The sequence below is a fragment of the Nomascus leucogenys genome, chromosome 17 (assembly GCF_006542625.1).
Source record: "Nomascus leucogenys isolate Asia chromosome 17, Asia_NLE_v1, whole genome shotgun sequence".
In the NCBI taxonomy this organism is placed as follows: Eukaryota; Metazoa; Chordata; class Mammalia; order Primates; family Hylobatidae; genus Nomascus; species Nomascus leucogenys.
This window is the reverse complement of record NC_044397.1, coordinates 49,966,877-50,037,905: the sequence shown is the minus strand read 5'-3', so window position 1 is coordinate 50,037,905 and position 71,029 is coordinate 49,966,877. Positions and strand designations below refer to the sequence as shown.

General features: G+C 47.6%; 3 protein-coding genes and 4 pseudogenes across 4 annotated transcripts; 3 read left to right on the top strand and 4 right to left on the bottom strand.

The window, feature by feature from the left end:
- The first annotated feature begins 2,087 nt into the window (after nucleotides 1–2,087).
- LOC101176991 lies at nucleotides 2,088–3,895 on the top strand (annotated as a pseudogene).
- Nucleotides 3,896–5,881: 1,986 nt separating this feature from the next.
- LOC105737778 (putative uncharacterized protein FLJ46235) lies at nucleotides 5,882–6,853 on the bottom strand. The gene is given in 3 exon segments (XM_030795615.1): nucleotides 5,882–6,387; nucleotides 6,429–6,762; nucleotides 6,764–6,853. Coding segments are annotated over 3 exon segments (693 nt in total). The 3' UTR covers nucleotides 5,882–6,118.
- Nucleotides 6,854–7,227: 374 nt separating this feature from the next.
- On the bottom strand, nucleotides 7,228–13,064 carry LOC115830823 (annotated as a pseudogene).
- Nucleotides 13,065–24,946: 11,882 nt separating this feature from the next.
- LOC100592593 lies at nucleotides 24,947–26,794 on the top strand (annotated as a pseudogene).
- A 13,909-nt stretch (nucleotides 26,795–40,703) lies between these two features.
- Nucleotides 40,704–42,954, top strand: LOC101176797 (translation initiation factor IF-2-like). 2 transcript variants are annotated; one of them, XR_004026414.1, is made up of 2 exons: nucleotides 40,704–41,666; nucleotides 42,943–42,954. XR_004026414.1 is itself a non-coding variant. In XM_012496782.2 (1 exon), the coding sequence occupies exon 1, from the start codon at nucleotides 40,756–40,758 to the stop codon at nucleotides 41,608–41,610; it is 855 nt and encodes a 284-aa protein (XP_012352236.2). In that variant the 5' UTR covers nucleotides 40,704–40,755; the 3' UTR covers nucleotides 41,611–41,956. The 2 variants fall into 2 exon arrangements, 1 of the variants encoding a protein (XP_012352236.2); XM_012496782.2 differs by lacking the exon at nucleotides 42,943–42,954 and having other exon boundaries at nucleotides 40,704–41,956.
- LOC105737747 lies at nucleotides 42,906–45,980 on the bottom strand. Its single transcript, XM_012496586.2, is given in 6 exon segments — nucleotides 42,906–43,108; nucleotides 43,111–43,412; nucleotides 43,414–43,729; nucleotides 43,732–43,863; nucleotides 43,928–44,089; nucleotides 45,971–45,980. Coding segments are annotated over 6 exon segments (1,125 nt in total).
- Nucleotides 45,981–68,986: 23,006 nt separating this feature from the next.
- LOC115831022 lies at nucleotides 68,987–69,086 on the bottom strand (annotated as a pseudogene).
- Nucleotides 69,087–71,029: the final 1,943 nt, after the last annotated feature.

Below are 71,029 nucleotides of genomic sequence, written 5' to 3'. Positions count from 1 at the left end.
GTTTCGCCATGTTGGCCAGGATGGCCTGAAACTCCTGGCCTCAAGTGATCTGCCCGCCTTGGCCTCCCAAAGTGCTGGAATTACAGGCATTGGCCATCATGCCCAGCCTGAGTGTTAATTCTTAAAGCATTTGGCTGCCCTAGTGAGGCCCCTGCAGCCAACCCCGTCAGTGGTGGCCCTTGTCCAGAAGAGGCACACCTGCGAGTTGGCCGGCATCAGTCTCTGGTGTTGGGCATGAGGCAGGAAACGAGCCCCTCCATCTGCTGAGCTGAGCCCCAGCACTCTTTGGACACCCCTGCCATAGTGAGCAGATGCCCAGCAAACATCTTTCCAGGGGTACTGCCAAAGGCCAGGGTTTACCTGTATGACAGCTTATATGAAACACGGAAGAGCTTTTATTTTCATGTGTAAGAAGGAAAACATAACTAGCCTGTGAACATGACTGCATGGATACATGGGCTCGGCACAAGGCGAAAGCCAGGAGTGAGTGAAAACAAAATAACATGTTGATTTAAGTGAAATAACAGAACAGGATGCCTTTGGTTATAACAGTTCTGGAGGTGGTCTGTGAATGCAGAAGTTCGGGACTCCCTCCCCGCTCTAGGCTTAGGGCTAGACGCTGTGCTCTGGGCTGAAGCCCCTGGGTTCTATAGAGAAGCTCAACCAATGCATGGCCACTGTGGCATTCTCCCAGGAGCCTGTGGGACAGCGAGACCTCAGGCAGGAAAGCACATTCTGTTTAACTTGTCCATGCCCTACAAAATGTCTTAGAAGTGATGAAGCAACAACGATGATTCTCCCTCAAAGGGAAGAAGAATCTGCCAGGTGTCACTTTGAGGAGGCAGTGGTTACTAGACAGGCTGGGCTGCAGAGCCCAAGTGGGAGATTGCAGTGAGTCAAGACCACGCCATTGCACCCTGGTCTGGGCGACAGAGCAAGACTCCATCTCGAAAAAAAAGAGAGAGAAAAGAAAGCCAATGAGACACGATTAGGCAATCCACTGTCATGTGAGTTTGAGAAGGAAAGTAGAGGAAAGAGAAAGAAGTTTATTTAAAGAAAGGATGGCTGAAACTGCCTAAATCATGGGAAAGATTTAGACATCCAAGTCCATGAAGCTTAAAGATTCCTAAAGAGGTTAAAACCAAATATATATAATCACAATATAATCAAATAGTCAAAAGTCAAAGCTTTTTTAAAATGTTGAAGAGGCAAGAGAAAAGTGACATGACACCGACAAGAGAATCTTCATTAAACTATCAGCAGATTTATCAGAAGAAACATTGCAGGTCAGGAGAGAATTAAAGAATATATTCAAAGTGCTGAAAGAAAAAAACTGCCAGCAACTAATACTATATTTGACAAAGCTATCCTTCAGAAAGAAAGAATAAATAACATGTTCCCTAGACAAACAAAGCTGAGGGAATTCAGGACCACTAGGTCTACTTTAAAAGAAATGCTTAACGGAGTTTTTCAAGTAAAAATGAAAGAAAGCAGCTGGGTGCGGTGGCTCATGCCTGTAATCCCAGCATTTTGGGAGGCCGAGGAGGGTGGATCACCTGAGGTCAGGAGGTCAAGACCAGCCAGGCCAACATGGTGAAAACCCACGCCTTTTAAAAATACAAAAAATTAGCCAGGTGTGGTGGCGGGTGCCTGTAATCCCAGCTACTCAGGGGGCTGAGGCAGGAGAATCAATTAAACCATGAGATGGAGGTTGCAGTGAGCCAAGATTACACCACTGCCCTCCAGCCTGGGCGACAGAGCAACACTCTGTCTCAAAAAGAAAACAAAAGAATGCTAATTAATCACATGAAAGCATAAGAAAATGTATAATACTCAGCAGTAAAGGTGCATATACTTGGGAGGCTGAGTCTGGAGAATTGCTGGAACCCAGGAAGTGGAGGTTTCAGTGAGCTGAGATCGCACCACTGCACTCCAGCCTGCCAAACTGCATCTCAAAAAAAAAAAACAAAACTTGAGGCCTGGCCTCCTGCTCCCTTCCCATCCCCCCTTCTGTGGGTCCAAGGTGCCTTGGCTGAGGAGGGGGCTGAGGAGGTGTGAGCCCCTGCCGGGAACCCCCTGCCCAGACCATGTACTTGGCCCACAGGCCCCTGATGCCTGCGTCCAGCGAGGCCTCCGGTGGCGTCAGCATGTTCATGTGGAGGAACATGGAACCTTGCTCTGTGGCTGTGTTCTCCTGGTACTCTGTCCCCTTCCTGACCCCTCCCTGCAGCCGCGTGAGGCCCAGCAACCTGCCAGTCACTCAGTGGCCTCCAACCAGAGCAAAGAACCTGCCAAGTCAGCAGCTGTTGCTCACGAGTGTCCACCAGGTGGGACAGGGAGTGCTGACCCTCGGCGGCCCCCTGAAGCCACCTGCCCTGAAAGCCCAGGGCCCAGAACCCCACACACTTTGGGGGTGGTGGAACCTGGTAAGGGCCCATCTCCCACCACAGAGGAGCAGCCCTGGGCCCCTCAGGGGAGCCCCTGCTGGACAGCGAGACAGAGAATGACCACGATGATGCTTTCCTCTCCGTCATGTCTCCTGACACCCAGTTGCCTCTGCCACTCAGATGACGTCAGGCCCAGTCCTTCAGTGCCCTGCGCAAGGAACAGGACTCATCTTCTGAGAAGGATGGATGCAGCCCCAACAAATGGGACAAGGACCACATCCGGCGGCCTGTGAGTGGCAGTCATAATCTTCAGCAAGTGGCACCAGGCCTTGGCAGGGCGCACCAGGGTCACCCCAATCAGGATAACTGGACCGTCAGCCAGATCCTGAGCGAGCAGTGGTACACCCTGGGGCCCAATGAGATGCAGAAGTACCACTACATGGCCTTCCAGGTGAAGGTGGCCCACTTGCAACAAGGACCGAAAGAAGTCCAGCTCAGAGGCCAACCCCACAAGCCAGGGGCTAGCAGGAGGGCACAAGGGTTTGCATGTCAGAGATGGGCACTGCCACTGCCCCTGGGGTGTCCTCTGAGCTCCTGTCAGTTGCAGCCCAGACACTCCAGAGCTCAGATACCAAGGAGCAGCTTCTGTGGGGCAGAATGGCTGCACACAGTCAGGGAACCTGGCTCAGCCTGGCCCAAGCCTTCTCCTACAGTGGGGTACACAGCCTGGACAGCAGGGAAATGGACTGTCAGGCACTACAGGAACAGACACAGGTGGTGTCTGGCACTGCATCATACTCTGGCCCAAAGCCTTCTATTCATATGGAGCTCCAGGCCACTTTGCAGCCCCTGGTGAGGGAGGTGACCAGTGGGCAGCCCTGCTGCTGCCCACTTGAGCTGCTCATTCCCAGCACATGGCCAGTGAGGACATAGCGAGTGATGAGCACATGGTCATCCATGAGGAGGAGGGGGTGATGATGTCATTGCTGATGACGGCTTTAGCACCACTGACACTGATCTCAAGTTCAAGGAGTGGGTGACCAACTGAGAGTGGGGACAGCTCTGGGGAGGACCCAGAAGGCAACAAGGGCTTTGGTGAGAAGGTATTTGCACCTGTCATTCCTTCTTCCTTTACCCCCTGCCGCCCCTTCCTGGATCCTGAGCCCCCAGGGTCCCCCGATCCAACTGCAGTTTTTGGCAAGGTCTATGGTCCCACCCCATCCTCCTCCTCCACATACTTGGATGCTTCCTCCTCAACCTTGGCATCCACCTCCTTCTTACTGGGCCCAGGAGCCTTCAAGGCCCAGGAGTCTGGTCAGGGCAGCAGAGCGGGCCCCCTACAGCCCCTACCCCCTGGGGATGGGGGCCCAGGGACGCCTTCCAAGGCGACCTGATTCTTCCCAATGGATCCTGCCACCTTCTGGTGCAAGAGACCTGAAAGTGTGGGCGACCTGGAGCTACCAGGCCCCTCAGTCATCATGGCCCCTCCAAACACTAAGGCTTTCTAGGCAGGAGCTGGGCTGAGCCACCTGGGGGGCAGAGTCTGAAGAGGAGAAACTGACTGGGTTTTGGGGGTCAGGACAGAGGGAACCCCATGGACATGGATCCTGCACTGGAGGACCCCATCGTGCCCAAATGCAAGATGAGAAGATGCTCCAGCTGCAGCCCGAAGCCCAACACCCCCAAGTGTGCCATGTGCGATGGGGACAGCTTCCCCTTTGCCTGTACAGGTAGAGAAGCCGAGGACAGGCTCAGGGAACCAGAGACCGAGAAGGCGCTGTCCTGTTCACTGCATGCGCCCTGGACCAGTGCCAGCCCTGATCATGCAGCTCTTCCAGGCCCACTGCTTCTTCCCGTCCCCAGGCCACAGCCGCCCTCCAGGCCCACTATGCACACATCTTCCCCTCCAAGGTTTGTTCTGCCCCTGCCCTGACTCCCAGCCCTGCGGGGGTCCTGACCCCACCTCATCTGGCTCAGACTCTGAGGCTGCCCTGGCTGCCCCACCACTGCCTCTGCCCGAGAGTCACGCGAAGCTGAGAGTCGGGGCAGGGGCAGCAGTGGTGCCAGCTGGGGGGCGGTCCAGTGGGAGGTGGCTCAGCCTCGTGGGCTGCTCCGTGGGACTGATGACTGCATGATCTTCTGGGCACCTCACGGATCTTCAACTGCAGGTGAAACGGATGCTGGTGGTGGGTGCAGGGCCGCTGGGAGCCGCTGCATGGGTCCCAGAGGCTGGACTGGGGCAGGTGCCAACTGAAGCTGCTGGGGCAGCATGGGCAGGATGTTCTGCACACAAAGCTTGGAGAAGATGTGTGCATAGTGGGTCCACTGCTGCTGCCCCTGCCCTGACTCCCAGCCCTGCCTGACCCCACCTCACCGGGCTCAGGCTCTGGCACAACCCTGGCTGCCCTGCCACTGCCTCTGCCCCAGAGTTGGGGCCTCGACAGCCTGGCTGGAAGGGGACACCCCAGCCCTGCCTCAACCCCTGGGTCCCTCCATAATTACCACAGGCAGGTGGGGGACCCCAAAGAAGGTCCCAGGACTCACAGTACCCCCTGAGAACATGGACAGTATGTGGGGGTAGGAATGGAGGGCAGGATGGTTATCTTCTCCCAGGTAAAGCCATATCATCCTTTCAGTTTGGGATAGAATAAGGCCTTCGCCTCTTTTTTTTTTTTTTTTTTTGAGACGGAGTCTTTCTCTGTCGCCCAGGCTGGAGTGCAGTGGTGCGATCTTGGCTCACTGCAACCTCCTCCTGCTGGGTTCACGCCATTCTCCTGCCTCAGCCTCCTGGGTAGCTGGGATTACAGGTGCATGCTACCACGTCTGGCTAATTTTTGTATTTTTAGTAGAGACGGGGTTTCACCATCTTGGCTAGGCTGATGGCTGATTTCGATCTGACATCGTGATCCGCCCGCCCCCGCCTCCAAAAGTGCTGGGATTACAGGCGTGAGCCACCGTGCCTGGCCAAGGCCTACTCCTCTTATGTATACCCCCTACCCCTGCAGCTGTGCCGGGGGAAAGCTGGGCAGTTTCCCTCCTCAGAGCCCCTGTACCTACCATGCAGTGGGGGACCTTCAGAGCTTTTCACTTTTTGGAAAATAGCTCCTGCTGGGGCTACAAGATGGAGTGTGAAGAGGGCCTTGGGCCACAGGGAGGGGCCTGTGGAATAGCGGGAGTTCATGCACCCTTTCTTTCACCAGAGGGGCTGGACTCAGGTGAGTATGGGGGTGGGGACTCCTGCACTTTGACACAGGCAACGGGAGGGTTTTCTCCCCATTCCCTCTGCATTCCCAACTTGAGTTGTACTTTTTAAGAAAGTGATTCTCCCTGCCTTTGCCCCCTTCCCCAGAACAGAACACGTTGATCATGGGTGATATTTTTTATTGTGCCGAAAACTTGCCATGACTGTCATTAAAGCAGTTTAACACCAAATAATAATGAAAATAAAATAAAAACTTAGGGCTTGGTACAGAAAATCAGTACAAATTAATTAACTACCAAAATATTTATATAACGGTGGAAATATTCCAAAATTCCATATTTTGGAATTTATACACAAAAGATAAAAAAATTAGAGGCCAAGAGGCTGCCGGAAGGGAAAAACGGGGCCCAGAAAGGCCATTGTGAGGAATGAGGTGGGCCTGAAGAGGCCACTGGCAGGTGGGAGCTGGGTCTGCCGAAGTGGCCGAAAGGCAGGAGCTTGGACTGGGGAGGCCGCAGTGACGCGAGGGCTAGCTGGACTTGGAGAGTCCGCTGGGAGGCAGAGGCCGGGCCTGTGAAGGCCCTCGGAAGGCAGGAGGCTGGGCCTGCAGAGGCTGACTGGAGGTCAAGTTCTGGGCCAGAAGAGGCTGCCAAAAGTCAAAAGCGGGGGCTGGGAAGGCCGCTGAGAGGCATGAGCTGGGCTGGGCCGAAAGAGGCCACTGGGAGGCAATAGGAGCTGGGCCTGGAGAGGCTGACTCAAGGAAGTTTTGTACTGGAAGAGGCCGACGAGAGGCCGGAGCTAGGCCTGAAGAGCTTGGCTGGAGAAAGTTTGGGGCCTACAAAGGCCGATGGGAGCTGGGCAGGAGCTGAACCAAAGGAGGTTGATTGCTGGGAAGCAGGAGCTGGGCCTGGAGACGCAGCCAGGGGGAAGAGCCGGGCCTGGAGAGGCCACCATGCGGGAGGCAGAGGCTGGGCTTCTAGAGGCCGACAGGAGGCAGGACCTGGACCCGGATGGGCCCTCGATGAGGACGCGTTGCTCCTGGGGAGGCCGCCAGGAGGCTGGAGCTGGGCCTGGAGAGGCCGACTTCAGGACGACTTGGGCTTGCAGAGGCCACCGGGAGGCCCAAGCTGGGCCCAGAGCAGCCCACCGACCAGAGGCCATTTGGGGCCTGGAGACGCAGTCGGAGGGCAGGAGCTGAGCCTGGAGAGGCCACCGTGAGGCCTGAGCTGGGCCTGGAAAAGCCGTTGTGAGGAATGAGCCGCATAGGCCTAAAGAGGCCACTGGCAGGCGGGAGCCGAGCCGGCCGAAGCGGCCGAGAGACAGGAGCGTTGGACTGGGGAGGCCGCAGTGAGGCGAGAGCTGGCTGGGCATGGAGAGTCCGCTGTGAGGCAGAGGCTGGGCCTGTGCAGGCCTTCGGGAGGCAGGAGGTCAGGCCTGGAGAGGCTGAGTGGAGGTCAAGTTCTGGGACTGAAGAGGCCGCCAAAAGTCACAAGCAGGACCGGGGAAGGCCGCCAAGAGGCATAAGCTGGGCTGGGCTGAAAGAGGCCACTGGGAGGCAGGAGGAGCTGGGCCTGGAGAGGCTGACTCGAGGAAGTTTTGCACCTGGAGAGGCCGGAGCTGAGCCAGGGGAAGCCCACTTGAGGATGACTTAGGCCTGCAGAGGCCGCTGGGAAGCGGGAGCTGGCCCTGGAGAGGCCGACCTGACGACAGTCTGGGCCTGCAGAGGCCGCCGGGAGGAAGAGCTGGGCCTGGAGAGGCCGACTGGAGGAAGTTCAGGGCCCGGAGCGGACGCAAAGGAGCAAACACTGGGCTGGGAAAGGCCGCCGTGACGCCTGAGCTTGGCCTCTGGAGGCCTCCGTGAGGCAGGAGCTGGGCCTGCAGACGCCACTCAGAGGCAGGAGCCTGGCCCGAGGAGGCCACGGCGAGGCAACAGGTGGACCCGGAGGGCCCACTGTTGAGGTAGAGGCTGGGCCTCTAGAGGCCGCCAACAGGCAGGGGCTGGGCCTGGAGAGGCCACGAGAGGCATGAGCTGGGCCTCAACAGGCCAGCGTGAGGGAGGACCTCGGCCTAGAGAGGCCAGTGTGAGGCAGGGGCTCACAACTCTGGGCAGGGTGCCAGAGGAATGAGTGGGGCCTAAACAGGCCCCCATGAGGGAGGAGCTGGGCCAGTCGCGGGCTGCCGGGAGGCAGGCAGGGACTTGGCCCCGGGAGGCCGCCGTGGGTTGAGAGCTGGGCCTGGAGAGGCCCCTGCGAGGCAAGCGAGGGGCCTGCAGAGGGTGTTCTCCAGCCAGAGCTGGGCCTCTACAGGCCACCGGGAGGCAGGAGGTGGGCCTGAAGAGCTTGGCTGGAGAAAGTTCGGGGCATGTATACAAAGGCTGGTGGGAGCTGGGCAGGAGATGAGCCAAAAGAGGTTGCTTGCTGGGAGGCAGGAGCTGGGCCTGGGAGGGGGCCTGCCTGAGAGGCGCACTGATGCCTGAGGAGAGGGCTGGCCTGGGCGGAGGACTGGGCTGGGGCCGGGAGCAGAGCGGCCTGAAGGTCAGGATGACTTGGGCCTGCAGAGGCCGCCGGGAGGCCCAAGTTGGGCCAAGGAGCCAACAGACCGGAGGCCGTTGGGGGCCTGGAGATGCCGTCGGAGGGCAGGAGCTGAGCCTGGAGAGGCCACCGTGAGGCCTGAGCTGGGCCTGGGGAGCTTGGCTTGAAGAAGCGGGGGCCTACCAAGGCCGCCAGGAGCTGGGCAGGAGCTGAGTCCAAAGAGGTTGTTGGGAGGCAGGAGTTGGGCCTGGAGACGCAGCCAGGAGGAAGAGCTGGGCCCACACAGGACGCTGGGAGGCTGCAAGTGGGTCTGGAGAGGCCGACTTGAGGAGGTTCTGGGCCCAGGGAGGCCGCCAGAAGGGAGAAACTGGGCCTGGAAAGGCCGTTGTGAGGAATGAGCCCCATGGGCCTGAAGAGGCCACTGGCAGGCGGGAAATGGGCCTGCCGAAGCGGCAGAGAGGCGGGAGCTTTGGAATGGGCAGGCCGCAGTGAGGCGAGAGCTGGCTGGGCATGGAGAGTTCTCTGTGAGGCAGAGGCTGGGCCTGTGCAGGCCTTCGGGAGGCAGGAGGCCGGGCCTCGAGAGGCCGACTGGAGCTGGGCCTGAAGAGGCCGCCAAAAGTCAAAAGCGGGGCTTGGGAAGGTCGCCGAGAGGCATGAGCTGGGCCTCAACAGGCCAGCGTGAGGGAGGACCTTGGCCTAGAGAGACCAGTGTGAGGCAGGGGCTCACATCTCTGGGCAGGGAGCCAGAGGCATGAGTTGGGCCTAAACAGGCCACCGTGAGGGAGGAGCTGGGCTGGTCGCGGGCTGCCGGGAGGCAGACAGGGACTTGGTCACGGGAGGCCGCTGTGGGGCGACAGGTGAGCCCGGAGAGGCCCCTGGGAGGCAAGAGCGGGGCCCGCAGAGGCTGTTCTCTAGCCAGAGCTGGGCCTCTACAAGACACCGGGAGACAGGAGGTGGGCCTGAAGAGCTTGGCTGGAGAAAGTTCATGGCCTGTCTACAAAGGCCGGCGGGAGCTGGGCAGGAGCTGAGCCAAAAGAGGTTGCTTGCTGGGAGGCAGGAGCTGGGCCTGGAGACGCAGCCAGGAGGCACAGCTGGGCCTAGAGGCCGCCATGCAGGAGGCAGAGGTTGACCATGGTGGAGCCCTCGTTGAGCACGCGTTGCATCTGGAGAGGCCGCCGGGAGTCCGGAGCTGGGCCTGGAGAGGCCGACTTCAGGACGACTTGGGCCTGCAGAGGTCGCCGGGAGACCCAAGCTGGGCCAAGGAGCCACCGACCGGAGGCCGCTTGGGACCTGGAGACGCAGTCAGAGGGCAGCAGCTGAGCCTGGAGAGGCCACCGTGAGGCTTGAGCTGGGCCTGGGGAGCTTGGCTTGAGGAAGCTGTGGGCCTACCAAGGCCGCCAGGAGCTGGGCAGGAGCTGAGTCCAAAGAGGTTGTTGGGAGGCAGGAGTTGGGCCTGGAGACGCAGCCGGGAGGAAGAGCTGGGCCCGCACAGGACGCTGGGAGGCGGCAAGTGGGTCTGGAGAGGCCGACTTGAGGAGGTTCTGGGCCCGGAGAGGCCACCGGAAGGGAGAAACTGGGCCTGGAAAGGCCTTTGTGAGGAATGAGCCCCATGGGCCTGAAGAGGCCACTGGCAGGCGGGAGCTGGGCCTGCCGAAGCGGCAGAGAGGCGGGAGCTTTGGAATGGGCAGGCCGCAGTGAGGCAAGAGCTGGCTGGGCATGGAGAGTTCGCTGTGAGGCAGAGGCTGGGTCTGTGCAGACCTTCGGGAGGCAGGAGGCCGGGCCTGGAAAGGCCGATGGACGTGAAGTTCTGCGCCTTGAAGAGGTGGCCGAAGTGAAAAGCAGGGTCTGGGAAGGCCGCCGAGAGGCATGATCTGGGCTGGGCCGATAGAGGCCACTGGGAGGCAGGAAGAGCTGGACCTGGAGAGGCTGACTCGAGGAACTTTTGCACCTGGAGAGGCCGCCGAGCGGCCGGAGCTGGGCGGGGGGAGGCGGACTTGAGGACGACTTGACACAGTTTCTCTACTCATCAGACTGAAACGGTGTCTTCCCCACCTACTGCTCAAAGATCTCTCGTGCCATTGATGTGAAACACTTTCCCTATGTTCAAGGTGGCTGGCCCAGTCATTGGCATCACTGTGGCAAAGAAATGTACTGATGTTATGCCTTTACGAATGGATTCATAAAGAGTCCATTTTTGTTTGTTTTCAGGCCAGGCACGGTGGCTCATGCTTGTAATCCCAGCACTTTGGGAGGCCGAGATGGGTCAGGAGTTCAAGAACAGCCTTGCCAACATGGTGAAACCCTGTCTCTACTAAAAATACAAAAATTAGCCAGGCGTGGTGGCATGCGCCTGTAATCCCAGCTACTCAGGAGGCTGAGAATCTCTTGAACCCAGGAGGTGGGGGTTGCAGTGAGCCAGGATTGCACCACTGCATTCCAGCCTGGGTGATAGAGTGAGACTCAGACTAAAAAAAAAAAAAAATCTGTTTTTTGGAGTGAATTTTCTGTTGATGGAAACTTGCAGCAGATGCGTGATGTTCTGGTTTCCATCAGATGGCTCGGAACAGCCACTAGCTAGTTTGGCCTCAAAAGAAGTGAGACCCCCAGAGAGTCAAAGTCATCAAACCTGGCCTGCTGGGGGCCTCAGCAGCGCCTGGGAGCCTCTCAGCTCTCGGGGAGGGGGGCAGTCTGTGGCTATCCACTGCTGGATGTCCACTGCTAGGGCCTTCCCTTTATTAGAAGATTCTACGGCTAAAGAGCAACAATCCCCTCAAAGTGAGAGGAGGGAGAAGAAGGAGATGAATTTCTGCGTGGCCAACCTGACAACACTTTCTGAAACAGCTTGGGTCTGCCCAGTCCGAGGAAGGCAGTGAGGCCAGCACAGGACAAGACAACCACAGGGTAAATTCCCAGAGCCAGGTTTTGAGCACATCCCCTGGGAGGGAGCAGGCAGCGCATACTGGAATAATCCAGCAAGGCCACACTCGCTTACTAAAAGGGAGATTTTGCAGGTGACACGGGACTTTCTAATAGGCATCGGTCCTAAAAGTCTATTCCACTCGGATAATTTATATGAATGTCAACCATGTGCATCGGGTAGGTGCCAGTTCTGACTCTACAGCTCCATCCAAAGTTTCCTAGCTTGTTTTTTTAAGAGTCAAGTTTCTTATTTGGAGAATGCAGACGATTGTCCCTACCTCATGGCATTGTGGTGAAGATAAAATAAGATTATATCTACCAAGCACCTAGCAGGGCATGTAGGATGCAGTATAAGCTCAATAAATGTTAGTGTGGCAAGTTGCTGGGTGAGTGACTGCGAAATTTTGGTTGTTTAGTTCAGGGGTTTTTGTTTAAGTGCTTCTGGTCATTCTTGTTGGGTGGGGGCAGAAGAGTGGGTTTGTGGTTTATTAGGGAAAAATGAAAGGTATTTTCCTCCTTCCAGAAAAAGAGCCAGACTTTCCTGTTCAAGGTCTTGACCCCTGTTCTAGCCTCACTTATAGCCAAAAGTAGGAATGAAGATGGCCTTGTGGTTTTAAGGCTGATGCCCTGTCACGGAAAAAAGAGGCAGAATGGATGCATTGTGTTGTGGAGACTTGAAAAGGGGTGGTGGCCTGAGCCTGTCATCTGTCTCCTGAGGACTGGAGAGAACCAGCCTTCTCCTCGGCATGGCCTCTGAGGAAAGGACGGCTGTGCATACTGTGAGGCCTGCGTAAGGGCCTAGGCAGACCCAGTGGGGAGGGTGGGGTTGGCCTGGAGCCCTCCTCTTGGCACTACCCTGCCAGATGCAGAGGGGGTGCCCAGGAGTGTGTTCTGTGGGTGAGGCTGCAGTGCTGCCCAGGTGGTGTGCAAGTTTCCTGCCAGATGTGGGGAGCGGCCCTGACCGGGGACCCCAGATCTGGACCCCTGGAGGACCTTTTCAGGGCCATGTAACCCCAGCCCCCACCCAAGGTTCTTGTGGAATCCATAGGAGGAGTCCTCACATGCCTGATTTTAAATACGTGTCAGTCTTAGTGGGTAGGAGAAGGAACCAGTTCAAAATAAACCAAAGAACTGGCCCCTTGGGGAAAACATGGATAACACTGGCCTCGGTCTTGGGATCTCAGCAAGTCAGCACCAGACAAAACTGCTCAAGTGATTTTTATATTGTGGTTTTGATGTTCTTGACATCAAATGGGCACTCTGAGGAGTGACAAACTACACACACACACACACACACACAGACACACACAGCAGCAGCAGCAGCAAGCAAGAAGTAGAACGAGCCAGGGCTAAAGCCGAGTAAAATGCAAATAAACACACAGTGAAACCAGGCAGCCATGAGGACGTGCACATCCAGGGATACATCTCAAACATACTGGTGAGGAAATGGGTATGAGAGCAAAAGGGAATCCATAAGCAAAAAAAAAAAAAAAGCCAGAAGAGGGGCCACATGCCCTGTCAGTGATGATGGTGTCCCAAGGCTGTGAGGATGACAAGCACAGTTCTCTGCAGAGGTGGCCCACAGAGGTGAGAGCCAGGCAAAAATGGTGGGCAGAAGCCCCAGAGGGTCTGTCCAGATGCCATGAAACCTACATGCGATGCCATGAGGCTGCAGGGAATTTGTTAGGCACATGGAGGGATTTCCAGGCCTGTGTCTGCCCTTATGTCCGTGTTGAGTTACCAGTGTTGACTCACACCCTGGCACCTGGACGGATTTGTGTGGGTAGCCTGGCAATTGTGTAGGTTCCTGTAAATACAAGCAGCCTAGGTCTGACAGGAATTTCCTTACTGCTTTCTTTCAGAATTGATATTAGAAGTAACTTGTTCTCTTTAAAGTGTTCAACCCTAACATGTTCCACTGGGAAAACTCTCTCTTTTTCTGTGGCCAAACACCATCAGGCTTTGTGAATTTTACAGAAGAACCAGAATTGAGGGCCAGACCTCACCCTGGGCAGCCCTGGCCATGTCTTTAAGTGATGGGGCTTGTCTGTGAATTGTCCTTGTTGGAAAGATGGGGGATAGCTTTAGTGCTGGCCACCATTGCTGGTGATACACAGCCTCATTCAAGGAAGTACATTAAGAACTCAGTGCTTGCGGCCCTCAAAAAGATTCTAATCGGCCGGGCGCGGTGGCTCACGCTTGTAATCCCAGCACTTTGGGAGGCCAAGGCGGGCAGATCACGAGGTCAGGAGATGGAGACCACGGTGAAACCCCATCTCTACTAAAAATACAAAAAAATTAGCCGGGCGTGGTGGCGGGTGCCTGTAGTCCCAGCTACTCGGAGAGGCTGAGGCAGGAGAATGGCGTGAACCCGGGAGGCGGAGCTTGCAATGAGCCGAGATTGCGCCACTGCACTCCAGCCTGGGCGACAAAGCGAGACTCCGTCTCAAAAAAAAAAAAAAAAAAAAAGATTCCAATCTCTTTTTGGAGGAACTGGTTAAACCTATTATAATCTAATCAGACAATGTAATATTTTGCCCCTATGGAAAATCCTGCTTTTGAAGCCTTCTTATTGACATTGGAAAATGCAAATGTTACATCCACTGAAATAATATTTAGCATGAGGGCCAAGCAGAAGCACAAACAAGTCACAAGTCACATAAGAACCTGCTGGGAAGAACTCTGGCAGTATAAACTGTTTTCTAAACCATAGCTGACTGGTTTGCTTTTCAGACCTCGTGAGCCAGAGATGTTCCCAGAATCACATAGTGCAGGAGCCTTGGTCCTGGAAAACTGTCAGGTGGTCAGCAGTGAGTGATGAGTGATGTGATCATAGCGGCGTTTCCCAGCCAGGCCTTGTGCAGGGGCCACGCCTTCCCACCTCCTCACACACCCTGGTCCCAAAGTCATCCTGGGAGCACAGTCTCTGAACCCTTATCTAAGGATTAAAGAATAGCAGAAAAACCAGACATTTAGGGGCATTTGGACATTTAAAAGAGCCCAAGAAATCCAAGCGGCCTGTGTGACCTTCATTTTTACCCCATGAGAGAGAAGCAGGAACTTGGGTGCTGTGCTGTCCCCGAGGCTATGGGATAACCCCCCACCTCACAGGAGTAGGGGTGCACTGTGTGCAGTTGCACTCGGCCCCTCCACCTCCTGCTCCAGGACACCTTCATTCAATAGGGCTAAGATTTTTTTTTTTTTAATGTTCATAAAGCCTCTTAATCCTGAGAACGGCTTAACTGTGCATTGAGTTCCAGAGAACAGGCTAAAATGTCTATACAATATGAGTCCAATTATATTTATGGCTAAGCCTCCAAATATACCTAGAAAAAAAACTTAGAAGGAAATGGGCCAACATCTTAACACCTTCCCTCCCACCTTCCCCCACACACAAATGTGATGGTTTTAAGGAAAGTTAAAATGTTTCCTTAAAAACAGCTTTATTGAGATATAATTGATACTGAACTTTGCTTTAAGCAAACAAAAAATGAACATTAAGGCTGGGCAAGGTGGCTCACACCTGTAATCCCAACACTTTGGGAGGCTGAGGTGGGCAGATCATGAGGTCAGGAGATCGAGACCATCCTAGCTAACACGGTGAAACCCCATCTCTACTAAAAATACAAAAAATTAGCCGGGCATGGTGGCGGGCACCTGTAATCCCAGCTACTTGGGAGGCTGAGGCAGGAGAATGGCGTGAGCCTGGGAGGTGGAGCTTGCAGTGAGCCGAGATCGTGCCACTGCACTCCAGCCTGGGCGACAGAGTGAGACTCTGTCTCAAAAAAAAAAGAACATTAAGATTTATTTTTTAAGATTTAGGGTATAAGAAAATGAAATAAAAGACATCCAGATTGTAAAGGATGAAGAAAAACTACATTTGCAGATGATATGATCTTATATATAGAAAATCCTAAGGAATCCATGAAAAAACTATTAGAACTAATAACCAAATTCTGCAAAATTGCAGGATACAATAACAATTCATATACAAATCAATTGTATTTCTTTCTCTTTTCTTTTTGAGATGGAGTCTCACTCTATCACCCAGGCTGGAGTGCAGTGGCATGAGCTCAGCTCACTGCAACCTCTGCCTCCTGGGTTCAAGTGATTCTCCTGTCTCAGCCTCCCGAGTAGCTGGGACTACAGGCACCCACCACCACACCTGGCTAATTTTTGTATTTTTAGTAGAGACAGGGTTTCACCATGTTGGTCAGGCTGGTCTTGAACTCCTGACCTCAGGTGATCCACCCACCTCGGCCTCCCAAAGTATTGGGATTACAGGCATTAGCCACTGCACCCAGCCAAATCAATTGTATTTCTATACACTGGCAATGAACAATCCAAAAGTGAAATTAAGAAAACAATTCCATTTATTAATATAATAAAAAAGAATAAAATACTTAGGAAATTAATAAAAAGAAGTACAAAACTTATACTCTATAAACTACGAAACACTGTTGAAAAATGTTAGATGATGTAAAAAAATGGACAGACATCTCATGTTCATGGATCAGAAGACTAAATATTGTTAAGATGGCAATATTCCCCAAACTGATCTACAGATTTAACAGAATCACTGTCAGCACACACCACCACCCCCTGCCCCCCACTGTTGGCTTCTTTGCAAAAATGGGCAAATTAGTTCTAATATTCACACAGAAACTCAAGACACCTAGAATAGCCAAAGTGATACAGTAATCAAGACAGTGTGGTACTGGCATTAAGATAGACATACAGATCAGTAGAACAGAACCGAGCATCCAGAAATCCTTACATTTACAGTCAACTGATGTTCAGCAAAAGTGCCAAAATAATTCAATCAGAGAAAAGAAGAGTCTTTTCAACAAATGGTGCTGGGACTAGATATCCACATGCAAAAGAATGAACTTGGACTCCTAATTTACTAAAAATGGATCAAAGACCTAAATTTAAGAGATAAAAAACTCTTAGAAGAAAACACAAGGGTGAATTTTCATTACCTCAAATTGGACAATGGCTTGTGAGATGAGACACCAAAACCATGAACAACAACAACAACAAAATAAATAGAAATTCATCAAAATTAAAAATTCTGTGCTACAGAGGACGTTATCCAGAAAGTGAAAGACAACACACACAATGGGAGAAAATATCTGCAAATCATATATTTGTTAAAGAACTTGTATTCTAGAATATATAGAACTCTTACAACTCAACAATAAGACAAATAACCCAATTAAAAAGTGGGCAAAGAATCTCAATAGACATTTGTCCAGATATACAACCACATGAAAAGATGTTCAACACGACCATCAAAGAAATGCAAATCAAAACCACAATGAGATACTATTTTACATCCACTGTATTAGTCCATTTTCATGCTGCTGGTAAAGACATATCCGAAACTGGACAATTTACAAAAGAAAGAGGTTTAATGACTTATAGTTCCACATGGCTGGGGAGGCCTCACAATCACAGCAGAAGGCAAGGAGAAGCAAATCACATCTTAGGTGGATGGTGCCAGGCAAAGAGAGATATTGGGCAGGGAAACTTATACCATCAGATTTCGTGAGACTTATTTGCTATCACGAGAACAGCACGGGGAAGACCTGCCCCCGTGATTCAATTACCTCCCACCAGGTCCCTCCCACAACACATGGGAATTCAAGATGAGATGTAGGTGGGGACACAGCCAAACCATATCATCCACTATGATGGCTTTCATCAAAAAAGCAGATAAGTGTTAGTGAGAATGTGGAGGAAGCAAAAGTTCCATACGTTGCTGATGGGAATGTAGAATGGTGGATCTACTTTGGGAAACAGTCTGGCAGTTCCTTCAAAAGGTAAACACAGGGTTATCATTTGACCCAGCAATTCCATTTGTTAAAAATAAACTGAGGGCTGGGGTGCAGTGGCTCATGCCTCTAATCCCAGCACTCTGGGAGGCTAAGGCAGGAGGATTACTTGAGCTCAGGAGTTTGAGACCAGAATGGGTGACATGGCAAAATCCTGTCTCTACAAAAATACAAAAAAAAAGTAAAGTAACCAGGCATGGTGGCATGAACCTGTGGTTCCAGGTTGGAGGATTGCTTGAGCCTGGGAGGCAGAGGCTGCAATGAGCTGAGATCATGCCACTGCACTCCATCTTAGGTGACTGAGTGAAACCGTGTCTAAACAAATAAATAACTAAAAATAAACTGAGGCACATCAAAATTTTCATGAGTTTATTTGAGCATTCAGTGATTCATGAATTCAGCAGTACCCGACCACAAGCAGTTCAGTGAAGGCGTGCAAGAGGAAACTTTTATAAGGTGTTTGTGGAAGCAAGACAAAGAAAATATTTGATTAGTTACGGTGGAAAGTCCTTAGTTAGAGGTTAGTTGGTGGCTTCTGATTGGTTAAGCTTTAGTTTCATTTACTGTTTACATTGAATTGGGTTTTGGTTTGCTTACATAGGAACCCAATGTGCCGGAGCTGTCTCAGCCTAATAGCCTCCTAAGTAACTATTTTAACACATTCCTAGGCGTATACCCAAGAGAACTGAAAGCACGTGTTTACACATAAACTTGCCTGTGAATATTTATATCTGCATTATTCATAATAGCCTAAAGGTAGAAAGAACCTAGTGTCCATCAACTGATGGCTAAACAAAATGTAATATGTCAGCACAACAGCGTCTTATTTGTCATAAAAAGGAATGAAGCACCAATACATGCCACAACATGGATGAAACTTAAAAACATTATGCTAAGTGAAAGAAGCCAGTCACAAAAGACCACATATTCTATGATTCCATTTACAGGAAATGTCCAGAATAGACAAATCTATGAAGATGGAAAGAAGATTAGTGGTTGCCTAGGACTGGGAGGTGGGGTGAGGAGATTGAGGAGTGATAGCTAAAGAATGTATACAAAGTTACTTTGGGGGATTACAAAAATGTACTACATTGATTGTGGTGATGGTCACACAATTCTGTAAATATACTAAAAACCATTGAATCGCACACTTAAAATTGATGAATTGTAAAGTATGTGATATCTCGATAAAACTATTACAAAAAATTTAGGTACTAATTACTTTGGAAAAGAGTCATTACTTCAAAATAATTCACAACACTATTTCCTTAGCTATCAAACTTAAAGATTTCATTTAATACTATGGTTCAATTCCAAGGACATGTAAGATCTCTATGAGGAAAACTAAAAAACACTGCTGAAAGAAATCATAGATGACACAAACAAAGGGAAGCACATTCCGTGCTCGTGATTGTGAAAATGACCATACTGCCCAAAGCAATCTACAGAATCAATGCAATTCCATCAAAATACCATCACCATTCTTTACAGAACTAGAAACATCCTAAAATGCATATGGAACCAAAAAAAACCCACATAGCCAAAGCAATACTAAGCAGAAAGAACAAATCTGGAGGCATCACACTACCCAACTTCAAGTTGTACTACAAGGCTATAGTTACCAAAACAGCATGGTATTGGTATAAAAATCGGCACATAAACCAATGGAACAGAATAGAGAACCCAGAAATAAAGTCAAATACAAACAGTCAACTGATCTTCAACAAGCCACACAAAACATAAATTGGGGAAAGAACACCCTATTAAATAAATGGTGCTGAGAAAACTGGGTAGCTAAGAATGAAACTGGATCCTCGTCTTCACCTTATACAAAAGTCAGCCCAAGATGGATCAAAGACTTAAATCCAAGACCTGAAACCATAAAAACTCTAGAAGATAACATAGGGAAAACTCTTCTGGACATTGATTTAGGCAAAAGAATCATGGCTAAGACCCCAAGAGCAAACGGAACAAAAATAAATAAATGGGACCTAATTAAACTAAAAAGCTTCTGCACCACAAAAGAAATAATCAGCAGAGTAAACAGACAACCCACAGGGTGGGAGAAAATATTTGCCAACTATGCATCTGACAAAGGACTAGTATCCAGAATCTACAAGGAACTCAAACAAATCAGCAGGAAAAAAAAAATAATCCCATCAACCAGTGGGCAAAGAACATGAATAGACAATTCTCAAAAGAAGATATACGGACAGCCAACAAACATACGAAAAAATGCTCAACATCACTAATCACCAGGGAAATTCAAACTAAAACCACAATGAAATACCACCATACTCCACTATAATTTAAAAGTCAAAAAACAGTAGATGTTGACATGGTAATGGTGAAAAGGGAACACTTTTTTTTTTTTTTTTTTTTTTTGAGACAGAGTCTTGCCCTCTGGCCCAGGCTGGAGTGCAATGGCGTGATCTCGGCTCACTGCAACCTCTGCCTCCCGGGTTCAAGCAATTCTCCTGCCTCAGCCTCCCCAGTAGCTGGGATTACAGGTGCGTGCCACCATGCCTGGCTAATTTTTTATATTTTTAGTAGAGAGTGGGTTTCACCATGTTGGCAAGGCTGGTCTGGAACTCCTGACCTCAAGTGATCCTCTGGCCTTGGCCTTCCAAAGTGCTGGGATTACAGGTGTGAGCCACTGTGTCCGGCCGAAAAGGGAACACTTTTACACTGCAGGTGGGAATGTAAACTAGTACAACCACTGTGGAAAACAGTATGGAGATTCCTTAAAGAACTAAAAGTGGAAAGCCATTTGATCCAGCAATTCCTACTACTGGGTATCAATCCAAAGGAAAATAAGCCATTATATGAAAAAGACACATGCCAATGCCTGTTTATAGCAACACAATTCACAATTGCAAAGATACGGAACCAACCTAAGTGCCCATCAACCAATGAGCAGATAAAGAAAATGTGGAATATATACACCATGGAATAAAACTTGGCCATAAAAAGGAACAAAACAATGTCTTTTGCAGCAACTTTGATGGAGCTAGAGGCCATTATTCTAAGTGAAGTAACTCAGGAATGGAAAACCAAATATCGTATGTTTTCACCTGTAAGTGGGAGCTAAGCTATGAGGATGTAAAGGCATAAGAATGATATAATGAACTTTAGGACTCAGGGGGAAGGGAGAGAAGAGGGTGAGGGATAAAAGAGTACACTTTGGGCACAGTGTACACTGCTCAGGTGATGGGTGCACTCCATGTATGAAGAGAAAATAAAAGAAAAAGTATACTCATATACTCTTTCATCAATGCCATCTTCTAAGAAGAATGCCATACCCTCTAGGAAAAGAATGTCAGGTGTATGTGTGTAAAGAACATATTTTGGCAATTGTTTCAATGCAGCTCCTCAGGTTAGATCCACGCTCTTGGCAGTCTTCCTCCCTGTCAAGCCTTGAGCAGTACACAGGGGCCTGGCTGAGCTTGCGGCCACTGAGAGTGGGCTGAGACCTCAGTCCTGGTGACAAGTGAAACCAGACAGAGCCTGGCTTGAGGGCTTCCTGAAAACTCATTCCAGGTGGGCATGGTGGCTCACACCTGTAATCCTACCACTTTGGGAAGCCAAGGTGGGTGGATCACTTGAGGTCAGGAGTTCAAGACCAACCTAGCCAATACAGTGAAACCCCATCTCTACTAAAAATACAAAAATTAGTTGGGCATGGTGGCACGCTCCTGTAATCCCAGCTACCTGGGAGGCCGAGGCAGGAGAATCACTTGAACCCAGGAGGCAGAGGTTGCTCTAGCCTGGGCAATAGAGTGAGACTCTGTCTATAAAAAAACAAAAACAAAACCAAAAAAAACCTAATTCCACTCCTGGTCTGCTTTATGCTTCTCCTGGGATGTTGACAGGAAGTTGCCAAGTCTAAGTAAACAATGAACCAAATATATTTGTACAGAAATGTAGGGAGGAGGTGAACCACAGGGCTGGGCCTGCCTTGGGAGTCCAACACAACGAACTCATGGCTCATGAGTGTATTGTAAGAAAGAAATAGATCAGCCACAGTCCAGAACTGCAGCATGGGAAGACAAGCCATTCAGACTTATGAATAATCACTGTTCACTGGCTTATCATCACATCCACTCTAGAACACAGGACTCTTCAGGGATGTAGTTTAAGTTCCCTACAATTGGGGTCAAAGGTCACACCTTTACAATGGGGAGACTTCTATTCCCCATTCATGGAGCCTGAGTGGGTTTTACTTGTTTGTATTTTTAGAAAAAGAAGCAAAGCTGTATATTCCTCCTTAAATTTAATCTTAAATTTCTTTCTGCCTAGCTTGTTTGCAGATGCTTTTTCATGAGACTGTTTTAGATATTTGCATATATCACACACATATATACACATATCTGACATTCCATTCACAGTGGGACGTTTTCCATCAGTGCCTTTCCTGGGCGCTGATGAATTCAGAATTGCACTTAAGAGAGTAGATAAAATTCCGAATCCCCGATTGGCCTGAATTCACATTAAGGCAGCCATGCTAAGTCTGTGAGCACAATGAATGTCTTCTGAATCTTAGAATTCCAGAGACCTGAATTCTTATGATAGACTCCCTCCCTGACTACCATTTTCCAGCAACCAGACTCAAGAGTTCTCAGCTAGAAAGAGGGCTGATCATACCTGCGCAGCCATCCTCACAGATCTGGGGAGGTCATGAATATGAAAGTGCTTTGTGAGCTGCCCAGACAGACCTGGGTTTAAAGTTTGTATCCACTTATTTTTTCTTTTGAGACGGAGTTTTGCTCTTGTCACCCAGGCTGGAGTGCAGTGGCACGATCTTGGCTCACTGCAACCTCCACCTCCTGGGTTCAAGCAATTCTCCTGGCACAGCCTCCTGAGTAGCTGGGATTACAAGTGCCCGCCCCGACGCCCGGCTAATTTTTGTATTTTTAGTAGAAACAGGGTTTCGCCATGTTGGGCAGGCTGGTCCCCAACTCCTGACCTCAGGTGATCCACCCGCTTTGGCCTCCCAAAGTGCTGGGATTACAGGCATGAGCCACTGCGCCCGGCTATTTCCACCATTTATTGACGGGGGGGACCTTGGAAAATTTGCTTCACATCTTTGATCCTTAGATCTTTTATCTGTAAAGATGGACACTAGTATCTGCCCACAGATGAACTATACAGATTAAATGGGATCAATGTATTTAAACAGCATGAGGTGAGTGCTCAATAAATGGTAGCTATTGTTATTGCTATTACACTGGCATTTACAGCAGTTCCATCAATAATCTCACCAGTTATATTAGCCTCATCCATATGCTTGGAACAATAAAGAAGATATTTTTGGAGTAGAGGATGGGAAAGTTTGGAAAATGTGGAGAAGAACACGTCATGGGTACGGGGAGTTAGGAGGAAATGGCCTTTCTGAAATGAAGGGCTGTGGAGAGTAGAAAACTGGGGCCAAGGAGTCAGGAGGTGCCAGACAGTGAATGCTTCTGAAAGCTAGATTAAGACCTTTGATCTTAGTCCTGAAAGCATCAGCCTCTGTGACTGTTTTTAGTGCTAGCCAGAATGACTGGAGGTCTCTCTGGTTACCCAGACCCTGGTGCCAGGTCCTCACAGCAGCAGAGCTTCTGAGCAAATAGGGCAGTGGGTGGGGCCCACGGTAGAGAGGGGTCCCAGTTGGGTCTCCTCACTTTGCCAAGGGCTGTCATGATCAGTGCCAGGGGTCACTGGCTCCCTGTGGCCATAGCACTAGCTGGACTCATTCAGGCGTCAGGCCCTCAGGCATGGCCTAATATCCTGACTATGTTTTTGTTTTTAAATTTTTTTTTTAAAAAGTAATAAATGATTATTAGTGTAGAAAATCTGGAAAATTCTTCAAATGGCAAAGAAGAAAATAAAAACAGTAATTTCATGTTTTAGTTCTAACTACTGCCTTTTTGGATGTACATGATTTTAAAAAACAGTTTTGTAATCCACTTTTTTTTATTATGATAGAGCATAAACATTTTCTCAAGCCATAAATATTCCTATACAATCAGGCTATAATCGATCACATAGGCTAAATGAGTTAATACATGTATAGCTCTTAAATCAATGAATGGCACATGGTAAGCACTCAGTATATCTTAGCAATTATTATACTAGGGATATGTATTTAAACCACATGTATAATTAAATCAGCCCTTTATCACTGGACTTGAGGATGGTTTTCACTTTTTCATTTATATAGTAATGCTCCAGTGTGCATCTTTGTGAACAAATATGTGCTCATGTCTCTGATGACTTCCTCAGGGTGTATTACTAGTAGAATGGCTGGGTCACAGAATATGCAATTTTTTTTATTATCAATATGGGTTCCTAAGTACCTTTACCATTTATATGTGCTCTCGGATATTAAAAAATTTTTTTTTCTCTCCTGACGAGTCTGGGTTTGGAATTGGTTTCCCTCCTGAGAGAGAGGAGTTCTGCAGCTGAAAACAAAAAAAACATGATTGCTCCATTTCATGACAGCAGCTGCAAGGTATGACCACAGAGGCTTAAAGAAAATCTCAGAACAGCTGTGCCATGTAACCAGTTAGGAGGTTTTGGGTAAGGTAACTGACTTTTCTGCATCTTAATTTCTTGACCTGTAGAATGGTTTTAACAACACCTGCATCCCTTAAAGCTGATGAGAGGATTAAATGAGAATTCTAAATCTCTTCCAACAGTGTTCAACACAAAATAAGGGTTCCTACATGACAATACTCATTAGTAGACACATAAACTGTACAATCACAGTATAGTAGCATGGCAGCAATAGCCATACCAGCCAGAACTGAAAAGCCCAGCCACAACCCTTACCACTGCCTCCTCTAACGGCATTAGCCAAATGGAGACAATATCGGGGTGCGGTGGGCTGGTCCTTTCCCCCTACCCCAGCAATCTGGACAAGAATACTAGTCTTCATCTTTCCCCTACCTCTTCCGCTGGCCACAGTGGGAGACATCCAAAACCTCACAAGTTTACCGCCCCCCTCCCCACTAGCCATGGAAGTGACAGAGACCTAAGCCTGGACGGCCTGAGGCCTAGCTTACCCTTGGGAAGCGGGGAAGAGGTCCTGATCTGCCAGCAGTGGGCCTGATCTGCCAAAGGTGAGCCTAATCCATGAGAAGCCAGCACTATACTGTATTTGGAAATTAGGTGATTCTCCAGAAAGAGGCCTGACCCAGCGGAAGTGGGCCTAACCCATGGGAAGTAAGCTTGATCCTGTCGGAAGCTGACTTGGCCAGCCAGAAGTGAGGATGAACCTTAATTGGCAAGGTTGGGATGAGAGGGCCTAATCCTTCTCAGGGGCCTCCTGCTTTCTGCCAGATGCAGTGCAGTTTCTTTTTTTTTTTTTTTTGAAATAGTATATATATATATATATATATTTTGAGACGGAGTCTTACTCTGTCGCCCAGACTGGAGTGCAGTGGCGCAATCTCAGCTCACTGCAACCTCTGCCTCCCGGTACAAGCGATTCTCCTGCTTCAGTCTCCTGAGTAGCTGGGATTACAGGTGTGTGCCACCAGGCCTGGCTAATTTTTGTATTTTTAGTAGAGATGGCTGGGCACGGTGGCTCAAGCCTGTAATCCCAGCACTTTGGGAGGTCGAGGTGAGCAGATCACGAGGTCAGGAGATTGAGACCATCCTGGCTAACATGGTGAAACCCCGTCTCTACTAAAAATACAAAAAAAATTAGCCAGGCATGGTAGTGGGCACCTGTAGTCCCAGCTACTTGGGAGGCTGAGGCAGGAGAATGGCGTGAACCCAGGAGGCGGAGCTTGCAGTGAGCCGAGATCGCGCCACGGCACTCCAGCCTGGGCAAGAGCGAGATTCCGCCTCAAAAAAAAAAAAAAAAAAAAGAAAAGAAAAAGAGACGGAGGTTTCAACATGTTGATCAGGCTGGTCTCAAACACCTGACCTTGCCATCTGCCTGCCTCAGCCTCTCAAAGTGCTGGGATTACAGGCATGAGCCACCACGCCCAGCAGGGCTAGGCATTTCTTCAGGTAAGTCCTCTCCCAGGTTCCCATTACCCTAGTTCCAGGCCAAGAAGGCTAGAAGTGACCAGGGAAGCAATGGGCCGTGAGCTGGTGGCCCTGTGGGCAGTACCCCGCCCTGCCCTGGGCCCTAAATTTGGATGTTGGGGGAGTCCCAGCCCAAGCCCATTTCTGTTCTATCTCCATTGTCTCTTTGGACTTCCTCTTTCTTTTTTCCTTTTTCTCTCTCTTTCTTTCTCCTTCCTTCCTTCCTTCCTTCCTTCTTTCCTTCTCTCTCTTTCTCTTTCTTCTTTCTTTCTTTCTTTCTTTCTTTCTTTCTTTCCTTCCTTCCTTCCTTCCTTCCTTCCTTCCTTCTTCTTTCTTTTCTTTTCTTTCCTGTGTCTCGCTACATCACCCAGGCTAGAATGCAGTGGGGCAATCTCAGCTCACTGCAACCTCTGCCTCCCAGGTTCAAGCGATTCTCCTCCTCAGCCTCCTGAGTAGCTGGGACTATAGGCATGTGCCACCATACCCAGCCAATTTTTGTATTTTTAGTAGATATGGGGTTTTACCATGTTGGCCAGTCTGGTCTTGAACTCCTGGCTTCAGGTGATCTGTCTGCCTCGGCCTCCCAAAGTGCTGGGATTATAGACATGAGCCACTGCACCTGGCCTGGACTTCCTCTTCTGAGCACCCTGCTGATCTGTCCTGATGATGACTGTTCCTGCAGAGGTCTGAGGGACCCCCCAGTTACCTGGCCCCTGAGATCATCCAGTGCTCCATGAATGAGGACCATCCGGGCCACGGGAAGGAGGTGGACATGTGAGTGAGCACGGGGAGGAGGATCACCCGCCTGGGCTGGGCGAGGGAGGAAGCAGGCAGGGCTGGGTCGGTGCCCCTGGCGCTGGGTAAGTGGCCCTGGGCCCTCGCACATCCAGGTAGAGCACTGGTGTCATCATATACACGTCGCTGGCCGGCTCCCCGCCCTTCTGGCACCGGAAGCAGATGCTGATGCTGAGGGTGATCATGAGCGGCAACTCTCAGTTTGGCTCGCCCGAGTGGGATGATTACTTCGACACCGTGAAGGACCTGGTGAGAGGCCAGGCCAACTGGCTCCTGGGCTCAGGGCCGCGATGCCAGGCACCCCTGCCCGGGGAGGCCCCGCCTCTCGTGACATGCTGGAGGGGACCTGCCTTGACGTTCTTGGTTCCCCTCTCCTCCCCTCACAGGTCTCCCGATTCCTGTTGGTGCAACCCCAGAGGTGCTGCACAGCAGAAGAGGCCTTGGCACCCCCCTTCTTCCAGCAGTACGTGGTGGAGGAAGTGTGGCACTTCAGCCCCTGGGGGAATTTTAAGGTACGAAGCGTCCCGACTTAGGCCCTGTGGCAGTTGCCGCCAGCTGCCCAAGTGCAAACCTCTAAGTCCTCTCCTCTCCCAGGAGTCCTTACATCCCGTGGGTTTCCAGATTACCCACCCCTCCCCTCCCAGCCGCCCTGTGATGGCTTCAGAGACGGCAGATGTCAGCCCACTGGCTCCGTCCGTGCGGATGCTGGCCAAGTGGGAAGTGGGGGACACTAGGAGGGCCCCGCAGAAGCCACCCAAGGCTTCGTGGCAAACAAGCCCAGAGCGTCCCTGTGCTGGAGGGGCAGGTCCTGGCAGGGGGGTGCTGCAGCCCAGCTTCTCTGCCTGGCCCTGCAGGTGATCGCTCTGACTGCGCTGGCTTCAGTGTGGATCTACTACCAGTACCGCCGGGTGAAGCCGGTGACGCAGGAGATCGTCATGTGAGACCCACCCCTATACCCTCCAGCCTCTGTGCAGACTCATTAATGCCTACGCTTTCCGAATCTATTGCCACTGGGTGAAGAAGGGGCAGCAGCAGAACTGGGCAGCCCTTTTCAAGAACACACCCAAGGCTGTGCTCCTCTCCCTGGCCGAGGAGGACTACTGAGGGGCTCGCCAGTCAGGGAGGGCTGGGGGCAGGTGGGGAGGGGAAGCCACGGAAATACAAGTCAAGGTCACCTCTGCAGGCCTCTGCAGAAGGAGCGCTTGGCCCTGGCCGGAAACCCCTGGAGCTGAGGCCATGATCCCCTCTCAAAGGCTGTGCACAAGGGAAGCGGGTGTTCCCACCACACAGCAATATCTGCAGGCTGGGGCAGGCCCTGGGTGGGCAGAGATCACATGTGGCCTGAGAACCAGGAACCCCCTGCTCCTCCACTTCCTAGATGAGCCACCATCTCCATTTCTCTTTAGGGGAGGCCCAGAGTTACTGACACTCAGGCCCTCTTCCCTTAGGGTCACAGGGTGAGGATCAAAGACACAGAAATGTCTAAGATACACAATCACAGGAGATTTTATTGGCCCCATGACATCCGGTGACAGTGTGGGAGCAGGCTACCCTCCAGGGACATGTTTTTGGAGGCATATGGAGAAGGGGGCCCAGGCGAGGTGACTCACACCTGTAATCCCAGCACTTTGGGAGGTCGAGGTGGGAGGACCACTTGAGGCCAGGAGTTCGAGACCAGCCTGGGCGACATAGTGAGATCCCATCTCTATTAAAAACACAAAAAATTAGCCGGGTGTGGTGGCAGATGGCTGTAGTCCCACCTACTCAGGAGGCTGAGGCAGGAGAATCACTTGAACCCAGGAGGCAGAGGCTACAGTGAGCTGAGATCATACCACTGCACTCCAGCCTGGGCAGCAAAGTGAAACTCTATCTCAAAATAAATAAATAAATAAATAAATAAATATTTTAAAAATTCTAATGTTCCACGGTAGCTAAAAATACATATACCTAATCTGATGATGTTAAATCCAGTCATTTGTTAGGAGATTTGCTGAAATGCTGGCTCAATCATCATCTTTGAGGGTTTTAAGATGTGTTCCCCAAAAGTAATGTAATAACCTACAGTTTCTGATTTGGGGAGAAGAAAATGGAACTGACTTTCCAAAAAATATCTGGACCATAAACTTCAGGTTCCCAAAAGTGGTAAAGATTGAGAAATAATTAAGCATTAACTCATCAACAAAATACTAAGTATTTTGGTTGTTAATACTTTCAACTTGATCCCAGTGCAAGAAAACAATCTGAAATGGGAACAAAGATTTATTTTTTTTTTTAAAAAAAGTTCACTACTATATGGAACTTTTTTTTTTTTTGACACAGAGTCTCACTCTGTCACCCAGTGAAGTGCAGTGGTGTGATCTTGGCTAACTGCAACCTCCTCCTGCCAGGTTCAAATGATTCTCATGACTCAGCCTCCTGAGTAGCTAGGACTACAGGCACACGCCACCACACCCAGCTAATTTTTTGTATTTTTTATAGAGATGGGGTTTCACTATATTGGCCAGGATGGTCTCGATCTCTTGACCTTGTGATCAACCTGCCTGGGCCTCCCAAAGTGCTGGGATTACAGCCTTGAGTCACCGTGCCCGGCCCCATGGCATCTCACTTCCAATCACTGCTCTCTCTGCAGGAGAACATCAGACCTTCTTTAAAAACAGTTACTTGGTATTAGTGGTGCATAGTTAAATCAGTAAAAAGCAAAATTTCTTTTTTGTTGCACTCATAGCAGACATCAAAAGCTGATGATAATTAGCCAATGCCTTCTGGATATGTCTTGAGCACTGAGTCTCATTGTCAAGGTAATGCCCTGAATTGTTTAGATTAGTCTGATTCATTTGCTAGTTGTGTCTTATTTTAGAATGATAATAATGCAAACGAATGAGATGCTTTCTTCTATCCTTCCTGGTAACACTTGTGCCATTATCTGCTATAGTCCCTCAATGGCTGGCTACTTGAAAAGGACTTTTGCAGCTTTGATATAGTCAATTCTTGAAATACTACTCTGGAATAAAAAACCAAAGGTCGACCAACAAAAAAAGATCTGAAGTTAAGCTCTGTAGCAAAATAAACATGTATGATAATAGGGTGCTCAATATTACATTATAGTGTAACTTGAATTATGCTGACACCAGATGAAGACGTTGGCCAGTTTTACAAATTTTTCTTCCTAGAAAAGATAATACATACAAAATGGCAGGGTAAGATTTGAACTATTGTGACAAGATTCCAGAAATTAACACCCATGGGTCAGAATCAGTCCACATGGTTTTATATTGACATACTTGGAGTTAATACACAAATATCTACTAAACAACAAAGGCTTTTCTTTTTTCCCAAGTCCAGTTCTGTGGTGCAGTATGCTACTGAAGTCTCAGTAGTGATACAAAGAGATTCCTTAAAGGCATATTTAAGTACATATATCATCTGCCCTCAATTGAAAGAGCTGGTAGCAAAAATTTGTTCCATGTGCCATATGTAACATATGCCAAAATGAGATACGGCTGTTTGAAAACTGAGAAAAGCAATGGCCAAGAGAGGCTAGATCCACCCCCACTACCACCAAAAGGGATAAAATAAAATGAGTGTGTCGAGCAATTCTGAAATGACAGCCCTGGAACTAGACTATTATCACATGGAAAGACCCACATGTAAAATAGTGGATAGTCAGTGGTTCAGTTTGTGTCATATTAACACTACTTAACTTTTTAGCTTCTGAAACACAGCCCATGTAGGCATTACAATTTTTTTCCAGTGGAATTTGCATTAGTTAAGAGGCTAGCATGGTAATGAACATGGCATATTAGATGACTTAACAGTGTCATCTAAGGCCAGGCGTGGTGACTGATGCCTGTGATCCCAACACTTTGGGAGGCTGAGGTGGGCGGATTACTTGAGGTCAGGAGTTCGAGACCAGCCTGACCAACATGAAGAAACATCACCTCTACTAAAAATACAAAATTAGCCAGGCATGGTGGCACATGCCTGTAATCTCAGCTGAGTTTGGGAGGTTGAGGCAGGAGAATTGCTTGAACCCAGGAGGCAGAGGTTGCAGTGACCGAGATCGTACCGTTGCACTCCAGCCTAGACAACAAGAGTGAAACTCCGTCTCAAAAAAAAAAAAAACAGTATCATCTAATATGCTGCTATTTAAACTAACCAAGCACATAATAGCCCTTTAATATTTTAGGAAAAAAATACATTAACCAGAGTAAATATGAGAGATTATTTCAGTTTGACTAGATAAACTTGCAAACTAATTGTCCAGTCATTCAATGAAAGTTAATTAAATGCATGATACTACACCAAAATCACTTGGCTAGAGATATATAAAGATCCTATCTTCAGAGACATAGTCTACAAACAACTTTAGACTGCTTTCATTTTTTTTTTCTGAGACAAGATCTCACTCTGTCGCCCAGGCTACAGTGCGATCTTAGCTCCACCTCCTGAGCTCAAGCTATCCTCCTGCCTCAGCCTCTCAAGAAGTTGGTACTATAGGCACATGCCACCATGTGCAGCTAATTTTTTTGTTTTGTATTTTTTTTGTAGAAACGGGGATTCACCATGTTGCCTGGGCTGGTCTCCAATGCCAGGGCTCAAGCGATCTGCCCGCCTCAGCCTCCCAAAGTGGTGGGATTACAGGCATGCACCACTGCCCATGGCCAATTTTCTTTTATCTTTCACACATACTAAAAATCACTTGTGAAAGTGTAGCCTAGCCAAAGCACCTACTCTCTAATGTCTGTGAATAGCTCTACAATCCCCCTTTCCCTTTTTGTAACAATCTTTCACTGTTCAATAAATAGGGTAGTGCATATGTCTCAAAATGCCAAATTACAAACATCCAGGAGGAAAACCCTAACTGAAAGCAAATTCCTAGATGACCGAGAGTGATAAAGTTAGCAGTTTTAATTACCTGTAATTCTGAATATCAAGAAGAGTAAGCTGAACTAGGCTTGACAGATGCCAAATTAAGTTTTTTTCCTTGACCAAAAGATACCTCTCAGAAGATTATGCAACAGACTGTCCTACAATTAAAGAATGAGAGACTAAAATGTAATCTATGACTTAATAAAGTCTAAAGTTGTTTCACTTATCCGGGGAGTTAGCAGTCAACATTCTGATAAATGGTACATGGCTTTAGGGACTAAAGATATTTAATTTCTTACAAGCAACCCTCAAAAGAGAATAAATTCAGGGATACTTCTTGAGAATTTATATGTATTTTTTGAGACAGAGTCTCACTGTCACCAAGGCTGGAGTACGGTGGCGTGATCACTGCTGACTGCAGCCTCAACCTTTCAGGCTCAAGCAGTCTTCCACCTCAGCCTCCTGAGTAGTTGGGATCACAAATGTGGGCCACCAAGCCAGGCCCATTTAAAAAAATTTTTTTTGTAGAGATGGGGTCTCATTATGTTGCAAAAGCTCGATGTATATATTTTGAGGTGGAGTCTCACTCTGTCACCCAGGCTGCAGTGCAGTGGCGTGATTTCAGCTCACTGCAACCTCTACCTCCTGGGTTCAAGCAATTCTCCTGTCTCAGCCTCCTGAGCAGTTGGGACTACAGGTGCATGCCACCATGCACAGCCAATTTCTGTGTTTTTAGTACAAACGGGGTTTCACCATGTTGTACAGGCTGGTCTTAACCTTTTGACCTCAGATGACCCACCAGCCTTGGCGGCCCCCAAGTGCTGGGATTACAGGTGTGAGCTACTTAACTTTGAAAAATATTTTTAGAAGAGACGGGGTTTTGTCATGTTAGCCAAGCTGGTCTCGAACTCTTGACCTCAAGTAATCCACTGCCTTGGCCTCTCAAAGTGCTGGGATTACAGGCATGAGCCAGGGCGCCCAGCCCCATTTACAGTTTTGAAATAAAATTTGGTAGTTTTTGTGAAGAAGTAAATATACATTTTAAAAACAGAATTGTGAGAATTTTTTTTTCTTTAGAAATATCTAGGCCAGACGTGGTTGCTCACGCCTGTAATCCCAGCATTTTGGGAGGCCAAGGTGGGTGGATCACTTGAGGTCAGGAGTTCAAGACCAGCCTGGCTAACATGGCTAAACCTCGTCTCTACTAAAAATACAAAAATTATCCAGGCGTGGTGGCATGTGCCTGTAATCCCAACTACTTGGGAGGCTGAGGCAGGAGAATCTCTTGAACCAGGGAGGTAGAGGTTGCAGTGAGCCAAGATTTCGTGCCATTGCACTCCAGCCTAGGCCATGAGTGAAACTCCGTCTCAAACAAAACAAAACAAACAAAACAACTGTAAATGTTCTTTTATCTTTCTTATCCCAACTCTCAATAATAAGCAAAAGAGGCCAGGTACAGTGGGTCACGCCTGTAATCTCAGCATTTTGAGAGGCAGGTGGATCACTTGAGGTCAGGAGTTCGAAACCAGCCCAGCGAACATGGCGAAACCTGGTCTCCACTAAAAATACAAAATTAGCCAGGCGTTGTGGCTTGTGCTGTAATCCCAGTGGTGACTGTAATCCCAGCTACTCAGGAGGCTGAGGCAGGAGAATCACCTGAACCTGGGAGGCAGAGGTTGCAGTGAGCCAAGATTGTCCCGCTGCACTCCAGCCTGGGCAATTGAGACTCCACCTCTAAATAAATGAATACATAAATAAATAAATGGCAAAATAATTCTGATGTGAAAAAAAAAATGAGTAAAACATATTTGCTTGCCAATATTCTGAGTTATCATAGTAGGTGGCTTTTAGCCATTGACAATAGCACGAGAAATTATTGAATACCTACGAATAAAACTAATGAGATAACTATACTGAAAGCTACATAACATTATTGAAAGGGATTCCACAAGTCTTATATAAATAAAGATATACTATGGTCAAGGACTGGAAGATCCATACTGAAAAAAAATCAGTCTTGCCAAGTTAATCTATAGATTCAACATATCACAAGCAAAATTCCACCATTATTTTTTGTTGGAAATTTACAAGCAAATTCAAAATTTTTTACGAAAATGCAAATACCTAAACAATAATTCAATATCAGAGAAGAAAGCTAGAGGACTTATACCACCAGTTAGGAAGACTTGTTATAAAACTACAAGAATTGAGACAGTTTAGACACAAGGATAGACAAAATGTCAATGAACAGAGTCTAGAAACAGACCCAAAACTTATCAATCACCTGATAAATGACAAAGTTGACATTGCATTAGTGGGGAAAGTGTCATTTCAGGAATGATGCCAGTCAATTAGAAATCCCTACGAAAAAGAGCCAATCTTGGCTGGGTGTGGTAGCTCATGCCTGTAATCCCAGCACTTTGGGAGGCCGAGGTGTGTGGATCACAAGGTCAGGAGTTCAAGACCAGCCTGACCAACATGGTAAAACCCTGTCTCTACTAAAAATACCAAAATTAGCCAGGCGTGGTGGCACATGCTTGTAATTCCAGCTACTCAGGAGCCTAAGGCAGGAGAATAGCTTGAACCAGGGAGGTGGGGATTGCAGCAAGCCGACATCACGCCACTGTACTCCAGTCTGGGCAACAGAGCAAGACTCCATCTCAAAAAAAAAAAAAAAAAAAAAAAAGAAGGAAAAAAAGAAAAAGAGTCAATCTTGACTCCTACCTCACGTCATACACAAATGTCAATTTCAGATATATACAAGAAATAAGGTCAGGCGTGGTGGCTCACGTCTGTAATCCCAGCACTTTGCGAGGCCAAGGTGGGAGAATTGCTTGAGCCCAGGAGTTTGAGACCAGCCTGACCATCATGACAAAACACCATCTCTACAAAAGATTTTTCTTTATTTCTTTTCTCTTTTTTGAGATGGAGTTTTGCTCTTGTTGCCCAGGCTGGAGTGCAATGGCACAATCTCAGCTCACTGCAACCTCTCCCTCCCGGGTTCAAGTGATTCTCCTACCTCAGCCTTCGGAGTAGCTGGGATTACAGGCATGCACTACCACGCCCAGCTAATTTTGTATTTTTAGTAGAGACGGGGTTTCTCCATGTTGGTCAGACTGCTCTCGTATCCCCAGCCTCAGGTTTTCCACCCACCTCAGCCTCCCAAAGTGCTGGGATTACAGACATGAGCCACCACGCCTGGCCTTTTTTTTTTTTTTTTTAAATGGCATCTTGCTCTGTCACCCAGGCTGGAGTGCCGTCGTGCAATCTCGGCTCACTATAACCTCTGCCTCCCATGTTGAAGTGATTCTCCTGCCTCAGGTTCTGGAGTAGCTGGGATTACAGGCGTACACCACCACACTCAGCTAATTTTGTTTTGTATTTTTGTAGAGACAGTGTTCACCATGTTGGCCAGGCTGGTCTCGAACTCCTGACCTCAAGTGATCCACCCGCCTCGGCCTCCCAAAGTGCTAGGATTACAGGCATGAGCCACTGCGCCCGGCCAATAAATTATTGTTTTAAGCCACATATTTTTAGGATGATATTTTTAGGTTTTTAAACTGTGATAGAGAATCAGAGCAATGCACAAATAAGGCAGAAAATGGCAAGTGTACAATAATTTCTAATTTTATGGAGGCCTTAATTAAGACATAGAATGAGTTGGCAGGATGTCAGGGCTGGGAGTTAGCTGCTCTGTCTTATTTTACCGAGCAGAGCCTGACCCTGGGAGGTGAATGGTCAAGTTCTGAAAGGCAAACAGTGGCAGCACCAGAGGAGACACTGGGCTTCCTGATCCCAGTGCAGAGCTCTTGTACTGACACACACAGAGGAAGGTGAGTCAATAGCAGCCATCCACTTACTGAATTTAGCCCATATCTCCTTCAATCCTTCTGACAAGCAGATACCTCCTGCTATATTAGTCTGTTCTCATGCTGCTAACAAAGACATACACAAGACTGGGTAATTTACAAAGGAAAGAGGTTTAATGAACTCACAGTTGTACATGGCTGGGGAGGCCTCACAATCATGGCAGAAGACAAAGGAAGAGCAAGGGGACGTCTTACATGGTGGCAGGCTAGACAGAGCGTGTGTGGGGGAACTCCCATTTATAAAACCATCAGATCTCATGACACTTATTCACCACCATGAGAACAGTATGGGGGAAACCACCCCCATAATTCAATTATCTCCACACGGCCCCACCCTTGACACCTGGAGATTATTGCAATTCAAGGTGAGATTTGGGTGGAGACACAGGCAAACCATGTCACTACCATCCATCCCTTCCTCTCCAGTTTCATTCTGCCACTGCCTCAGTTCAGGTTATTGCCATTTCTTGCATAGACTATTGCAGTAGCTTCCTAATCTGTCTGCCTGATTCCAATCTGCATTTCTTCCAACTCAACTTCCAATTTACCAGGCAGCCAAGTTGAAGGCTCTAAAATGGAAATCAGGTCACATTTCTCTCCTAATAACAGTTGTCAAAGCCTCCTCTTATAGTAAGGTGTTCAAATCTCCTAAATTAGCACCAAGAGCTTCCTGTGGTCTGGCATCTGCCTTCTTCCCAGCCTCAGTTCCCACTCCAGCCATAGCGGGACACCATGACCCAGGCTTCCCTTTCAGAATGCCTTTTCCCGCTTCATCTTATTCTCTTCTAATGATACCTCAAAACTCCTCTCCATCATCTCCTTTCTGGGGAAATTTGATTTTATATTTGTTTTCAAAACAAATGCCTTCACCGGGCGCAGTGGCTTATGCCTGTAATCCTAGCACTTTAGGACACCAAGGCGGGTGGATCACCTGAGATCGGGAGTTTGAGGCCAGCCTGGCCAGCATGGTGAAACCCCATCTCTACTAAAAATACAAAAATTAGCCAGGCATGATGGCGGGCACCTGTAATCCCAGCTACTTGGGAGGGTGAGACAGGAGAATCACTTGAACCCGGGAGGTGGAGGTTGCAGTGAGCCGAGACTGAGATTGTGCCACTGCACTCCAGCCTGGGCGACAAGAGCAAAACTCCATCTCAAAAAAACAAACAAGCAAACAAACAAAAACTGTCTTTATTTTCTGACATTTTTTTCTCTTTAAAATAAAGCAAGGAGAGAACAAGATTAATTCTGTGGTTGAATTTGAAAAATATTATGCAGTTCATCTGAAGGGTGTTTCCCTAAATGTAAAGTTATATGGTTGGAATGCGCTTACGTGAAGAATATCTGCAATTCTAACGTTAAGAACATCATACTTCTTCATCATGAGCAGGAGGCTTTGGTGAAGCTTTCTGCCCTGCTGTTTAGGAACATGCTCCCACTTCTGGTTTAATTTGGTGCAGAGTCATTGTGAGACAGCTTGGTAAGAAAATGCAACACCAATTAGCCCTTCCTCACATTTCAAGGTCTGAAATAAAGTTAATTGGATTTGCTCACAAATCTAAGAGTTCACAACAGTGTTTCCCAAAGGCCATTCCATAGGACACTAGTTTTAAGAGAAATAAGTGTCAAGAGTTCTATGATAGAAATTGAGGAAGTATAGTTAGGCAAGATTAAGTGATTTTTTTTCTTTTGCAGAAAAATCTCAGAGGCTTTACTCTGCTATTGTGCATTGAGTATCTCATACAGGGCACTGTGGTATGCAGAGTATCTATACTCACTTGACCACCAGTCCCTTCTATTAGAGACCACCTTTGCATTTCTCGTGGTCTGTGGAATGCATTTTCAGAAAAACATGTTGTCCACTGAGATGAGAGGGATTGCTGCAAATACTGTGGTTACAACCTCAGGCTTAAGGAAAAATAGATTTATCTTCTATAAATGAGGAGAAAACACATACCCTCTTCATTACACTTTGCCACAAATTCTCTTTTCAGAGAGCTACAGTGGCCGAAATCCTATGGGATGGCTGGATATAATTTACTGTGCATCATGTCTGTCTCTGAGTCAGGATACTTTATCCCAAGGAAGTATGTAGTGGGGAGGTGCTCACAGGCTCTTGCTGTCTTTTGCTGGAACATTTTGCTGGAGAGGCGATGAGAGAAGGATGAATGCCATGTAGGTACTTAGTGTATAGATGTGAATGTATTCTGTGGGCCAGGAGCAGAGGTGTGGGCCGATGGATGGCTGGACATGGCCCATGGTGCATGACAGAACCACATCCGAAATGTCTGACCTAGATACACTAGCTGATCAAAAAAACCCAGAAAATCCTAAGATCAAACAATTGGAATAAAAAATTTTTGTCTGGGCGCAGTGGCTCACGCCTGTAATTCCAGCACTTCGGGAGGCCAAGGCAGGTGGATCACGAGATCACAAATTCAAGACCAGCCTAGCCAAGATGGTAAAACCCTGTCTCTACTAAAAATACAAAAAATTAGCCGGGCGTGGTGGCAGGCACCTGTAATTTCAGCTACTCAGGAGGCTGAGGTATGAGAATCGCTTGAACCATGGACGTGGAGGTTACAGTGAGCCAAGATCGCGCCACTGCACTCCAGCCCCAGTGACACAACAGTCTTGCTGCCTCAGCCTCCAGAATAGCTAGGACTACAGGCATGTGCCACCACACCCAGCTAATTTTTGTATTTTTAGTAGAGACGAGGTTTCACCATATTGGCCAGGCTGGTCGTGAACTCCTAGTCTCAGGTGATCTGCCCATCTTAGCCTCCCAAAGTGCTGGGATTACAGGCATGAGCCGCCGCACCTAGCCATAAAATTTTAAAACAAAAAGAAGGCAGCATTTCTCCCCTTTAATGTTCCCTCAACTTTACTCTTGGCTTTGCCTGTAAAGGGGAAGCTTTCCTTAAAGTGATAAAGAGGAGGGGATAAAAACCCACATACATTCATACTACAGAGTGTGTACGTGTATTTTCTCTTTTACCTAAGGTTTTTTAAAAAACAGAATGCCTAGGGAAAAAGATTTGGACTAACGATCTTCCCCATGCACTTGATATTGGTATATGCAGTTATAAGTCTCCTGGGAATTCACTCAGCAAACTTTGGGGACCAATGTCAAAACAGAGGAGCCTGGCCGTTCCATTAAGTAGGGGCCATCCCCTACTGAGTTTTTTGTACTTTGACATTTTTAACTCACACAATAAAGTCAAAACAAGCATTGCAGAACAATGTAACGTAAACATAGGATGTAAGTTTTGCCCTTGATCTTGAGTGCACACATGTGTCCTTGTCAGTTTATGAGCTTGCCTTGCCCAGGAAAATACCAAATATAAGGTTCCTCCTCCTTCAGGGAAGACGTTCATTTTAGGAAACCTTGAATGTTTATTAATGTGAGCACCTTTTTAGTTTCAGATAATGTTTTGTAGTTGACAAAGTGTTTTCAACATGTCATTATCTCATTTCCTTCTGACCACAATACTGTGTGGCTTAAGGAAACCACTAATATACATTAGTATATTCATTATAGCATTCTTAGAAACAGAGTGGCTTTAAAGAGCACTTATTTGATAATATAACAAATATTTATTGACAGTCATAATATGACTGAGCCTTGTACCAGGCTCTTGGTACTTCGCAGCGTAGAAGTTACACACATTTACAAGACTGAAGCAGACAAAAACCAGATAAACATGTAAAATATATTTTTTACACAGTGATAATAGGGAGGCAATAAAATTGTGTAATGGCTGGAGAAAGATGGTGGTGAAGTAGGAGCAACCTTAGATGGGTGTGTCAGTGAAGACCTCTCTAAAGAGAGTGGAGGCTGAGCATGGTGACTCACATTTGTAATCCCAGCATTTTGGGACACCGAGGCAAGAGGATCGCTTGAGCCTAGGAGTTCAAGACTAGCCTGGGCAACATAGAGAGACCCCACTTCTACAAAAAATTAAAACAATTAGCAAGCCATGGTGGCACATGACAGTCATCTCAGCTACTCAGGAGGCTGAGATGGGAGGATTGCTTGAGCCCAGGAGTTGGAGGATGTAGTGAGGTATGATCATGCCATTTTACTCCAGCCTGGGTGGCAGAGTAGGTCCCTGTCTCAAAAATAAATAAATAAATAATATAAAAATTTATAAGAGAGCTGAGGTCAAAATAATAAGAGAAAACTAACCATCCATTGGGTGGTAGCTAGAGGAAGACTTGTGTCAAGCGACATCTTTTTGAACAAGGACATGTTTACATGTCAATGACTTGTACCCTTGTACTGCAATGGTAGCAGTAGAGGTGGTGGGAAGAGGTCAGAATCTGAATATATTTTGAAGGTAGATGTGACAAGATTTACTGATGTGGGGTGTGAGAAAGAGAGGAGCCAAAGACGATTCCAAGGTTTTTAGGCTAAGCATCAGATGATCGAGTTGCCACTTACTGAAATATGGAAAATTAGGAGTTTGACCTGAGATGTCCATGAGAGGCCTAAGTGAAGATATTGCAAAGATAGATATACGCAGCTGAAATTCCAGGGAGAGGCCCAGGATGCAGATGGAAATTATAGATCAGTATGCAGATTGTATGTAAGCCACGTGGCTGGATAAATTCACCAAGGGAATGAAGATCACTGGAGAAGAAGAGAGGCCCATTGAGCCCCAGGCCCTCCATGGTTTAGAGGTTTCCCTAAACCTTGGAATGGTGTTTCAAGGAGGAAAGAGGAATCAATTCTGTCAAATGCTGCCCATCATCAAGTCAGAATAAGACTGAGAATTGGTCCATGCATTTAGCAACGTGGAGGTCAGTAATGATATTGACACAAGTAGCATTTGCGGAAGAGTGGGAATGAGATGGACAAGTGGGATGTATTAGTCTGTTCTCACGCTGCTGATAAAGACATACATAAGACTGGGTAATTTATTTAAAAATAAAAGAAGTTTAATGGACTCACAGTTCCACGTGGCTGGAGAGACCTCACAATCATGGAGGAAGGTGAAAGGCACGTCTTACATGGCAGCAGGCCAAAAAGGAATGAAAGAGCCAAGCAGAAGGGGAAACCCCTTATAAAATCATCAGATCTTGTGAGACTTGTTCATTACCATGAGAACAGTATAAGAGAAACCACCCCCACAATTCAATTATCTCCCACTGGGTCCCTCCCACAACACATGGGAATTATGGGAGCTACAATTCAAGATGAAATTGGGGTGGGAACACAGCCAACTCTTACCATGGGGTTGAGATGAAAAAAAATCAGAGGCTATGAGTAAAGACCCCTCTTTTCAGGAGTTTTTTTTTTTTTTTAAACAACACTGGTATATTTATTTCTCCAATAACTGTTGGGTGAGGAATGCCTTTTGGCCAGATTTCAGGTACCAAAGAAGGCCCTGGGTGGATTGCTTTTATGACAACACTGGTTGGCCTCAAGAGAGAAGTCACAGGGAGATGAGATTACATTAGAAACCAAGGAATATAAATAGGATTAAAGGAACAACAGGGGCTATTGATGCACTTGGGAAGTAGCAGCAGTGGGAAGCCAGCATCCCCACAAGCCTGAGAGAGAAAGGGAGGAAGCCCAGTGAGAGTTGGAGGCAGGATCCAGGAAAGAAAATCCTCTACAAATAGACTGAAAGGCATCTAACGAGGTAATTGTTTATAGAGTAGTAAGGAGGGTTACAAGAACCAATAAGTGGTGCTAACACATCCTAGGGCTATTTTATTTATTGAGTTGGTGCCCAATAAACCATTAAGAGAATTTCTGGAACACTATACTGAAACCTGTCATTTTGGATCAAGGTCCAAGCAGGGTCTCTCCTAGCTCCTTTATTCCAATTCTAACCGTAGCAGGTGTGTGAGAGCGAGGGATTGGAATGGCCTCTGTTGAGGACTGGCTTGGAGCTTATAAAGGCTGTACCCTTGCACTAACTTTGCATCTGGCTTCATGGGGGAACAGAGGAAACAGAGAAATTGAACCCAAGAAAGAAGAGCCAAGAAAGGCTGATGATGGAGTTGACTGGAGGTAGTCTGGGGAAGAAGAGGCAAGCCCAGAAATAACTTCTATGTCTGTTATATTGCAAACATAGCAATTTTGTCGAGGCATTTGAACGAGAGTGACTCCATCTTGAGTGAGGGCTAGAAAAAAATGAGACTGGGACTTGCTGGGCTGCATTCCCAGAAAGTTAGGTAACATGTTGACCAGACGCGGTGGGTGACACCTGTAATCCCAGTGCTTTGGGAGGCCAAGGCGGGTGGATCACGAGGTCAGGAGTCGGCCTCTTCCGGCCCAGCTCTTCCTCCTAGCGGACTCTGCAGGCCCAGACCGTCATGATGTCGGCCTCTCCAGGGCCAGCTCCTGCCTCCCGGAGGCCTCTGCAGGCCCAAGTCGTCCTCAAGTCCGCCTCCCCCCGCCCAGCTCCGGCCGCTCGGCGGCCTCTCCAGGTGCAAAAGTTCCTCGAGTCAGCCTCTCCAGGTCCAGCTCTTCCTGCCTCCCAGTGGCCTCTATCGGCCCAGCCCAGATCATGCCTCTCGGCGGCCTTCCCAGACCCTGCTTTTCACTTCGGCCACCTCTTCAAGGCGCAGAACTTCACGTCCATCGGCCTTTCCAGGCCCGGCCTCCTGCCTCCCGAAGGTCTGCACAGGCCCAGCCTCTGCCTCACAGCGAACTCTCCATGCCCAGCCAGCTCTTGGCTCACTGCGGCCTGCCCATTCCAAAGCTCCCGCCTCTCTGCCGCTTCGGCAGGCCCAGCTCCCGCCTGCCAGTGGCCTCTTCAGGCCCATGGGGCTCATTCCTCACAACGGCCTTTCCAGGCCCAGTTTCTCCCTTCCGGCGGCCTCCCTGGGCCCAGAACCTCCTCAAGTCGGCCTCTCCAGACCCACTTGCCGCCTCCCAGCGTCCTGTGCGGGCCCAGCTCTTCCTCCCGGCTGCGTCTCCAGGCCCAACTCCTGCCTCCCAACAACCTCTTTGGACTCAGCTCCTGCCCAGCTCCTGGCGGCCTTGGTAGGCCCACAGCTTCCTCAAGCCAAGCTCCCCAGGCCCAGCTCAAGCCTCACGGTGGCCTCTCCAGGCTCAGCTGCTGCCCTCTGACTGCGTCTCCAGGTCCCAAGCGGCCTCCGGTCGGTGGGCTCCTCTGGGCCCAGCTTGGGTCTCCCGGCGACCTCTGCAGGCCCAAGTCGTCCTGAAGTCGGCCTCTCCAGGCCCAGCTCCGGACTCCCGGCGGCCTCTCCAGACGCAACGCGTGCTCAACGAGGGCTCCACCATGGTCAACCTCTGCCTCCTGCATGGCGGCCTCTAGGCCCAGCTGTGCCTCCTGGCTGCGTCTCCAGGCCCAGCTCCTGCCTCCCAGCAAGCAACCTCTTTTGGCTCAGCTCCTGCCCAGCTCCCGCCGGCCTTTGTAGACAGGCCATGAACTTTCTCCAGCCAAGCTCTTCAGGCCCACCTCCTGTCTCCCGGTGTCTTGTAGAGGCCCAGCTCTGGCTAGAGAACAGCCTCTGCGGGCCCCGCTCTTGCCTCCCAGGGGCCTCTCCGGGCTCACCTGTCGCCCCACAGCGGCCTCCCGTGACCAAGTCCCTGTCTGCCTCCCGGCAGCCCGCGACCAGCCCAGCTCCTCCCTCACGGTGGCCTGTTTAGGCCCAACTCATGCCTCTGGCCGACTTGAGGACGACTTGGGCCTGCAGAGGCCGTCGGGAGGCAGGAGCTGGCCCTGGAGAGGGCAACTTGACAGTCTGGGCCTGCATAGGCCGCCGGGAGGAAGAGCTCGTCTCGGAGAGGACCACTTCAGGATGATTTGGACCTGCAGAGTCCACCGGGAGGCCCAAGCTAGGCCTAGAGAAGCTGACTGGAGGGGAAATCATCTTTTGGACAATTTCGGCTTGCAAAAGCTGTCAGTTGGCAAGAACTGTGCCTGGAGATTCTGACGTTTTGCGTGAGCTGGGGCTAAAGGGGCCACTGAGACTGCAGCTGGAATTCTCCAGACTCATGGGAAGTATGGAGACTTGTGTCCTCAGCAGGCCACCGTGAGGGAAATGCTCCGTATTTGGAGGATGCCGTGAGGCATCCAGAAACTTCGCTTTCAGAGTTCGCTGTGAGGGAATAGCTGGACCTGTCGAGGTTGTTGGGACACCAAAGGCGGCCCTGGAATATTTGACTTTCAGAATTCTGTGGCCTACAGAGGCTGTCAGCAGCTAGGCAGTCGTCGGGCCAAAGGAGGTTGTTGCGAGGCAGGAGATGGGGCTGTAGACGTACCCGGGAAAATGAGCTCTTCCCTACTTTGCCGAGTTGAGTACATTCTCGGCCTGGAGAGGTTGCAAAAGGAAAAAGCTGTGCCTGGAAAAGTCCTCATGGGGCATTAGTTTGTCCTAAAGATGCCATCGCAAGGCAGGAGCTTGGCCTGAGAATTCCACAGTGAGATACGATCTGGGTCTGGAGGATCTACTGTGAGGCAGAGGTAGAATGTGACAGTAGGCAGGAGTTTGGCCTAAAAACGCTGATTTGAAGAAGTTTTGGGTTTCAAGAGTCCACGAGGAGGCTGGAACTGGGCCTGTATAGGCTCCAACAGGCATGAGTCGGGCCTATAGAGGCCAGTGTGAGGGAGGAGCTGTGCCTTTCAAGGCTGCTGACAGGCAGACAGAACCTCAGCCTGGGGCAGCTGCTGTGAGGCAAGACCTGGGCCTGGAGAGGCCCCTGGGAGGCAAGAGCGGGGCCTGCAGAGACTGTTGTCAAGTCAAAGCTTGGCCTGTACATGCCACCGGGAAGCAGAAGGTGGGCCTGGAGAGTTTGACTTGAGGAAGTTTCGGGCCTACAGTGGCTGCCATGAGCTGGGCAGGAGCTGGGCCAAAAGAGGTTGTTGTGAGGCAATAGTTGTGCCTGTAGACTCAGCCAGGAGGAAGAGCTGGGCCTGCAGAAGCTGCCATGACACAGAGGCTGGGCCTGTAGAGGCCGACAGCAGGCAGGAGCTGGGCCTGGAGAGACCAAATTGAGAAGCCTTCATAGGCCAAAAGGAGGCAGTAGTTGGGATTAGAGAGGCTGACTTCAGGAAGTTTTGGGACTGGAGTTAACGTCCTGGGACAGGAGCTGGGCCTGGAGAGGCCACCGTGAGGCATGAGCTGGGTGTAGAGAGGCCAGTGTGAGGCAGGACCTGGGCCTGTCCAGGCTGCTGGGAGACAGGCAGGAATCTGGCCAGGGAAGGTTGCCATGAGACAAAAGTTCGGCTTGAAAAGGCCCTTGTGAGGCATGAGCTTAGCCTAAAGAGACCACTGAATGGCAGGAGCTGGGTGTGTAAAAGCTGCTGAAAGGCTGGAGCTTGGCTTGGGGGGACCACGGTGAGGCAGATGCTGGGCCTGAAGAATCTGCTGTGAGGCAGATGTTGGGCCTGTAGAGGCGGACGGGAGGCAGGAGCTGGGCCTGGAGAGGCCACCAAGATGCAGGAGCTGCGCCTGGAGAGGCTGCCAAGAAGCATGAGCTGGGCCTCGAGAGGCCAGTATGAGGCAAGAGATCAGCCTGGGGAGGCTGACTTGAGGAAGATTTTGGCCTGGAGAAAATGTCGGGGGCAGGCAGGAACTTGGCGGGGGATGACCTCCGTAAGGCAAGAGCTGAGCCTGAAGAGGCTGTTGTCACGCAGGAGCTGGGCCTGTTCAGGCTGCCGGGAGAGAGAATGTTGTGCTGGAAAATTTTATGTGAGAAAATTTTTGGCCTACAAAGGCTGCCAGGAGCTGGGGAGGAGCTGAGCCGAAAGAGGTTGTTGTAAGGCAGGAGGTGGGCCTGGAGATGCAGCCAGGAGGAAGAGCTGGGCCTGGAGAGGCCCATCTGAGGAAGTTCTGGGCATGGAGAAGCTGCCAAAAGGCAAAAGCTGGGCCAGAATGGCCACTGTGAGACATGAGCTTGGCATAGAGAGGCCACTGAGATGCAGGAGCTGGGCCTGTAGAGGCTGCAGTGAGGCAGATGCTGGGCCGGGAGAGTCTGCTGTGAGGCAGAGGTTAAGCCTGTAGAGGTCGATGGGAGGCAAGAGTTGGGCCTGGAATGGCAGACTTGAGAAATTTCTCGGTCTAGAGAAGCTGCCGGGATGCAAGAGCTGGGCCTGGAGAGGCCAAGAGGCATGAGCCATGCCTAAAGAAGCCAATGTTAGGCAGCAGCGGTGCCTGGAGAGGCCGACTTGATGAAGTTTTGGGCACAGACAGCCTGTCGGGGGGGCAGGAGCTGGGCCTGGAGAGGCCACGGTGAGGCAAGAGCTGGGCCTAATGAGGTTAGTGTGAGGCAGGATCTGGGCCTGTCGAGGCTGCCGGGAGGCAGGTAGGAGCTTGTTTGGGGAACATCTCCATGAGGCAAAAGCTGGGCCTGGAGAGGCCATTGTCACGCAGGAGCTGGGCCTGTCCAGGCCATTGGGAGGCAGAAGGTGGGCCTGGAAAGGTTGACCTGAGGCAGTTTTGGGCCTACAAAGGCCACTAGGAGCTGGGCAGTAGCTGACCCAAAAGATGTTGTTTTGAGGCCGGAGTTGGGCCTCCAGACACAGCCAGAAGAAAGAGCTGGGACTGTAGAGGCCACCTGGAGGCAGCAGCTGGACCTGAAGAGGCCAACAGAAGGCAGGAGCTGGGCCCTGAGAGGCCGACTTGTGGACATTTTGGGCCTGGATTTTGGGGCCTGGACTTGTGGACATTTGGGCCTCCTGCAAAGAGGCAGGAGCTGGGACTAAAGAGACCATTGTAAGGCAGGAGCTGGGCCTGTACAGGCTGCCAGGAGTCAGAAGATGGGCCTCAAGAGGCCACTGTGAAATGGGAGCTGGGTCTTTGAAGGTGGCCGTGAGGCAAAAGCTGGCCTCATTGGGAGGCCAATGAGAGGCAGGAGCTGGGCCCGGACTTGAGAAAGTTCTGGGCCTGGAGAGAAGGCTGGGGGGCAGGAGCTGGGCCTAAAGAGGCCATTGTAACGATGGAGCTGTGCCTGTGGAGGCTGTTGTGCGGCAGTAGCCTCATCTGCAGAGACTGCCGTGAGGTAGGGTATGGGCCTAAATAGGCCATTGTGAGCCATGAGCTTGGCCTATAGAGACCGACTGGAGAAAGATCTGGGCCAGGAGAGACTGCCAGGAGGCAGGAACTGGGCCAAAAGACTCTAGCACATTACATTTATTAGGCACTTTATTTCCATTATTACATCATAATATCTAATGAAATAATTATAGAACTCACCATAATGTAGAATCAGTGGGCGGGTTAAGCTTGTTTTCCTGCGACTAGATGGTCCCATCTGAGCATGATGGGAGAAAGTGACAGATCAATAGGTATTAGATTCTCATAAGGACAGCACAACCTAGATCCCTCACATGCACGGTTCGCAATAGGGTGCATGCTCCTATGAGAATCTAATGCTGTTGCTGATCTGAGAGAAGGGGGAGCTCAGGCGGGAATGTGAGCAATGGGGAGTGGCTGTAAATACAGATGAACCTTCCCTCACACGACACCACTCATCTCCTGCTGTGTGGCTCCTTACAGCTCCATGGCTCAGGGGTTGGGGACCCCTGCTCAAGTGCATCCAAAATGACCCTTCCCATACCAGTCTTCATAGTGGTCAACTGCAGCAACTACTTAGCATAGTGGTCAAATGCAGCTGGCATTTGCTCCCAAGGCATGTGCCTCAGCTGGCATGTGCCTCAGCTGGCAATCAACAGTAAGTGGTAGCTTGAGTCACTGTGAGGTCACTTACTGGAAATCAACAGCATCCCATTTCCCATTGGTAAGAAGCTCAGCACTGCCCCTTGGATAACCAAACCTATGCCCAAATCCCATCTGTGTGGGTTTATCTCCTGGGACCCTTCCTAGGATATTAGTCAGAGTCCAATCAGGAGACATAAACCACTCAAAAGTTTGAAGTGGTAAAATTTAATACAGAGAATTATTCATTATGACAGGGGAACAGCATAATGAGAGATTGGCTAGCACAAAGTAAAAAGAACTCTAGAGAATACAGGACTAGCCCAGGCCAGACATGGTGGCTCATGCCTGAAATTTCAGCAATTTGCGAAGCTAACACAGGAGGACTGCTTAAGGCCAGGAGCTAGAGACCAGCCTGGACAACACAATGAGGCCCTGTCCCTACCCAAAAAAAGAAAAAATTTAGCTGGGAGTGATGGTGCACACTTGTAGTCCCAGCTACTCAGGAAGCTGAAGTGGGAGGGTAGTTTGAGCCTGGGAGGTCAAGGCTGCAGTGAGTCATGATTATGCCACTATAGTCAAGCCTGGGTGACAGAGCAAGACCCTGTCTCAAAGAACAAAACAACCACCACCACCATTTACAGACAGAAAAGAAATACAGCTAATAAGAAAGATGTTGAAATGTGACAAGTAAAGTAATACGAGGTCTTTTATCTATTTAAAATAATCAAACAAAAATAACTTATTAAATTTTAATACCCTGTGCTGGCAAAGTGCAGTGAAATGGGCACTTTCTTATACTATGAGGGGTGTTTACATTGTATATAAGTCTTCCAGGGTAAAGCTTGGCAATTTTTTAAAATAACAGAGACAGGGTCTCACCATACTGCCATACTGCCTCCTCCAACTCCTGGCCTCAAGTAATCCTCCTGCCTTAGCCTCCCAAAGTGCTGAGATTATAGCTGGGAGGCATCCAAAACCTTGTCAATTTACATCAAGGGTAATGAGAATGGTCATTCACCATGACTCACAGTAATCTTACTTCTGGAAATACCTTGGGGAGACAATTCAATCTAAACAAAAGGTCATCTGTACAAACACAGTGAAAATCTGGGAGTAACTGAAGACGGAGTGGTTAAGCGAAGTAAGAAACAGTTATAAGAAATTAAACTATGGTATTAATAGGCACTTGGTAAAAGGTCAGGTGATGTTAGCTGCTACTTTTTTGTTGTTTTGAGACAGGGTCTCACTCTGTCACCCAGGCTGGGGTGCAGAGGCCTGATCATGACTCACTGCAGTCTCAGCCTCCCTGGGCTCAAGAAATCCTCCCACCTCAGCCTCCCACCTAGCTGGAACTACAGGAACATGCCACCACACTAGGCTAATTCTTGTATTTTTCTGTACGCATGGTGACTCTCTTTGTTTCCGAGGCCTGTCTCAAACTCTTGGCCTCAAAGCCATCCTCCTGCCTCAGCCTCCCAAAGTGTTGTGATTACCGGTGTGAGCCACCACACTCGGCCAGCTGCTACTTTTATCAATATTATTATTATTCCACTCAATTAAAATTATTTGTCATTAAAAATTATTATTTTCAAGGCTATGAAACAATGTGTCCTGCAGCATAATTGTAAAACATATACAGTCATCCCTCAGTATACAGAGAGCATTAGTTCCAGCCCCCCATCTCTGCTTATACCAAAATCCATGCTTACTCACGTTTCGCTGTCACCCCTCTGGAACCCACGTATAGGAAAATTCCAAATATTAGTTGGGCATAGTGGCAAGCAACTATAGTCTCAGCCACGTGGGAGGTTGAGATGGAAGGATCGCTTGAGCCTGGAAGGTTGAGGCTGCAGTCAGCTGTGATAGCACTACTACACTCCAGCCTTGGACAACAGAGCGAGACCCTGTCTCAGAAAAAAAAACAAAATAAAACAGGTTAGAAATTGTAATGAGGTCTGTTGGGCAAAATTCCATATAAGCAAAGTATAAATTAATAAAGCAAATGGTGATCAATTAGTAAGACTGACTTTCTGGAGTTTCTGACAATAAAAGTAAGAAAAATGCAAAACACAAAGACAGAGGGTAAAAAGAGAAATTAGGAAAGCATACTACATGTTTAATAGAAAGACACTGGCCATGTTCGTGCAGCAGCAGTATGTCATAATATGACACACCTTGGAGAGAAGTTAACAGATGAGGAAGTTGATAAAAATGATCAGAGAAGCAAAATACTGGTAGCGACACTCAAACCACGAAATTTCCATAACTTATGTCAGCAAAGTGGGAATATTGTACAGTGTGTGTTGAAGTTCCTATACAACATTGTTTATCTGCCTTTTGTTTGTAAGGAATGTATATACTAAAAGTTCTTCCTGCTGTCAAAAGAATATGTGTGAATAAGTCATTTTGACTTAATCTTCTGTTTTTCTTTTATCTTCCTGCCATCATCCCACAGCCTTACTTTAGAAATTTTTTATTTTTTTAGAAAATTGAACAAGTGTTCCTTGTGGTGGCACATACCTCTAGGATGGGAGGCAGGGATGGAAGGGTCACTTGAGGCCATGAGCGTTGACACCAGCCTGGCCAACAAAGTGAGACCCCATGTCTACAAAACAGTTTAAAAATTAGCCAAGTATCGTCATGTATACCTACAGTCCCAGCTACTCAGGAGGCTTAGCCCAGGAGTTCAAGGCTGCAGTGAGCTGTGATAGCACTACTGTACTCAAGCCTGGGTGACAGAGTGAGACCCCATTTCCTAAAATAAAAAACAAAGAAAAAAAATACTTCAAGTAGCAAGTTGTATGTGGCTTACTCTGAATATTTCTAAACTAGAAATTCTCAATCTTTTCGGGTCTAACATCCCTTTACATTTTTTAACTTTATTGAAGATCTCTAAGACTATTTCTTTCTATAAATAATTATATTAAAACTGGAAAATAAGAGAAAAATTTTAAAATATTATTCACATATTAATAAAACCATTACATGTTGATATAATACAAGATTTAAAAAATAATATTCATTACATATTAATAATAAAACCATTACATGTTGATATACTTTTTTTACTTTTTGAGACAAAGTCTCCTTCTCTTGCCCAGGCTGGAGTGAAGTGGCGCAATCTCAGCTCATTGCAACCTCCGCCCCGCAGGTTCAAGCAATTCTCCTACCTCAGCCTCCCAAGTAGCTGAGATTACAGGTGCCCACTACCATGTCCAGCTAATTATTGTATTTTCTTAGTAGAGAAGGAGTTTCGCCATGTTGGCAAGGCTGGTCTTGAATTCTTGACCTCAGGTGATCCACCCGCCTGGGTCTCCCTAAGTGCTGGGATTACAGGTGTGAGCCACTGCGCCCACCCGGATTAATATATGTTTTAAAACACTGATTAGTCAGGCAACAACACCGGACAGGGGTCTCCTCATTCCCGGCGACGCAAACCCCACTGCACAGCTGAGGGGTTGCAAGGGCTGCAGAGCCAAAAGGCTCTGACTTGAGATTTCATTATTTTATTTGTATTTTTATTTGTATTGTGAGACAGGTCCTGCTCTGTCACCCAGACTGGAGTGCAGCTGTGCACTTACAGCTCACTGCAGCCTCGACCTCCTGGGCTCAAGCCATCTTCCTGCCTCAGCTCCCCAGTAGCTGGTAGTACAGTTGAGTGCCACCATGTCTGGTTATTTTTTAAATTTTTTTGTAGAGTGAGGGGTCTTGCTATGTTGCCCAAGCTGGCCTCAAACTCCTGACCTCAAGAGATCTGCCCACTTCAGCCTCCTGAGTAGCTGAAACTAAAGTACACATCACCATGCCTAGCTACATTTATTTAATTTTGAAAAGTATTTTTGTAAAGAGCAGATCTTGCTGTGTTGTCCAGGCTGGTCTTGAACACCTGCCCTTAAAAGATACTCCCACCTCTGCTTACCAAACAGCTGGGACTACAGGCATGAGCCACTGCAATGAGCCTGAAGAGATTTCTTTAATCTAGCATCCCATACTTGGTAGGATTGGGAAAGGCGGTAGTGTTTTTTAAAATTACTTAATAATTTCAGTAACAATCAAACTCAACCTTGACCCCTGCCTTCTCTCACACCCCATATCCAGTCTGTCAGGAAATCCTGTTGACTGTCTTCAACATGTACTAAAGATCCCCACCCAGCAACTCCCTGGCCTCCTCCCCTACTTCTCCCCTCTGACCATCTCTCAACACCACCATGACCCTGGTCAGGACCACCATCATCTCCCGCCTGGATGTTGTCAAAGCTTGGCCCTCATGCTTCTACCCAAATCTTCCCACAGTCTTTCTCAACTTAGCAGCCAGAGAATGCTTTTAAATCGGGAGACAGATCATGTCGCCTCTCTGCTCAGAACCTTCCCGCAGTTCCCATCTGAGTCAGAGTAAAAGCCAAAGCCCCAGCAATAACCTCCCAGGGCTTATGTGATCTGTACTGATCCCCACCCAGCAACTCCCTGGCCCCCTCCCCTAATTCTCTCCCTCTCTCTGTCTGCTCCACAGGCCTCCTTCCAGAGCCTCAGACACTTTATTCTGTTGTTTCTGCCTACAATCCTCTTCCCTCAGCACCTTGGCCAGCTCCTTCCCCTCCTTCAAGTCTTTACTCTATTTTCACTTAGGAGGCCACCCCTGACTGTTCTATTTAACACTGCCATCTGTCCCCATGCCCACCATGCTCATTTCTTCTTTCTTTACTTCTTTCTTTTTTTTCAAGATCTCACTGTCACCAAGGCTGGAGTGCAGTGGTGCAATCACAGCTCACTGCAACCTCAAATTTCCAGGCTCAAGCGATCCTCCCACCTCAGCCTCCCAAGTAGCTGGGACTCCAGGTTCATGCCATCATGCCTGGCTAAATTTTTTAGTATTTTATTTTATTTTGAGACAGAGTTTCACTCTTCTTGCCCAGGCTGTAGTGTAATGGTGCGATCCCGGCTCACTGCAACCTCCACCTCCCAGATTCAAGTGATTCTCCTGCCTCAGCCTTCCAAGTAGCTGGGATTACAGGCGTGAGCCACCATGCCTGGCCAATTTTTTCATTTTTTGTAGAGACAAGGTCTTACTATGTTGCCCAGGCTGGTCTTGAACTCCTGGCCTCAAGTGATCCTCCTGCCTAAATTCCTAAAGTGCTGGGATTACCGGCATGAGCCATCATGCCTGGCTTCATGTTCATTTCTTCTTGCTGCTGCAACAGTTTGCAGTTTCCTACATTTAGTGGCTTAAAACACTACAAACCTACCATCTTACAGTTCTAGAGGCCAGAAACCCAAACTAGGTCTATTAAGGCTAAAGTCAAGGTGTCAGAAGGGCTGCATTCCTTCTGGAGACTCTAAAGTGTTCCCTTGGCTTTTCCAGCTTCTAGAAGCCACCCCCATTCCTTGGATCATGGCCCCTGACTCCATCTTCAAAGCCAGAAGTGAAGAATCTTCAAATCTCCCTCTCTTACCTCTGCTTTCATCACCACATCTCCTGCTCCAATTCTGAATCTCCTACCCTCTTTTTTTTTTATAAAGACCCTTGTGATTGCTGGGCATGGCTCCCACCCAGAATCTCCACACTTCGGGAAGTCAAGGCAGGAGGAACACTTGAGGCCCGAAGTTTGAAACTAGCATGAAAAACATAGTGAGACCCCACCTCTAGAAAAAAATTAAAATAAATATTAGCCTGACATGGTGGTATGCGCCTGTAGTCCCAGCTACTTGAGAGGCTGAGGTGAGACAATCGATTTAGCCCAGGAGTTTGAGATCAGCCTGGATGACATAACTAAATCTCATCTCTACAAGGATGAGGTGGGAGGATCACTTGAGCCCAGGAATTTGTGGCCAGCCTGGGCAACACAAGAAGACCCCATCTGGCCAACATGGCCAACCTGGCCACCATGGTGAAACTCCGACTCTACAAAAATGAGCTGGGCATGGGTGACATGCATGTGTAGTCCTAGCTACTTGGGAGGTTGAGATGGGAGGATCGCTTGATCTCAGAAGGTCAAAGCTATAATGAGCTATGATCACATCACTGCACTCCAACCTGGATGACACAGGGAGATTCTGTCTCAAAAAAAAAAAAAAGAAATACATATTTAATCTCTGTCCCTGGTTCCTGGCACAGAGCTTCTAAAGCTCTTACAAAGACCTCAGTGATAGATGTGACAGGAGCATCTTTTGTTTTAATATTTGGTCTTGGTCCCAGGTTTCTAACACAAGAGCCTCTAAGAACTTTGGGATCTCCAGCATGGTAAGAATGCATTTGGGGATGTTGTTGAGATGACTGGGTGACTGCAAGCTCCTAGATTTCTTCAGGAGGAGGGCTGATTGCCAATGGAAGCAACCGTATGATTAGAGGTTTGGAACTTTCAGCCTCATGCACTGAACTCCACGAGGAATAGGGGCTGGAGACTGCCTTAATCACCAATGGCCAAAGATTTTATCAATCATGCTTGCATAATAAAGCCTCCATAAACACCCTGAAGAGGGTTTGCAGAGCTTCCGGGGTTGCTGAACACAGGAGATGCTGGGAGGGTGGCAGGTTCAACAGAGGGCATGGGAGCTCTGTGCCCCTCCTAACTTACCTTGCCCTGGGCATCTTTCTTTTTTTTGAGATAGGGTCTGGCTCTTTTGTCCAAGCTAGAGTGGAGTGGCACAATCTCAGCTCACTGTAACCTAAGCCTCCCCAGTCCCCAGCTCAAGGTGTCCTCTCACCTCAGCATCCCTAGTACTTGGAACTCTAGGTGCACACCACCACACCCGGTTATTATTATTTTTTTATTTTTTGTAGAGACAGGTTTTCACCATGTTGCCCAGGCTGGTCTCAAACTCCTGAGTTTAAGCAATCCTCCCACCTTGGCCTCCAGAAGTTCTGAGATTACAGGCGTGAGCCACTGCATCCAGCATGTACGTCTCTTTCATTGGCTGTTTCTGAAATGTATCCTTTGCAATGAACCAGTAATAGGAAATGAACTGGCCAGATGTGGTGGCTCACATCTGTAATCCTAGCACTTTAAGAGGCAGAGGTGGGAGGATCACTTGAGACCAGGAATTTGTGGCCAGCCTGGGCAACACAACAAGACCCCATCTATACAAAAAATAAATTAGCCAGATGTGGTGGTGCAGGTATGTAGTCTCAGCTACTAGGGAGGCTGAGGTGGGAGAACCATTGGAGCCCAGGCAGTCAAGGCTGCAGTGAGCTATGACTGCACCATTGCACACCAGCCTGGGCAAAAAAATAAGACCCTCTCTCTCAGAAAAAAAGAAAATAAACTGTTTTTCTGAGTTCTATAAACTGTTGTAGCAAATTATTAAACCCAAGAATAGAGTTATGGGAACCCCTGACTTGTAACAGGTTGGTCAAAAGTACAGGTGACAACCTAGGACTTGCCATTAGCATCTGAAGTGAGGATGGTCTCGTGGGACTGAGCCCCTAACTTGTGGGGTCTGTGCTAACTCCAGGTAGTGTCAGAATAAAATCGTGGGATACCCAGTTAATATCCAGAGCACTGGAGAATTTGGTGTAGAAACTCCATACATACATTCAGTCGGAAGTGTGTGGGCAGAGACAAACATGGGCTTTTCTTTCACCTGTCTACCTGCTTTACTGCATAGGAGAGGCAATATGTGGTGCTCATGAACAAAGCAAGCATTAAAGTCAGACCAGACCCAACATTTGACTCAGTCTTAATATCCAGGTGAGCTTGGGCAAATCACTCATTATTCCTAAGTCTTCATCACTTCATTCGTAAAATGGGGATAACTGTGGCACCAACCTGTGATTCTGTGAGGATTAACGAAATATTATGCTTGGTGTTATTGTGATCATTATACCTATTCTAAACTATTTGACAAGGACAGTGATGGATGACAACATCAAAAAATTAGAAACCATAGTGAGATCTCTCAGGCAAAATTCCATACAAGCAAATTACGGTCTCTCCAAAGCATTCCTGCCACACTTAATTCACCATTCCCTGAACAAAATGTGCCATCTTCATTGTTCGGGTCTGTACAGTGATGTTTCCCTGCCTGGGCAGCTCACTCCATCCCATCCCAGCCCATTGCCCATCCCTCCACCTCCCCCTTCCCTCCCCACTCTCATACAACTCTTCCTCATCTTTCAGGACTTGGCTTCAATGTCATCTTAACTGGAAACTTCTCTCAGCCTCCAAAAGAGCTTCCCATTGCACTTGAAGCATGCACTATTATTTGATCATTTTTGAGTTATAGTCCAAGTCTTTTTGTACCTGAATAACATGTTACCCAGTCGGTCTCCTTTCCTGGATTCAGAAGTCTTTCATGGTAGATCCAGCTGGAAGTGACAAATACATTCTTTTGAAATAAAGGGATGACACAGACAGACCTAAGTTCTTAAACGTCTTAAATGGTATGTGAAAATTAAACAAAATTCAAAGACTTGTGGGAATACTTAGAAGGAAAGTTACTGGGAATGTCATAAAGGGTTAATTTGTGTTTTATTTTTTGAGACATTCTTTTTATTTGATTTTTTATTTTCTGTCACCTAGGCTGGAGTGCAGTGGTGCAATCAGGGCTCACTGCAGCCTCGACCCCCTGGGCTCAAGTAATCTCACTTAATTTTTATTTGGTTTAAGAAACGGTCTTGGTTGAGGGTGGTGGCTTATGCCTGTAATCTCAGCACTTTGGGAGGCTGAGAGAGGTATGTTACATGAGGCCAGGAGTTTGAGATCAGTCTGGGCAATATATTAAGACCTTGTCTCTACCAAAAAACAGAGTGAATGTGTGGAAGACAATTTTTCCACAGACTGGGAGTGGAGGGAATAATTTCAGGATGATTCAAGTGCATTACATATATTGTGCACTTTATTTCCATTATTATTACATCGTAATATATAATGAAATAATTCTATAACTCACTATAATGTAGAATCAGTGGGATCTCTGAGCTTGTTTTCCTGCAACTAGACTGTCCATCTGGGGTGATGGGAGACAGTGACAGAACATCAGGCATTAGATTATCATAAGGAGCGCACAACCTAGATCCCTAGCGTGCACACTTCACAACAGGGTTCGTGCTCCTGTGAGAATCTAATGCTGCTGCTGATCTGACAGGACATGGAGCTCAAGTGGTCATGCAAGTGATGGGAGGGGCTAGAAATACTGATGAAGTTTCCCTTCACTTGCCTGCTGCTCACCTCCGGCTCTGTGGCCCTGTGGTTGGAGACTGCTGCTCAAGTGCATTCGAAAGGATCCATCCCATGCCATTCTTCAGTCATCTTTACTGCTGCAGTGGTCAACTCTAGCACCCCTAAGCTTGCAGGGCATATGCTTCAACTGGTGTTTCTTTTTTTTTTTTTTGAGACGGAGTCTCTGTCGCCCAGGCTGGAGTGCAGTGGCATGATCTCAGCTCACTGCAAGCTCTGCCTCCCAAGTTCCCGCTATTCTCCTGCCTCAGCCTCCCGAGGTGCCCGCCACCACGCCCGGCTAATATTTTGTATTTTTGGTAGAGACGGGGTTTCACCGTGTTAGCCAGGATGGTCTCGATCTCCTGACCTCGTGATCTGCCTGCCTCGGCCTCCCAAAGTGCTGGGATTACAGGGGTGAGCCGCCGCACCCAGCCTTCACCTGGTATTTCATCACAATCAACAGTAAGTGGTAGCTTGAGTCATTGTGAGGTCACTTCCTGGAAATCACCAGCATCCCATATCCCATTAGCAAGGAGCTCAGCACTGCTCCTTGGATGACCAAACCTATTCCCAAATCCCATCTGTGTGGGTCTATCTCCTAGTACCCTTCCTACCATCAATTCTGTATTTGTAGGAGTCCAATCAGGAGACACAAACCACTCAGAAGTTTAAACTAGAATGAGCAAGGTGGCTCACACCTATAATCCCAGCACTTCGGGAGGCCAAGGTGGGTGGATTGCTTTGAGCTCAGGAGTTTGAGACCAGTCTGGGAAACATGGCGAAACCCCATCTCTACAAAAAACACAAAAATTAGCTCGGTGTGGCGGCATTTACCTGTAATCCCAGCTACTCGGGAGGCTAAGTCAGGAGAATTGCTTGAGCCTGGCAGGTGGAGGCTGCAGTGAGCAGAGGTTGTGCCACTGTACTCCAGCCTGAGTGACAGCGTGAGACCTGGTATCAAAAAGAAATATATATATATATATATATATACACACACACACACACACATATATGTAAATTTAATATAGAAAGCATTAATTTTGGCCAGGCACAATGGCTCATGCCTGTAATCCCAGCACTTTGGGAGGCCAAGGCAGGCGGATCACCTGAGGTCAGGAGTTCCAGACCAGCCTGACCAACATGGAGAAACCCTGTCTCTACTAAAAATACAAAATTAGCTGGGCATGGTGGCACATGCCTGTAATCCCAGCTACTCGGGAGGCTGAGGCAGGAGAATCGCTTGAACCCGGCAGGCGGAGGTTGCGGTGAGCCGAGGGCAATCCAGCCTGGGCAACAAGAGTGAAACTCCATCTCAAAAAAAAAAAAGGTATTAATTTTAGCAGAGGATCAGCATAACGAGGGACACACTAGCACAAAGTAAAGACAACTCTAGAGAATACAGAACTAGCAGAGGCCAGGCACTGTGGCTCATGCCTGTAATCCCAGCAATTTGGGAAGCCTAGGCAGGAGGATCACTTGAGGCCAGGAGTTGGAGACCTGTCAGCGCAACATAGTGAGACTATCTGTCTACCAAAAAAAAGAAAAATATTAGCCAGGTGTGGTGGTGGTGCACACCTGTAATTCCAGCTACTTGGGAGTCTGGGGTGGGAGGATCCCTTGAGCCTGGGAAGATCATGCCACTGCATTCCAGCCTGGGCGACAGAGTGAGACCCTGTCTTAGAAAGAAAAAGAAAAGAAAGTATTAATCCCCCTAAGGGAATCTCCTCTTCTCCTGCCCTCTCTGGAACCTCATTTGTCAGTTCTTTCTCCCACTTCCCTGTATCTTTAACCTATCCCCCACTTTCAGCACCTTCCCACCATCATTTAAATTACTCAAACTTCTTCTATTTTAAAAACCTCTCCCTAAACTCAGTGAGGTCTCCTGCACACCCACTGAGCCATCTGCTCCCCCTGGTGCCTTCTCTACAGAAGCCTGAGCCACGTCTCTAATCCATGAATCTCATCATGTTACTCCCCCATTTACATCACTTCTCCTTGCTTCGGGGATTAAGTCCAAACTCCTTAACAGCCCCTGCTCTGCCCTGCCGTGCAAGGCAGCCTCACTGCTTGCCCCTCTCCATTTCACCTGCTATGGAGTCCAACTGAGCCTCATCTGCCCCCTGAATGCACACTCTCTCCTCTGGGAGTCTCTGAAGTGGGTGATATCCTCTGCTTATAATACGCTTCCCCTTAAACCTCTACTCTCTTCCTGGCTAGCTTCGGCTCCTCTGTCACTTGTCCGCTTTGGCATCACCTCCTCATGGAAGACTTCCTTGACTCCCCAGATTCTCAGGAGCATGGCAGGTGAGGTGCTTCTCCCATGAATGGATGAAGATTAGGGAGTGTGTGTTATTCATGCTTAATTCACCAGTGCTTAGCTCAGTACCTGGCACAAAACAGTTACTGTGGTGGCCAAAGTAATAACCCCCCCCTCCCCAACTAATTGCTCATGTCCTATGTTACACAGCACAATTATATAGGAAGGGGGAATTAAGAGTGCAGATAAAATTAACGTTGCTCATCAGCTGACCTTAAAACAAGATCATCCTGGAGTATCTAGGAGAGCCCATGTAATTACAAGCATTCTTTAAAAGTGGAAGAGGGAGGCAGAAGGTTAAGAACCAGAGACAGTGGGCACAATGGCTCATGCCTGTAATACCAATACTTTGGGAGGCCAAGGCAGGAAAATCCCTTGAGTGCAGCAGTTCAAGTTCAGCGTGGCAACATAGTGCGGCCCCAACTCTACAAAAAAATAAAAACAAAATTCACTGAGTGTCATGGTGCTTACCAGCTATTGGGAAGGCTGACGTGGTAGGATTGCTTGAGCCTGGGAGTTTGAGGCTACAATGAGCCATGATTGGACCACTGAACTCCATCCTGAGTGACAGGGCAAGGTCCTGTTTCTAAAGAAAAAAAGGACATTGGAATTAGGGTCCCCTCCATCGTAAGGTAGCTACAAGGCATCTCTCTCTGCAAATGAGTAAACATCATCCTCCAACTCCTCACAGAGTGGAGCAGCAGGAAAACTCCCTCACCTCATTTCTGTGCTGCGTGGGAGGCCTGGACAGCCCAATAACCAGCACCTTGCTGATGAAGCAATTAGGAAATGGCTTGAGTTGAGCTAAGGAGAATTTGGATCCTTCCTTTGGTTCTCAATAGGCAGGGTAGGGGCCAGGCATGGTGGCTCATACCTGTAATCCTTGCACTGTGGGGGGGCCAAGGTGAGAGGACTGCTTGAGGCCAGGAGCTCAAGACCAGCCTGGGCAACATAGCAAGACCTGGGTGGCATGCACCTGTGGTCCCTACTACTTGGTAGGATGAGGTGGGAGGATTGATCACTTGATCCCAGGAGTTTCAGGCTGCAGTGAGCCATGATCACACCACTGCACTTCAGCCTGGGTGACAGAGCCAGACCATGTCTCAAAAAGTAAAAAAAAAAAAAAAAAAAAAAAAAAAAAAAAAGAGAGACGGAGAGAGACTATAGGCAGGTACCCCCACATTTGGCTAATTTTTAAATATTCTGTAGCGACAAGGTCTTGCTAGGTTGCCCAGGCTGGTCTAAAACTCCTGACATCAGGCTGGGCATGGTGGCTCATGCTTGTAATCCCAGCACTTTGGGAGGCTGAGGCAGGCAAATCACCTGAAGTCAGGAGTTCGAGACCAGCCTGGCCAACATGGTGAAACTCCGACTCTACTAAAAATACAAAAATAAGCCGGGCAGTAGTGGCATGTACCTGTAGCCTGTAGTCTCAGCTACTCAGGAGGCTGAGGCAGGAGAATCACTTGAACCTTGGAGGCAGAGGTTGCAGTGGGCCAAGATCGTACCACTGCACTCCACCCTGGGCAACAGAGTGAAACTCTATCTTAAAAAAAAAAAAAAAAAACTCCTGGCATCAAGACATCTTCCTGTCTTAGCTTCCCAATACCCTGGGATTATATTGTTTCCTATAATTGAAGACACTCGTTCTTATACTGCTTTAAGGTATAAAGAAAAAAAACCCATAACGACAAATGTTGGTAAAGGCCGGGCATGGTGGCTCAGCCTGTAATTCCAGAACTTTGGGAGGCTGAGGTGGGCAGATCACTTGAGGCCAGGAGTATGAGACCAACCTAGGCAACATGGTAAAATCCCATCTATAAAAATTAGCCAGGATGGTGGCATACACCTGTAATTTTCAGCTACTCAGGAGGCTGAGATGAGAGAATCATTTGTGCCTGGGAGGTCAAGGCTGCAATGAACTGTGATGGCATCGTTGCGCTGCAGCCTGAGAGACAGAGCAAGCCCCTGTCTAGAAAAAAAAAAAATGTCAGTGAAGATGTGGAGGAGCTGGAACCCACATACATTAGTGGTGGGAACATTAAATCGTGTAACCACTTTGTTTGGGTAGTTCTGTTCTTGTCATTTTAATTGGATTTTTTTTTTAATCAAGACAGGGTTTCACTATCTTGCCCAGGCTGGTCTTGAATTTATTGGCTCAATTCCTCCCAGCCGAGCCTCCTGAGCAGCTGGGATTACAGGTGTGAGCCATTGCACCCAACTGGTGTAGCCACTTTAGAAAACAGTGTGGCAGTTTCTCAAAAGGCTAAATGTACAGTCATCATATAATGCAACAATTTCACTCCTAGGCATATATCCCAGAGAAATAAAAATGTATGTCCACACAAAAACTTGTACAACAATCTTCATAGCAGCATTATTCATAATGGCCAATACATGGAAACAACCCAAATGTCCATCAACTGATGAACAGATAAACAAAATGCAGTGTGTCTCTACCATGTAATATTGCCATAGAAGGAATGAAATATTGATACACACTATGACATAAAGGAACTTTGAAAACACTGTGCTAAGAGGGAAAAAAAGCCACAAAAGATCACATATTGTACAATTCTATTTGTCCAGATTAGGCAAATCTATAGTGACGAAAAATGAATCAATGGCTGCCTAAGGCTGGCGGCCAAGGCAGGTTGGGGGAGTAGGAGGTAGTGGCTAAGGGGTATGGATTTCTCTACAGGGTAATGAAAGGTTCTAAAAGTGACTGTGGTGATCGATGCACAGCTCTGTGAATATTCTAAAACCTACTGAATTGCAGATTTCAATAAATAAAGTGAATGGTATGTGAATCATATTTTAATAAAGCTATTATTTAAAATAATAATAATAGGGGGCTGGGCACAGGTGGTCATGCCTGCCTGTAATCCCAGCACTTTGGGAGGCTGAGGCAAGAGGATCACTTGAAGTCAGTAGTTTTGAGCCCAGTCTGAGCAACCTGGCAAGATCCTGTCTCTATGATAAAAAATGAAAAAATTAGCTGGACATGGTGGCACATGTCTGTAGTCCCAGCTACTTGGGAGACTGAAGTGGGAGAACTGCTTGAGCCCAGGAGTTTGAGGCTCAGTGAACCAAGATCATGTCACTGTACTGCAGCCTGAGCAACACAGCAAGACCCTGTCTCTGAAAAGGAAAGAAAACAAATGCAAGTTTTTATCACTTTGTGAGTGTAGCCAAGTTGGAGGAGAAATAGACAATAATAAAAGAGCACTGAATAACGAGGGTGAGTGGCTGATTAGGCTCGGTTGCTAGCTAAGTGGCTTCTAAAAAATTCATTAGTAAAGTTATAGCTCTGGGGACAGTCATGCAGTCAAAGAATGAATGGTAAATTCATTACAAAGGCCCATGGTCTTTCTTCACATGCCTTCTAGTGGAAAATTCCTAAGTGCCTAAATAGCAAGTCTGCAACGATAGCAGCTGTTTATTAAAGACTACAAAAAAGAAATGGAGTCCCAGAGTGGTGGCTCATGTCTGTAATCCCTGCACTTTGGGAGGCTGAGGCAGGCAGATCACTTGAATTCAGGAGTTCGAGAAGAGCCTGGCCAACATGGTGAAACCCCATCTCTACTAAATACAAAAATCATCTGGGCAGTGGGCACCTGTAATCCCAGCTACTCAGGAGGCTGAGGCAGGAGAATTGCTTGAACCCAGAAGGCAAGGGTTGCAGTGAGCCAAAATCGCACCATTGCACTCCAGGCTGGGCGACAAGAGCAAGACTCCATCTTAAAAAAAAAAAAAAAAAAAAAAATGGCATCTTCTTAAAGAATGACATCGTGTTTCATGATAAAGAAGCTCTAATTTTGCGTTTGTTCAAGTATTGATTAGATTTAGCCAATATGACATCAATCTTGGATAAGGTGCAAACAACACAGTTTCATTTTCTTATTAAAAACTGATTAGGTAGTCTAATATCAATTCTGACCTTATTAAAAAACTGATCAGATTAAAAAAATTATGGAATGATGGAGCCAATAAGATGTTACAACCTGTTCCAAGGGGAATTCCAAAACCCACACATATTTGAGACCATCAAACATGATGAAATATATTTGATTACTATATTGAAAAATAAACTGATTATATAGCCAATAACAATTGGACAGGGGTCTCCTCATCCACAGCCACACAAACCCGATCATGCAGCTATGTGGTTGCAAGGCCTACATAGCCTAGAAGGGACTGGTCTGACTTGAGATTTCGTTTCATTTGTATTTGTATTTTGAGACAGGGTCCCACTCTGTCACCCAGGATGGAGTGCAATGGTATAATCATAGCTCACTGCAGCCTTGACCAACTGGGCTTAAGAGATGCTCCTGCCTCAGCCGACCCAATACCTGGGAATATGGGCAAGTACTACCATGTCAGGCATTTTTTTTTTTTTTCAATTTTTGTAGAGTCTTGATATGTTGCCCAAGCTGGCCTCAAACTCCTAGAATCAAAGAGATCTGCCCATCTCAGCCTCCTGAGTAACTGGGGCCATCGGTACACATCATGCCTGGCTATATTTATTTTATTAAATTTATTTCTTTTATTTTTGTAGAGCGGTCTTGCTATGTTACCCAGGCTGCTCTCAAACTCATGGCCTTAAAACATACTCCCATCTCTGCCTCTCAAACTGTTGGAACTATAGGTGTGAGACACTGCACCTGGCCTGACTTGAGATTTCTTTTATCTAGCATCCTTTACTTGGTAGGACTGGGAAAGGCAGTAGTGTTTTTAAAAATTACTTAATAATTCAATTAGAATCAAACTCAACCTTGACCCCTGCCTTCTCTCACCGCTCACATCCAGTCTGTCAGGAAATCCTACTGACTGACTTCAATATGTATCCAGGCTCTGACCATCTCTCACCACCACCGTGCACCCGGTCAGGATCAATATCCTCTCCCACCAGGATGTTGCCACAGCTTGGCCCCCATGCTTCTACCCAAATCTTCCCACAGTCTTTCTCAACTTGGCAGCCAGGGTGTGCTTTTAAATCAGGAGACAGATCGTATTGCCTCTCTGCACAGAACCTCTCGGTGATTCCCATTTTAGTCAGAGTAAAAGCGAAAGCCCCAGCAACAGTGTCCCAGGGCTTACACGATCTGTACCGATCCCAGCCCAGCAACTCCCTGGCCTCCTCGCCGACTTCGCTCCCTCTATCTCTTTGCTCCACTGGCCTCCTTCCAGAGCCTCAGACACACCAGGGAATTTCCTCCTAATGCCTTTATCCTGTTGACTCAGCCTACAATGCTCTTCCCTCAGCACTTTGGCCAGCTCCATCATCTGCTTCAAACTTTTGCTCAATATTCACTTATGAGGCCAACCCTGACCACTCTGCTTAACACTGCCATCTGTCCCCATTCCCACCATGCTCATTTCTTTCTTTCTTTTTGAAACAAGGTCTTGCTCTATTGCCCAGGCTGGAGTACAGTGGTGCAATCACAGCTCACAGCAACTTCAACCTCCCAGGCTTAAACAATTCTCCCACCTCAGCTTCCCTAGGAACTGAGACTACAGCTGCATGCCACAACACCTGGCTAATTTTTTTCTTTTTTTTTGAGACGGAGTTTCAGTCGCCCAGGCTGAAGTGCAACAGTGCAATCTCAGCTCACTGCAGTGTCTGCCTTTCGGGTTCAAGTGATTCTCTGCCTCAGCCTCCCGAGTAGCTGGGATTACACCCACCACCACACCTGGCTGATTTTTGTGTTTTTAGTAGAGATGGGGTTTCACCATCTTGGCCAGGCTGGTCTTGAACTTCTGACCTTGTGATCCACCCACCTCGGCCTCCCAAAGTGCTAGGATTACAAATGTGAGCCACCACGCCCGGCCTTTTTAAAAAAATTTTTTTAGACATGAGGTCTCATTATGTTGCCCAGGCTGGTCTTAAGCTCCTGGGCTCAAGCAATCCTCTTACCTCAGCCTCCTAAAGTCCTGGGATTACAGGCATGAGCAACTGTAACATGAAGCCCTGGCTTTATGTTCATTATTTACTTGCTGCTACAACAAACTACCCTATATTTAGTGGCTTGAAACACCATAAATCTACCACCTTACAGTTCTAGGGGCCAGAAGCCCAACTAGATCTATTAAGGCTAAAGTCAAGGTGTCAGAGGGGCGACATTCCTTCTGGAGACTCTAGATAGAATGAGCTTCTTTGCCTTTTCCAGCTTCTAGAAGCCACCCCCATTCCTTGACTCACCCTGAAGATGGCCCCTGACTCCATATTCAAGGCCAGAAGTGCAGCATCTTCAAATCTCCCTCTCTGACCTCTTCTTCCATCACCACATCTCCTTCTCTAATTCTGACTCTCCTACCTCCTTGTTTCTCTTATAAAGATCCCTGTGATTGGTGGGCATGGGGGCTCCCATTTGTAATCCCAACACTTTGGGAGGCCAAAGAGGAAGGATTGCTTGAGGCCAAGAGTTCAAGATCAGCCTAGGGAACATAGGAAGACCCTGCCTTTACAAAATTAAAATTAAAATCTGCTGGACATGGTGATGCACGCCTGTAGTTCCAGCTACTGGAGAGGCTAAGGTGGGAGGATCACTTTAGCCTAGGAGGTCAAGGTTGCAGTGAGCTATGATCACATCACTGCACTCCAGCCTTGGTGGCAGAGTGAGACTCTGTCTCAAATATAAGAAAAGAAATACACATTTGGTCTCTGCCCCTGGTTCCTGGCATAGAGCTTCTAAAGCTCTTATAAAGTCCCTAGTGACAGAGGTAATAGGAGCACTTTCTGTTTTAATATTTAGTCTTAGTCCCACGTTCCTGACACAAGGGCCTCTAAGGTCTTTCAGATCTGTAGCGTCTTTCAGATCTGTAGCATGGTAAGAATGCAAGTGGGATGCTGTTGAGCTGACAGGGTGGCTGCAAGCTCCTAGACTGCTTCAGGAGGAGGGCTGGCTGCCAGAGGAACCAACCACATTTTTTTTTAAATGGAGCTTGGCTCTTGTAGCCGAAGCTGGAACGGCACAATCTCAGCTCACTGCAACCTCCACCTCCCACGTTCAAGCAATTCTCCTGCCTCCGCCTCCTGAGTAGCTGGAATTATAGGGATGCACCACAATGCCCAGCTAATTTTTGTTATTTTTAGTAGAGACGGGGTTTCACCATGTTGGTCAGGCTGGTCTCAAACTCCTGACCTCAAGTGATCCACATGCCTCGGCCTCCCAAAGTGCTAGGATTACAGGCATGAGCCACCGCGCCCGGCCCCAACCACATTTTTTGAGGCTTGGAACTTTCATCCTCACCTGCTGAACTCCAGGAGGCAAAAGGGATTGGAGACTGACTTAACTACCAATGGCCAATCAATCATGCCTCCATAAAAACTCAAATAACGGGGTTTGGAGAACTTCCGTGTTGCTGAACACAAGAAGGTGCTGGGAGGGTAGCGTGCCCAACAGAGGGCACGGAAGCTCTGTGCCCCTCCCCAATTACCTTGTCCTGTGCATCTCTTTCACTGGCTGTTCCTGAGATGGAGCCTTTACATTGAGCCAGTAATAGAAAATAAGCTGGCCAGATGTGGTGGCTCATGCCTGTAATCCCAGCACTTTGGGAGGCAGAGGTGGGCGGAATCACTTGAGCCTAGGAATTTGAGACCAGCCTGGGCAACATAAGAAGACCCCATCTATACAAAAAATAAAAGAAATTAGCCAGATGTGGTGGTGGAAACCCTGTAATTCCAGCTACTTGAGAGGCTGAAGCAGGAGAATCACTTGAGCCCTGGAGGCTGAGGCTTCAATTGAGCTATGACCGCACCACTACACACCAGCTTGGACAACAGAGTGAGGCCCTGTTTCTTAAAAGAAAAGAAAAAAACCTGTTTTTCTAAGTTCTGTGAGTTGTTCTAGTAAGTAATTAAACTCAAGAAGAGGGTCATGGGAAACCCTGATTTCTAACTGGTTGGTCAAAATTCAAGTGACAACCTAGGACTTGCAATTGGCATCTGAACTGAGGGTGGTCTTGTGGGACTGAGCCCCTAACCTGTGGGGTCTGCACTAACTCCAGGTATTGTCAGAATGGAACTGTGGGATACGCAGTTGGTATCCAGACAGTTGGAGAATTCGTGTAGAAACTCCACACACACATTTGGTCAGTAGTGTGTGAGTAGAGAGAAACATGAGTTCTTCCCTCACCTGTCTACCTGCTTAACTGCATAGGAAAGGCAATGAATGGTGCTCATGAACAAGGCAAGCATTAAAGTCAGACCAGACCTAACATGTGACTCAGTCTTAATACCCAGGTGAGGTTGGGCAAATCGCTCATTAACCCCAGGTCTTCATCATTTTGTGCATATAATGGGGATAACTGTGGCACCCACCTGTTTTTGTGAGAATCAATGAAATATTATGCTTGATGTTATTGTGATCATCATACTATTTGACAAGGGCAGTGATGCATTATAACATCAAAAAATTAGAAACTGTAATGAGGTCTCTTGGGCAAAATTCCATACAAGCAAATGACCGTCTCTCCAAAGCATTCCTGCCACACTTAATTCACCATTCCCTGAACAAAATGTGCCATCTTCATTGTTCGGGTCTGTACAGTGCTGGTTTCCCTGCCTGGTCAGCTCACTCCATCCCATCCCAGCCCATTGCCCATCCCTCCACCTCCCCCTTCCCTCCCCACTCTCATACAACTCTTCCTCATCTTTCAGGACCTGGTTTCAATGTCATTTTAACTGGAAGCTTCTCTCACTCTCCAGAAGAGCTTTCACTGCACTTGATGCATGCACTATTATTTGATCATTTTTGAGTTATAGTCCAAGTCTTTTTGTACCGGAATAACGTTGCCCAGTCAGTCTCTCTTCCTGGATTCAGAAGTCTTTCATGGTAGATCCAGCTGGAAGTGACAAAAAGACATTCTTTAAAAGAAAAAAAAAAAAAGAGGGATGACACAGACAGACATCAGTACTTAAAAGTTTTAAATGGTATGTGAAAAACAAACAAAATTCAAGGGCTTCTAGGAGAAATGTAGGAGGGAATGTGTTACTGGGAAATATGATAGACGGTTAATTTTTATTTTATTTTTAGAGAAAGGGTCTTGCTCTATCGCCTAGACTGGACTGCAGTGGTGCAATCACAGTTAACTGCAGCCTCAACCTCCAGGGCTCGAGCAATATTCCCATCTAATGTTTATTTTATTTAAGAAACACAGTCTTGCTCTTACCAAAGCTAAAGTGCAGTGGTATAATCATAGCTTACTGCAGCCTCAACCTTCTAGGCTCAAGTGATCCTTCAGTCTTAGCCTCCCCAGTAGCTGGGACTACAGGTGTGCACTGCAATGTGTAGCTCATTTTTTTTTTTTTTAATTTTTAGTAGAGACAAAGTGTTGCTATGTTGACCAGGCTGGTGGTGATCTCCTACACGCAGGCAGTTCTCCCACCTCAGCCTTCCAAAGTGCTGGGATTACAGGTGTGAGCTGCCACACCTGGCTGAGGGGGTTAATTTTTAATTATAAAGAGCTCAAAGCAAATATTAGAAGGAGCCTAATTGCCTACAGCAGCTGACTGGTAAATTGTGATACATCCATATAATAAAATATGTAACCATGAAAAGGATTAAGACAGATCAATAGGTATTGGCACAAATGTCCATGAAATATGAAAATGTGAAGTGATGTTCAATCACCGTGTATGTATCTTGAAGGATATGGCCCATTTTCTCAATAGCAATTATTTCCTGAGATAAGATTATGGGTCTAAAGAGTGAAGGAAATTTTTCACTTCTTTATTTTAAAGTATTTACTATTTTTATAATTTAATAAAAGATTAAACAGATCATTGAATTAGTAAAAGACAAACTAACTCTATAAATAAATGGAAATGACACGGACAGCCCAGGCATGGTGGCTCATGCTTGTAATACCAGTACTTTGGGACGGGGCATTGGGGGGAATCGCTTGAGGCCAGGAGTTCCAGACCAGCCTAAGAAACAAAGCAAGACCTTGTCTCTACTAAAAATTAAAAAAAAATTGGCCAGGCATAGTGGCATGTGCCTATAGTCCCAACTACTGAGGTGGAAGGATCACCTGAGCCCAGGAGGTCAAGGCTGCAGAGTGAGTTGAGACTGTGCCACTACACTCAAGCCTGAGAGACAGAGCAAGACTTCATCTCAAAAAAAAAAAAAAAAAAAAAAGGACAATAAAGAAATAAAGCTAATAAGCTAACATAAGGAAAGATAGAACATGTGACAAACAGGCCAGGTGCGTGGCTCACGCCTGTAATCCAGCACTTTGGGAGGCTGAGGTGGGTAGATCACGAGGTCAGGAGTTCGAGACCAGCCTGATCAACATGGTGAAACCCCATCTGTACTAAAAATACAAAAATTAGCATGCTGCTATAAAGACACATGCACATGTATGTTTATTGCGGCACTATTCACAATAGCAAAGACTTGGAACCAACCCAAATGCCCAACAATGATAGACTGGATTAAGAAAATGTGGCACATATACACCATGGAATACTATGCAGCCATAAAAAATGATGAGTTCATGTCCTTTGTAGGGACATGGATGAAGCTGGAAACCATCATTCTCAGCAAACTATTGCAAGGACAAAAAACCAAACACCACATGTTCTCACTCATAGGTGGGAACTGAACAATGACAACACATGGACACAGGAAGTAGAATATCACACACCGGGGACTGCTGTGGGGTGGGGGTAAGGGGGAGGGATAGCATTAGGAGATATGCCTAATGCTAAATGATGAGTTAATGGGTACAGCACAACAACATGGTACACGTATACATATGTAACAAACCTGCACGTTGTGCACATGTACCCTAAAACTTAAAGTATAATAATAATTAAAAAAAAAAATTAGCTGGGCGTGGTGGTGTGCGCCTGTAATCCCAGCTACTCAGGAGGCTGAGGCAGGAGAATCACTTGAACCTGGGAGGCAAAGGTTGCAGTGAGCCGAGATCACACCACTGCACTGCAGCCTGGGCAACAGAGCGAGATTGTGTCTCAAAAAGGAAAAAAAAAAAAAAGTGACAAAGTAATACGAGGTCTTTTATTTATCACACAGAAAATAACTTGTTAAATTATAATACCTGTGCCAGCGAAGGTACAGTGAAATGGCCATTTTCTTGTAGTATTAGTGGTGTTTAAATTGTATACAAGCCTTCCAGGATAAAGCTTGGAAATTTTTTTAAAATAATACAGACAGTGACTCATTACACTGCCTCCTCCAACTCCTGGCCTCAAGCAATCCTCCCACCTCAGCCTCCCAAAGTGGTGGAATTATAGGCTGACAGCCACCATGCCTGAAAGCTCGGCAATTTACATCAAGGGTAGTAAGAATGCTCATACCCTGCGACTCATAGTAATCTCACTTCTGAAAATATCATCTTTGGATATAATTCAACCTAAACAAAAGGTCATATGCACAAATACAGTGAAAATCTGGGAGTAATTTTTTCTCTTTTTTAAAAAAATATGGAATGCTTCACAAATTTGCATGTCATTCTTTCAGAGAGGCCATGCCAATCTCTCTATTGTTCCAACTTAAGTACGTGTGCTACTGAAGCAAGCATGAGTAATTTAAGATAGAGTGGTTAAGTGAAATAAGGAAGAGTTACGGGGAATTTAAAAATCTATGGTATTTATAGGCACCTAGTAACAGCTCAGTAAATATTAGCTGCTACTATTATTATTTTTATGGTAATTTCACTCAGTTAAAAATTGTTATTAAAAACTAACATTGTCATGGAATGGAATGTATCCTACAGTATAATTGTAAAAATAGATACAATTTGTCCCTTGGTATATGGGGGGATTAATTCCAGCTCCCCCATTTCTGTGTATACCAAAATCCATGCATACTCAAGTTTTTGAAGTCAGTCCTGTGGAATCCACATCTTAAAAAAAATGGGAAAATTAGTGAGGTGTGGTGACAAGCACCCGTAGTCCCAGCTACTTGTGAAGCTGAGGAAGGAGGACTGCTTGAGCCCAGGAGGTTGAGGCTACAGTGAGCCATAAGTGCACCACTGCAGTCCAGTCTGGGCAACAGAGTGAGACAGAAGGTTGACTTTTTAATCGAATTTTTCTGTTCACTTGAAGATACGGTCAGGACTGTGGCATACGAAAATTCTTCATAAAATAACTATCTAATCCAATTAATGCTGGAATTAGGGACAGAAAATGTTTTGGTGACTATTTATTCCTTCACTTGCTGTTACATAAACTATTGCCAGTGGGCACTTACCAACCAGAAGTACCATCTCAGAGCTACTCACAATGAAAGGTGATCTCTGGGGCTCAGATGTGTTGAGGTCCCCATGCCTGGGATATAGGTGGTGAGTGGGACTTACTTGTCTATCCATTTTCTATATTCCAGCACTGGGAAACTAGGGTTTATACATCTTGATAAGATGTCATTTAAATTCCACTTGGCAAGAACCGCAAATGGAAGAAAGGCCATGAAACCACAGGACAGTACTTGTTCTCAAGGGAATCTTCAGCTTAGGTGACTCTGTAAAAGAGAAATTACATTGTTGAAAAATCATCGCAGGTCATTTGAGGTGGCTCATACCTATAATCCCAGCCCACTGGGAGACTAAGGCAGGAGGATCCCCTGAGGCCAGGAGTTCAAGGCCAGCCTGGGCAACACAGTGAAATCTCATCTCTACAAAAAATTAGAAAATGAGCTGGGTGTGGTAACACATTCCTATAGTCCCAGCTACTCTGGAGGCTGAAATAGGAGGATCGCTTGAGCCCAGGAAGTGGAAGCTGCAGTTAGCTCTGATCTCACCACTGCACTCCAGCCTGGGTGACAGAGTGACACCCTGTCTCAACATACACACACTCACACGCACCCTCATCTCAGTCTGTCCAGCCTTGACTAATCAAAAGGGTCTTCTGGTTACAGAAGAGGTATGCTCTTTTGTAGGACAGGGAGAGACCAACAAGCTTGTTCACAGCCTTTTCCTCATCCTTTGCTTAGTTTTCCAAGAACCCTCATAGTGGAAACAGAGTCCTTGAGAAAATGACCTAAATCTTTAGGTTACCAGGGGAGAATTATGCCTCCTTTGTCAATTAATAAATGGAACACCTGCCTTAAAATCCAGGGAGTTCTGCTAGAATGAATCACTCCCTAAGACCCTGACCTATGCAGGGAACATGAAAAACTGTAGTTTAACTGGGCACGGTGGATCATGCCTGTAATCCCAGCACTTTGGGAGGCCGACGCAGGTGGATCACCTGAGGTCAAACCTGGCCAACATGGTGAAACCCCGTCTCTACTAAAAATACAAAAATTAGCTGGGTGTAGTGGTGGACGCCTGTAATCCCAGCTACTCGGGAGGCTGAGGCAGGGAAATTGCTTGAATCTGGAAGGCGGAGGTTGCAGTTACTTCTAGAAAAACTTCCAACAGCCGTTTGAAATCCTTCAACATTCATTAAGGCCAAAGAGTTTTCACCTAATTTAATCTGATGGGTATGTGACCAGAGTCTTTCTAGGGAATAGAGACTCCC

Coding starts and splice junctions, on each gene's coding strand:
- LOC101176797 (XM_012496782.2), top strand. CDS start 40,756: ATGATGTCGGCCTCTCCAGGGCCAGCTCCTGCCTCCCGGAGGCCTCTG.